General features: G+C 45.3%; 2 protein-coding genes and 1 long non-coding RNA gene across 5 annotated transcripts; 2 read left to right on the forward strand and 1 right to left on the reverse strand.

Annotated features, from left to right (window-relative positions):
• The first annotated feature begins 33,902 nt into the window (after positions 1–33,902).
• On the forward strand, positions 33,903–36,601 carry LOC109744613 (uncharacterized). The gene is made up of 2 exons (XR_006670857.2): positions 33,903–34,434; positions 34,993–36,601. It is a non-coding gene; the product is annotated as an uncharacterized lncRNA (long non-coding RNA).
• A 6,147-nt stretch (positions 36,602–42,748) lies between these two features.
• LOC109744608 (pre-mRNA cleavage factor Im 25 kDa subunit 2) lies at positions 42,749–46,975 on the forward strand. Its single transcript, XM_020303760.4, has 7 exons — positions 42,749–43,070; positions 44,633–44,678; positions 44,834–44,927; positions 45,020–45,093; positions 45,754–45,840; positions 45,925–46,035; positions 46,504–46,975. Exons 1-7 carry the CDS (start codon positions 42,943–42,945, stop codon positions 46,573–46,575), a joined length of 612 nt encoding a protein of 203 aa, XP_020159349.1. The 5' UTR covers positions 42,749–42,942; the 3' UTR covers positions 46,576–46,975.
• Positions 46,976–55,475: 8,500 nt separating this feature from the next.
• LOC109744611 (heat shock 70 kDa protein) lies at positions 55,476–58,757 on the reverse strand. Of its 3 annotated transcripts, none has more exons than XM_040400201.3 (3): positions 58,032–58,757; positions 56,622–56,651; positions 55,476–55,733 (listed from the first exon to the last, which is right to left on the reverse strand). In XM_040400201.3, exons 1-3 carry the CDS (start codon positions 58,204–58,206, stop codon positions 55,699–55,701), a joined length of 240 nt encoding a protein of 79 aa, XP_040256135.1. In that variant the 5' UTR covers positions 58,207–58,757; the 3' UTR covers positions 55,476–55,698. The 3 variants fall into 3 exon arrangements, 2 of the variants coding, with proteins under 2 accessions (XP_040256135.1, XP_020159352.1); XM_020303763.4 differs by having other exon boundaries at positions 55,476–55,764; XR_002228340.4 differs by lacking the exon at positions 56,622–56,651 and having other exon boundaries at positions 55,476–55,764; positions 58,032–58,751.
• Between the last annotated feature and the right edge of the window lie 13,332 nt (positions 58,758–72,089).

Genomic DNA, 72,089 nt, shown 5'->3' on the forward strand with positions numbered 1-72,089 from the left:
CTAAAGCAACTCTAAAGATGTGAACACAACAATGCTTTATGTAAAAGTGGTAACCCCACTTGAGCTTAAACGATGAGTATGACCTATGATCAAGTGTTCTCACTTGACTCCTAAGTCAATATACTCATATATAGATGACCTTGTCATCGCAAATTGCTTGATAGATGCTAGAATTGGTTGTGCATGCCTTGTCACATATTTCATTTGCCATCTTGTTGTGTGAGCATGCTGGTTGCATATTTTACTCATTCGAGGACATCCACTTGTTGTTTTGATTGTTTGGTTTTATTTCCTTTTGCCAAGTGGATGGACAAGAATGCCTAAGAACCTCCTCTAGCTATCTATGCTTTTCTCGTCTCAAACTCTATTCATGCTACATCACAAAATTGATCAAGTCAGATTCGAACCACTCTGTGTGAGGAGCGCTCGGAGTCCCCGATTCGTCATAGACTTAAACTTCCAAAACCTCTTTATGATTCTCGGTCTGACCGATACCCCACTTTCGGTCCTACCGAGATCATTAAGTTGATCTAGGTTTTCGATCTCGGTGCAACCGATTTGAACCTTTCGGTCACACCAAGTTTCAGTAACTGCTTGCAGTTATGAATCTCGGTGCCACCGAGTTTTTCCACTCGGTCACACCGACAGGGTCGGGCTATATATAGTCACGGGCAAAAATTTGGAAATTTCTCCGAACCCCTTCGCCCGCGCGATAGCCTGCTCTGCCAACTTGGTCTCCGGATCGTCTCCTCGCTGCCAGCCGCCTCCAGTCGCTGGTCTCCGTCGCCGTCAACGGAATTCTACCCCGCCGTTGCCGCCGTAGCGAGTCTCCGCCGAACTAGGGTATGGACTCGATCTTTGTGCTATTCTCCAATCTGATTCTTAGCACATTGTGATCATCATGATTCTTGCCACGATTGAAACACTCCTATCCAATCAATGCGTTCGTAGATTAGTTTTGATTCAAAAAATTTAGGGTTAGGTTTCCGCCGAAACCATCTCGGACCCACCGAGTTGAAAAACTCGGTCCCACCGATTTGGCTTATGCCATTGCACAAGTGAGACTCGGTCTGACCAAGAATTACTTATCGGTGTGACCGATTTTGGAACTTTGTGAAACCCTAGCAGTCTCGGTGCCACCGAACTGTGACTCGGTCTGACCGAGTTCACTAGTTTAGGTTCCAAAACTGCTTCGATATCACCGAGTTTAAAAATCGGTAGATCCGAGATGATTTCAGTGCGAAACTAAAACTAAGATTTTGAGTCATTCTTTTGCAAAAATCTCTGCATTTTGTGATGCTCATCCACTCTACCTCATCTATAAACTGTTCACAGGGTCAGCAGTCAGCTTGTTCATCATGTCAGACAAGAGTGACAGCCAGAATGTGTCAGAACAGCAAGTGCACATGAGTGAGGGCACTAGTCCCTCCAGTTCTTCTGATGAAGGCAGCAGGAGTACTCCTAGCAATATGCCAAAAGCTGCCACTAGACAAAGGAAGAAAAAACTTCAGATTCTGAGGATGAAGATTATGTGGCAGAGGAGGAAGCCACATCAAAGAGAGTAGTGCTTGAGAAGGAACATGGCTCAGCTCAAGGCACAAAGCCAGGATTGAAAATCACAAGGCCCAGTGCCTGAAGCTGCTGAAGAAGATGATGAAGAGCAAGTTCTCAGAAAACTCAAGCCCAAGATCCCAGACCACAATGATGCTCATCCTGTGGCCGAGGACATGAAGCTCAGGAGAGACTCAGGGCTGAGGAAGCGGAGAGAAGCAGATCCGTATGCTTCAAGGAGGAGGACTGCTGTGGATTACAGATTTCACACCAAGGAACAGCAAGATTTCTATGAGACAGTGCTGCTTGATAAGAAGCCCATAGTTTGTGACATGAGATGGGTTGATTGGGAGTACATGAAGGAAAATGAGGAACACTACCCTGGAGTGTATGACACCTTTAGTGCTTGTGGAGTTGCAGACTTTGTTGGGCAGAAGCTCACAAAGTGGAACGAGGAGCTTATCATGCAATTCTACTCCACAGCACACTTCTACCTAGATGGAAGGATTACATGGATGTCTGAAGGTACGAGGTACCAATCTACTGTTGCTGAGTGGGCACAGCTCATCAATGCCCAAGAGGAGCATGAGGATGACTTGGATATCTATTCCAAGAAGAAGATGGATCATAACTCTATGTCCAACATGTACAAGGAGATTCCAAATGAAGCACTTGACACTTTCAAATTTGGCTCAGTGCATTATCTTCTGTCAGGGCTGCCAACTATTAATTGGATTTTGAGGCACACTCTCTTGCCCAAGTCAGGTGATCACAAGATGATCAGAGGCCATGCGATCAATTTGCTACATATCTTTGATGTGCCACAGAAGTTCAAGGTGATGAGCCTCATGGTAGAGACCATCAAGAGGACTGCAGCAGATCAGAAGAGGAGCTGTGGGTATGCCCCACAAATTCAGGAGCTCATTAACTCCAAGATGGGCACGGGCATATACTTGTTGGACAAGGAACACTTGCCCATCCGTCCAGAATTTGAAGATAATCAAGTGGTCATGACTGAGAATGAGCCATCATCTGCCCAAGCACAAGCCAAGAAGGAGAAGGCAAGGAAGGAGAAAGCTGCCAAGATGCCAACTCAAGAGGAGGCATCTGAGTATTTCTTGAAAACCAAACAAGAGCAGCTTGGTTACCTGATTGCATCCACCCTGCGGATTGAGAAAGGACTAGCCACCCTAACTCAGAACCAGGCAAGCTTAGAGAGGATCATGGAACAAAAGTTCTATGACTTGGATGTCAAGGTGACAGAGATTCAGACTGCCGTGGAGCAGCTCCAGGATGACATGCAGGAGAGGAGAGGCAGGACTACAACTGATGCCTTTGCCAGAGTGCCACGAGGTCCGAGGTCATCTGCAGTGCCAGTTGCTGACACCAGAGCCACCACTTCTGCACCAGCTACAGCTTCAGTTCCACCAGCTCCAGCATCTACTTCAGCCTCGACTCCGACCACGTCTACAGAAGGCTTCGTCCTTGGAGTGCTCCGGACTCCACCACCACCAGAAGATCAAGCCTGAGTGTCGATCTAGCACTATGCATTTTCTAGGAACTTTTTGGTAACTTGTTACCAAAGGGGGAGAAAATGTATAGATCATAGGCTTCAAGAGAGAGAGTGTTGCTTGTTTCTCTCTTGCTTTCTTTGGTGGTTTTTCGAACTTTGTTTGCTTTTGAGTGCTTGAGATACTATGTCATTGCTCGTGAGACATTGATGATCATGTGTTTGATCATAAGCTACACTTAATGCTATTATCTTATCTATCTTATGTGATCATTCACTATTCTTGGTGATGAGTGCATGTATTTCATTCTTATCATTTTAAGCGCTCCACCAAGATGTATGTGACATGGAAGAGTAACCCATGACTCTAACTCCTTGTGCATTTGCAGTCCAAAGCAAATTTTAAATATGCACAAATTTAGGGGGAGCTCTTACTTATCACATACTTCTCAAAGCGAGGATATATTTCATGCTTATTATCATTTGTCGAAGCTTTGATCCATATGTTGTCATCAATTACCAAAAAGGGGGAGATTGAAAGTGCAACTATCCCTAGGTGGTTTTGGTAATTCATAACAACATATAGCTCATTGAGCTAATGCTATTCCAAGATGACTATTTCAGGAAAGCTCAATGATTGGCATGGCATGGATGTGAAAGTGAACCCTCAAAATGCTAAGGACAAAGGATTGGCTCAAGCTCAAAAGCTCAAGAATCTTCATTTTATATTTTAGTGATCCAAGATCACATTGAGTCTTTAGGAAAAGCCAATACTATCAAGGAGGGATGAGGTGTTGCTTAATGAGCCTCTTGCTTCATGTGCTTAGTGATATGCTCCAAAACCCTCAACTACTTTCCCATATCCACATATGACCTAAACCCTAAGCCAAACTCGGTCCTACCGATTCTTCCTATCCGGCGCCACCGAGTTTCACTTGTCATAAGCCACTGCCAAACCCTAGCAATTCGGTTCTACCGATAGGGATCTCGGTCTCACCGAGATGGGATTGCAAACTCTCTGTTTCTCTTTCGTAACTTTTCGGTCTCACCGAAAGAGCGGATCGGTCCCACCGAGATTGCAATGTAAATTCAGTGTTTCCTTTTTGTAACTTTTCGGTCTCACCGAAAGAGCAAATCGGTCCCACCGAGTTTGCCTGACCAACTCTCTGGTTAGCTAATTACCAAATTCGGTCTCACCGAGTTTGTGTAATCGGTCTCACCGAGATTACATTATGCCCAAACCCTAACCATATCGGTCCTACCGAGTTGCACGTCAGTCCCACCGAAAATCTCTAACGGTCACTAGGTTTACATTTTCGGTCCGACCGAGTTTGTTGATTCGGTCCCACCGAGATTGGAAAACTGTGTGTAACAGTTGGATTTTGTGTGGAGGCTATATATACCCCTCCACCTCCTCTTCATTCGTGGAGAGAGCCATCAGAACACATACACAATTCCAACTCATATGTTCTGAGAGAGAACCACCAACTCATGTCTTGAGACCAAGATATTCCATTCCTACCATATGAATCTTGATCTCTAGCCTTCCCCAAGTTGCTTTCCACTCAAATCTTCTTTCCATAAAATCCAAATCCTATGAGAGAGAGTTGAGTGTTGGGGAGACTATCATTTGAAGCACAAGAGCAAGGAGTTCATTACCTACACACCATTTGTTACTTCTTGGAGAGTGGTGTCTCCTAGATTGGCTAGGTGTCACTTGGGAGCCTCCGACAAGATTGTGGAGTTGAACCAAGGAGTTTGTAAGGGCAAGGAGATCGCCTACTTCATGAAGATCTACCGCTAGTGAGGCAAGTCCTTTGTTGGCGATGGCCATGGTGGGATAGACAAGGTTGCTTCTTCGTGGACCCTTTGTGGGAGGTTGCTTCTTCATGGACCCTTCGTGGGTGGAGCCCTCCGTGGACTCGCGCAACCGTTACCCTTTGTGGGTGGAGCCCTCCGTGGACTCGTGCAACCGTTACCCTTCGTGGGTTGAAGTCTCCATCAACGTGGATGTAGGATAGCACCACCTATCCGAACCACGGGAAAAACATCCGTGTCTCCAATTGCGTTTGAATTCTCCAAACCCTTCCCTTTACATTCTTGCAAGTTGCATGCTTTACTTTCCGCTGCCAATATACTCTTTGCATGCTTGCTTGAATTGTGTGATGATTGCTTGACTTGTCCTACAATAGCTAAAATCTGCCAAGAACTAAAATTGGAAAAAGGTTAAGTTTTTATTTGGTCAAGTAGTCTAATCCCCCCCTCTAGACATACTTTCGATCCTACAAGTGGTATCAGAGCTTTGGTCTCCATTTGCTTTGATCTCCATAGCCTTTGGTGGTCATAGCCTTGGTTTCACAACCTAGGAGAGTATGGCGTCTAGCGAGGGAAATTATCACCGTAGAGGTCCTTACTTTGATGGTACTAATTTTGCTAGTTGGAAGCATAAAATGAAAATGCATATTCTTGGACATAACCCCGCCGTTTGGGCTATTGTGTGTGTTGGTTTGCAAGGTGACTTCTTTGATGGGAAAAAACCAAACCGTGAAGCTACCGCGGATGAGTTGAAGATGTTGCAATACAGTGCTCAAGCTTGTGATATTATCTTCAACGGATTGTGCCCCGAAGAATTCAACAAAATCAGCCGTCTTGACAATGCAAAGGAAATTTGGGACACTTTGATTGATATGCACGAAGGTACCGACTCCGTCAAGGAATCCAAGTTGGATGTGCTTCAAAGTCAACTTGACAAGTTCAAAATGAAAGATGGTGAAGGTGTCGCTGAAATGTACTCTAGGCTTGCTCTCATCACAAATGAGATTGCCGGCTTAGGAAGTGAAGAGATGACCGATAGATTCATCATCAAGAAGATTCTAAGAGCCTTGGATGGAAAATATGATACCGTGTGCACATTGATCCAAATGATGCCCAATTACAAAGATCTCAAGCCAACGGAGGTGATTGGAAGAATTGTTGCTCATGAGATGTCACTTAAGGATAAAGAGGAAATTCACAACAAATCAAGTGGTGCCTACAAAGCCTCATGTGAAGCCCCTACATCATCAAGTGAGAAACAAAACTTCAATGAAGAATTGAGCTTAATGGTGAAGAACTTCAACAAGTTCTACAAGAGTAGAAGCAAAGATAGAAGCTTCAAGTCAAGGTCCTACAATGACAAAAGATCTTCTAGTCGAGAGCGAAACTGCTACAGCTGTGGAAGACCCGGACACTATTCCAATGAGTGTACGGCTCCCTACAAGAGAAGAGAAGATTCTCCAAAAAGAAGAAGCAAAGAATCACCACCAAGAGAGAGAAGGAGTAGAGATGATCGTTATGAACGAAGATACTCACGGAGAAGCAAGGATTCGAAAAGGAAGGAAAAATCATCAAGGAGCTACACAAAACGAAGACATCAAGCTCATGTTGGTGAATGGGTATCCGGCTCCGACTCCGACAGCCACTCCGAGAGAAGTTATCACTCCGACTCCGAAGATACTCAAGATGAAGGTGTTGCCGGTCTAGCACTTGTGTCAACCAACTCCTACGACATATTTGACTCACCAAATGACGGAATTGGAAGATGCTTCATGGCCAAAGGTCCTAAGGTAACACACCCCGAGTATGTTGATTTCAATAGTGATGAAGATGACTTGTTAGGTGATGATTTGCTTGTTGACAACTCTAGTGATGAATACTATGATGAAACGTCAATTAATCATGCTAATCAAGATAAAACGAATGACAATGATAAGGAGAAGATTGAGGCTCTAACTAAAGAACTAAACACTCTTAAGTTAGCTCATGAAACTATCTTCGAAGATCATCGAGAACTTTTAAGAGCTCATGAGAAATTACGCTTTGAAAAGCTCAATCTTGAGCAAGAGCATGAGTTCTTAAAAGCAATCAATGATGATCTCCGCAAGAAAAGTTCTTCTTACATTGCCAAGCGTTTACTCTTATCCACTTACATGCCTAAAGTCAAGTCTAGTAACAAGAACAAGAAAGATTCTTCCTCTAGCAGTAACAATGATCATGCTAAATCCAATATTGTTGCTTCTAGTAGTTCTCTTGATTCCACTAATGATTCTCTTAGCCAAGTTACACTTGAGCAAGAAAATAGCTTATTGAAGGGAATTATAGAGAAAGGAGTGTACAAAAGCCTTGCCGGGAGTAAGCAATTCGAGGAAATTGTGCGCAAGCAAGGAATGCACCGGAAGAATCAAGGTGTTGGTTTTGAACGAAAGTTCAATGCCAATGGAGTTGAGTGGGAAGAAGATCAATACCCCAAGACAAAGTTTGTTCCTCAACAAGAGAAGTATGATACTTCTTTCAAGGGGACACAAGCTCAAGATGATCTTCCACCACAAGACTACAAGCAAAAAGGCAAGGACAAGCTTCAAGAGGAAATTGATGCATTTGAAGAAGCTCCTAAGACCTTAGTCAAGTGGATTCCCAAGACTACTTCAAGTTCCACTTCATCAAGTACGACTACAACTCCAAGGATTCCCATCTAGATGATGTGGATCCAAAAGAATAAGAACTAGAGAGTTCTTGAGGGTGACTCCGCCAAAATACTTCACTCTTGTCATTTTGGCAAGAACAAGTGCAATCAACTTCCACATCTTGCACTAGTTCAAGGAGTCACAAACCCTCTTGTTGGTAAGACAAGGGACAAGGTAACCTAAAAGTTTTCATGGACATCATCTTGTGTGTGCATCACTCTATGTCTATGGATATCTTTGTTTGTTCCTTGTGGGACTAACCCATGTAGGTATTGAAAGTGCAATTCACTCAAATGGATAGCTCCAAGTGATCTACATCAACATTGAGCATCCACATCTTCAACATCTACGTGAAGTCATCATCGACAAAACCCGAGGTTAGTTCATCCCTCTAAGGGGGGATATCACATCTAGGGGGAGCTTTACTCTAAGACTTGAGCTAAAGCAACTCTAAAGATGTGAACACAACAATGCTTTATGTAAAAGTGGTAACCCCACTTGAGCTTAAACGATGAGTATGACCTATGATCAAGTGTTCTCACTTGACTCCTAAGTCAATATACTCATATATAGATGACCTTGTCATCGCAAATTGCTTGATAGATGCTAGAATTGGTTGTGCATGCCTTGTCACATATTTCATTTGCCATCTTGTTGTGTGAGCATGCTGGTTGCATATTTTACTCATTCGAGGACATCCACTTGTTGTTTTGATTGTTTGGTTTTATTTCCTTTTGCCAAGTGGATGGACAAGAATGCCTAAGAACCTCCTCTAGCTATCTATGCTTTTCTCGTCTCAAACTCTATTCATGCTACATCACAAAATTGATCAAGTCAGATTCGAACCACTCTGTGTGAGGAGCGCTCGGAGTCCCCGATTCGTCATAGACTTAAACTTCCAAAACCTCTTTATGATTCTCGGTCTGACCGATACCCCACTTTCGGTCCTACCGAGATCATTAAGTTGATCTAGGTTTTCGATCTCGGTGCAACCGATTTGAACCTTTCGGTCACACCGAGTTTCAGTAACTGCTTGCAGTTATGAATCTCGGTGCCACCGAGTTGTTCCACTCGGTCACACCGACAGGGTCGGGCTATATATAGTCACGGGCAAAAATTTGGAAATTTCTCCAAACCCCTTCGCCCGCGCGATAGCCTGCTCTGCCAACTTGGTCTCCGGATCGTCTCCTCGCTGCCAGCCGCCTCCAGTCGCTGGTCTCCGTCGCCGTCAACAGAATTCTACCCCGCCGTTGCCGCCGTAGCGAGTCTCCGCCAAACTAGGGTATGGACTCGATCTTTGTGCTATTCTCCAATCTGATTCTTAGCACATTGTGATCATCATGATTCTTGCCACGATTGAAACACTCCTATCCAATCAATGCGTTCGTAGATTAGTTTTGATTCGAAAATTTTAGGGTTAGGTTTCCGCTGAAACCATTTCGGACCCACCGAGTTGAAAAACTCGGTCCCACCGATTTGGCTTATGCCATTGCACAAGTGAGACTCGGTCTAACCGAGAATTACTTATCGGTGTGACCGATTTTGGAACTTTGTGAAACCCTAGAAGTCTCGGTGCCACCGAACTGTGACTCGGTCTGACCGAGTTCACTAGTTTAGGTTCCAAAACTGCTTCGATATCACCAAGTTTAAAAATCGGTAGATCCGAGATGATTTCAGTGGGAAACTAAAACTAAGATTTTGAGTCATTCTTTTGCAAAAAGCTCTGCATTTTGTGATGCTCATCCACTCTACCTCATCTATAAACTGTTCACAGGGTCAGCAGTCAACTTGTTCATCATGTCAGACCAGAGTGACAGCCAGAATGTGTCAGAACAGCAAGTGCACATGAGTGAGGGCACTAGTCCCTCCAGTTCTTCTGATGAAGGCAGCAGGAGTACTCCTAGCAATATGCCAAAAGCTGCCACTAGACAAAGGAAGAAAAAAACTTCAGATTCTGAGGATGAAGATTATGTGGCAGAGGAGGAAGCCACATCAAAGAGAGTAGTGCTTGAGAAGGAACATGGCTCAGCTCAAGGCACAAAGCCAGGATTGAAAATCACAAGGCCCCAGTGCCTGAAGCTGCTGAAGAAGATGATGAAGAGCAAGTTCTCAGAAAACTCAAGCCCAAGATCCCAGACCACAATGATGCTCATCCTGTGGCCGAGGACATGAAGCTCAGGAGAGACTCAGGGCTGAGGAAGCGGAGAGAAGCAGATCCGTATGCTTCAAGGAGGAGGACTGCTGTGGATTACAGATTTCACACCAAGGAACAGCAAGATTTCTATGAGACAGTGCTGCTTGATAAGAAGCCCATAGTTTGTGACATGAGATGGGTTGATTGGGAGTACATGAAGGAAAATGAGGAACACTACCCTGGAGTGTATGACACCTTTAGTGCTTGTGGAGTTGCAGACTTTGTTGGGCAGAAGCTCACAAAGTGGAACGAGGAGCTTATCATGCAATTCTACTCCACAGCACACTTCTACCCAGATGGAAGGATTACATGGATGTCTGAAGGTACGAGGTACCAATCTACTATTGCTGAGTGGGCACAGCTCATCAATGCCCAAGAGGAGCATGAGGATGACTTGGATATCTATTCCAAGAAGAAGATGGATCATAACTCTATGTCCAACATGTACAAGGAGATTCCAAATGAAGCACTTGACACTTTCAAATTTGGCTCAGTGCATTATCTTCTGTCAGGGCTGCCAACTATTAATTGGATTTTGAGGCACACTCTCTTGCCCAAGTCAGGTGATCACAAGATGATCAGAGGCCATGCGATCAATTTGCTACATATCTTTGATGTGCCACAGAAGTTCAAGGTGATGAGCCTCATGGTAGAGACCATCAAGAGGACTGCAGCAGATCAGAAGCGGAGCTGTGGGTATGCCCCACAAATTCAGGAGCTCATTAACTCCAAGATGGGCACGGGCATATACTTGTTGGACAAGGAACACTTGCCCATCCGTCCAGAATTTGAAGATAATCAAGTGGTCATGACTGAGAATGAGCCATCATCTGCCCAAGCACAAGCCAAGAAGGAGAAGGCAAGGAAGGAGAAAGCTGCCAAGATGCCAACTCAAGAGGAGGCATCTGAGTATTTCTTGAAAACCAAACAAGAGCAGCTTGGTTACCTTATTGCATCCACCCTGCGGATTGAGAAAGGACTAGCCACCCTAACTCAGAACCAGGCAAGCTTAGAGAGGATCATGGAACAAAAGTTCTATGACTTGGATGTCAAGGTGACAGAGATTCAGACTGCCGTGGAGCAGCTCTAGGATGACATGCAGGAGAGGAGAGGCAGGACTACAACTGATGCCTTTGCCAGAGTGCCACGAGGTCCGAGGTCATCTGCAGTGCCAGTTGCTGACACCAGAGCCACCACTTCTGCACCAGCTACAGCTTCAGTTCCACCAGCTCCAGCATCTACTTCAGCCTCGACTCCGACCACGTCTACAGAAGGCTTCGTCCTTGGAGTGCTCCGGACTCCACCACCACCAGAAGATCTAGCCTGAGTGTCGATCTAGCACTATGCATTTTCGAGGAACTTTTTGGTAACTTGTTACCAAAGGGGGAGAAAATGTATAGATCATAGGCTTCGAGAGAGAGAGTGTTGCTTGTTTCTCTCTTGCTTTATTTGGTGGTTTTCGAACTTTGTTTGCTTTTGAGTGCTTGAGATACTATGTCATTGCTCGTGAGACATTGATGATCATGTGTTTGATCATAAGCTACACTTAATGCTTTCTTAATGCTATTATCTTATCTATCTTATGTGATCATTCACTATTCTTGGTGATGAGTGCATGTATTTCATTCTTATCATTTTAAGCGCTCCACCAAGATGTATGTGACATGGAAGAGTAACCCATGACTCTAACTCCTTGTGCATTTGCAGTCCAAAGCAAATTTTAAATATGCACAAATTTAGGGGGAGCTCTTACTTATCACATACTTCTCAAAGCGAGGATATATTTCATGCTTATTATCATTTGTCGAAGCTTTGATCTATATGTTGTCATCAATTACCAAAAAGGGGGAGATTGAAAGTGCAACTATCCCTAGGTGGTTTTGGTAATTCATAACAACATATAGCCCATTGAGCTAATGCTATTCCAAGATGACTATTTCAAGAAAGCTCAATGATTGGCATGGCATGGATGTGAAAGTGGAACCCTCAAAATGCTAAGGACAAAGGATTGGCTCAAGCTCAAAAGCTCAAGACTCTTCATTTTATATTTTAGTGATCCAAGATCACATTGAGTCTTTAGGAAAAGCCAATACTATCAAGGAGGGATGAGGTGTTGCTTAATGAGCCTCTTGCTTCATGTGCTTAGTGATATACTCCAAAACCCTCAACTACTTTCCCATATCCACATATGACCTAAACCCTAAGCCAAACTCGGTCCTACCGATTCTTCCTATCCGGCGCCACCGAGTTTCACTTGTCATAAGCCACTGCCAAACCCTAGCAATTCGGTTCTACTGATAGGGATCTCGGTCTCACCGAGATGGGATTGCAAACTCTCTGTTTCTCTTTCGTAACTTTTCGGTCTCACCGAAAGAGCGGATCGGTCCCACCGAGATTGCAATGTAAATTCAGTGTTTCCTTTTTGTAACTTTTCGGTCTCACCGAAAGAGCAAATCGGTCCCACCGAGTTTGCCTGACCAACTCTCTAGTTAGCTAATTACCAAATTCGGTCTCACCGAGTTTGTGTAATCGGTCTCACCGATATTACGTTATGCCCAAACCCTAACCATATCGGTCCTACCGAGTTGCATGTCAGTCCCACCGAAAATCTCTAACGGTCACTAGGTTTACATTTTCGGTCCGACCGAGTTTGTTGATTCGGTCCCACCGAGATTGGGAAACTGTGTGTAACGGTTGGATTTTGTGTGGAGGCTATATATACCCCTCCACCTCCTCTTCATTCGTGGAGAGAGCCATCAGAACACATACACAATTCCAACTCATATGTTCTGAGAGAGAACCACCTACTCATGTGTTGAGACCAAGATATTCCATTCCTACCATATGAATCTTGATCTCTAGCCTTCCCCAAGTTGCTTTCCACTCAAATCTTCTTTCCACAAAATCCAAATCCTATGAGAGAGAGTTGAGTGTTGGGGAGACTATCATTTGAAGCACAAGAGCAAGGAGTTCATTACCTACACACCATTTGTTACTTCTTGGAGAGTGGTGTCTCCTAGATTGGCTAGGTGTCACTTGGGAGCCTCCGACAAGATTGTGGAGTTGAACCAAGGAGTTTGTAAGGGCAAGGAGATCGCCTACTTCGTGAAGATCTACCGCTAGTGAGGCAAGTCCTTTGTGGGCGATGGCCATGGTGGGATAGACAAGGTTGCTTCTTCGTGGACCCTTTGTGGGTGGTTGCTTCTTCGTGGACCCTTCGTGGGTGGAGCCCTCCGTGGACTCGCGCAACCGTTACCCTTTGTGGGTGGAGCCCTCCATGGACTCGCGCAACCTTTACCCTTCGTGGGTTGAAGTCTCCATCAACGTGGATGTAGGATAGCACCACCTATCCGAACCACGGGAAAAACATCCGTGTCTCCAATTGCGTTTGAATTCTCCAAACCCTTCCCTTTACATTCTTGCAAGTTGCATGCTTTACTTTCCGCTGCCAATATACTCTTTGCATGCTTGCTTGAATTGTGTGATGATTGCTTGACTTGTCCTACAATAGCTAAAATCTGCTAAGAACTAAAATTGGGAAAAGGTTAAGTTTTTATTTGGTCAAGTAGTCTAATCCCCCCCTCTAGACATACTTTCGATCCTACAACCCCTATGTTCAACTGCCGCATTTCTTTCCCCCACTTACTTGATTCGGAGGTTCCGGGGCTCTCGCACTTGATCTTGAACTCCTTGTAGTCATCTTCGCTCATCAAAGGATTTTTCGCCTTGATCTTCTCATAACTATCACATTTGTCAATCATTGCCTTCACCGTGCTTTTCCAAGTAGACAGGGCCGTGCTCATCATCGTGAGGGCGGCACCGTTCACTTTATTACCCGAGAGGCGTGTGTTTGCGAACTCAGCGGGGGACTTGTATCGTTCGTGCAGCTTCGTGAAGAGGAGGCTGCGCAAATTCCCTCGGTCCTTATGCCTTGGGTTCTCGGTGTTGATCGAGGCGGTGCTCTGGAGAATGCACCCGAGCTGAATCGATTACCCCTTGACTACGTGTTTGGGCGCCGTCGGATGCCCGTCGAAGTTCACTTCAGTAAATTCCTCCCTGACGGTGCCGAGCATGTTCGGGCGCCGGTCCTTCCGTTGCCTCTTCGGTTGGCTGCCATCTGTGCGTGCGCCGCCATCATCAGTGGTGGCATCCGCGGCGCCATCATCAGTGGTGTCATCCCTGACACCACTAGGGGTTGTGTAGTCAGGATCAGTGTCTTCCGCGGCGTCCTCATAGCGGTGAGGTTCTTCCTCCAACTCCTGGGACAGCTCCCAGAATTGCTTGCCGCCCGAACCGCCGGCCTCATCGTTGTGGGCCATGTTTCGCTCTAAATAGGAAAAAAGTTTGGTCAAAAAGTTGGTTATTGTCAAGGAACAAGATCATGGTCTCATCATTTAGGGTTTGTCGACACCGAGGCATCCTAAAAGCTAAGCTTTTATCATTTAGGGTTTGTCGACGCCGAGGCACCCTACACTGGTAGAAAAAGGGCTTTTAGTCCCGGTTCGTAAGGGCCTTTAGTCCCGGTTCTGGAACCGGGACTAAAGTGTCGGTACTAATACCTCCCCCCTTTAGTCCCGGTTCAATCCAGAACCGGGACTAAAGGCCCTCCACGTGGCCGGTCCACCTTTAGTCCCGGTTGGTAACACCAACCGGTAGTAAAGGAAATTTCCTGAATTTTTTTTGAAATTTTTTTTTGAAATTTTTTTTAAATTTTTTTTTTGAATTTTTTTTTTCAAATTTCTGAATTTTTTTAACCTCTAATCTCTAATCACCCCTCATCACTGCTCAATTTAATCTCTAATCACCCCTCATCATTCCAAATCATCTCACTTCCCAAACGGTCACCCATCCTCTCACTACTCCAGCCTGAGCACGCTTAACTTCCGGGTTCTATTCTCCCTCGTTTCCAAGTCTGCACTTGTTGTTTTCCTGACAATAGTAAGATGTCAATCCTATTAACCCTCAGGAATTTAGCTTGAGCATGAAGTCACATATTTCACTGTTTGAGTTTAAAACTATTGTTCTAAAAAACAATAATTTTTTAGTAACACTAATATTTTTGAATAAGCAGTTTGACCATTGTTTGACCACAGTTTGACCATAGTTTGACCAGATTTGACCAAAATTCAAGAAAGGTGAAATAATTATTTAATAACACTAATATTCTTGAATAATTATTTAGTAACACTAATACTTCTTGAATAAGTATTTAAAAAAACTAAAATTTGAGCATAACTTTTTTTCCTTTTGGAATTTGAGGATTCTAGAAATTTGCAAACAGGCCGTAGGCGGTCTCCATCGGATGTAACTTTTCGAGTAGATGATTTTTCATATAAATTTTTTTTTCATCCGAGTTAGTATGCAAAAGTTATGCCCATTTTACAAAACTTTTTAAAAATAAAGTCGAAATTCATATTTGTAAATTTTCCCAACAACTAGACCACATATCACATGTGAAACTTATTTTCTTTTATTTTTTGACATTTCCATCATTTTCTTTTATTTTATTTTTAAACTGAAAAGGCGGTCCAGGGGGGGTAGAGTTTGAAAATGGGACCTGTAGTACCGGTTCGTGGCACGAACCGGGACTAAAGGTCTCATCCCCATTAGTCCCGGTTCCTGCCTCAAACCGGGACTAAAGGTCTAATCTTTAGTCCCGGTTTGTGGCACGAACCGGGACCAATGGTTGTGGGCCAGGAGCGAGGCCCATTGGTCCCGGTTCATCCCACCAACCGGGACCAAAAGGTCCAGATGAACCGGGACTAATGCCTTAGCCGCACGAACCGGGACCAATGCTCACATTAGTCCCGGTTCTAGACTGAACCGGGACTAATGGGCTAAGCCGGCCTGGACCATAGCCCTGTTTTCTACTAGTGCTAAAAGCCTAAGCGTACATCATTTAGGTTCTCATCGACACCGAGGCACCCTAAAAGCCAAGGTTTCATCATTTAGGGTTTGTCGACGCCGAGGCACCCTAAATGCTAAGTTTTCATCATTTAGGGTTTATCGATGCCGAGGCACCCTGGGTTGGGCCTAATCACTTGGCACTAATCAGTTGGCTCTATTGCCACCTATGTTGGGTTTATCATCTAGGGTTTATCGATGCTGAGGAGAATTTCTAAGTTGGGCCTAATCACTTGGCTCTATTGCCACCTATGGTTTAATGCAGCAAGAATAAAGGGGCAGTTGATCCTACTTAATTAAGTACTAAGATACCCCGGCCCATGCATTAGTAGCAAGTACCTCATATGTCCGATTTTTAGCAAAGTCATGCTAAAATTCACGGAAAATTTCAGCATGACCTTTGCTGAAAATAGGACATATGGAGTACCCGAATTTGCCGGAACGGAAGTTAATCGACATTCCGGCAAACTCAAGGGCCTCTCGGGGTACCTGCAAAATCATCACGACACGAAGGGCCTCTCAAGGGCCTCAAGCAGCAGCGGCGTCTCCCAGGACCCCATTTTTTTGCTAAATTTCTTTGAGCAACAATCAGAGCAGAAAATTCAGCATATTTCTATACAATTTTTTTTGGTATATATCGGGTTTTGGCTGCATTTGCAAATGTATTCCATGTACTGCAACCCTCGAGAATTCCTAGCATGAGGTTTGTCCATCACTTTTGGCTCACTTATTAATCTACTCATCCTATGTCAATATCCACATGCTATGTCATCTGATGTTCCTGAATCATTGTAGTTTAGGCACCATACAAGATTGTTAGTTCAATGTGCTTTATATCCTAGTTATACTACTGCAGGAAAGGAGGATCATCATACACATATATATGTATATCAATTGACAGGAGCTTCATCATTTTTAGTAACAACAATACATATATAGCAATTGGAAGCAAACAGATGTACACATAAGATAGAAATGTAGTGCTGAAAGTTTAATGCTTACAAAAGACTTGCTGAAATAGTAAAAAATATGGAGTCACCAAGCTGGCTAAGAAACTCCCAAAGTCCACTAGCAAATCCAAGATCTAATCCTGTTACACACATCATAACAATTTAAGATAATTAGGATAAGGATAGTAGGAAATGAAAAAGAAAGAGCTCAAAAAACAATCACAACAGAAAAATAATAAAAACCTAGTCCTAGAAGAAAATAAATCGTAAAAGAAAAGAAATCCTAAAATCTGGAGCAAGTCCTAGCAGTAGTAGTCCAACTAGATGGCCACCATTACTACTCCTATCTCTGTTTAGCATCATCAATACAGGCTTTGTACACACACGCACACAAAGTCCATACGGCTTTGTACACACACGCACACAAAGCACACGGCCATGGCCATGGCCATGACCGCCAGTAGCTACAGCGCTAGCAACATTAGCAAGTAGCGGCCGCGGTGCAGCTAGCAACAGGCGGCGGCAATAGAGCAGCAGCGGTGACGGGCGCAGGTGACTGCAGGAGGACGCGGGCGAAGCGGCCAGAGGGCGCGGGGGCGGAGCGAGCTCGGGTCAGGCGGGCAGCAGCGTCTACGGCGATGGATCCACGCGAAGGAAGAAGGGGATCGACGGATGGGCTCACAGGGGGGGCGTAGGCGAACTCGGTGAGGTCGGGGGCTCGATCTCGACTTGTAGACGACGTGGAAGACGACGGGGAAGCCGGGGACACACTATCTTGGCGTGGGGATGACGGTGGCCGCGACAATGACGACGGCGAGCGAGGTCACCGCACGAGCTCTCGCGCTCGAGTACGAGCCGAGGAGGAGGCGGCTCAATGGGGAAAGAGGGGGAATCGGGCGAGGGGTGGTCTCTCTGGAGGCGGCGGGGGTGTGGAGTCCGGCGAGGGTCGGGGCGGCGGGGGTGGGGGCGCGGGGGCGATGGGGCGGCGGGGGTGGAGTCCGGTGAGGGTCGGGGCGGCGGCGGCGTGGGTCGGGGCAGCGCGCGGGTGGATCTGGTGGCGAGGGAGAGAGGGTCGAAGGGGATCTGGCGAGGGAGAGGAAGGATAGCTAGGGGGAAGCTTACTAATGGCGCGCCACACCTCGGTGCGCCTTTAGAAATCTTTTTTTAGATAGCAATGGCGCACGCCGCAACGGTGCGCCATTAGAAATCTTTTTTTTAGATAGCAATGGCGCACCTCGCAACGGTGTGCCATTAGAAATCTTTTTTTAGATAGCAATGGCGCACCCCGCAGCGGTGCGCCATTAGAATGTTTTTTTATTATAGTTCGAGCACGGGTTATATTGCACCTAACCCAATCCACATCAGAACTCGCCCACTAGCCCGACTGGTCAGCATGTAGCACACACACCAGGAGGTCCTGGGTTCGATTCGCAGGCTCCGCAATATTTTTTTGCATTTTAAATGTTGTTTGATATTTATTTGTGTTTAAATATGTTCAAACTTGTTTAAATCATAACAGTAATATTTTTTTTATAAAAACAGTAATAATTTTTTAAAAAATATATTCAAATTTGTTACTTGAAAATATCATCGGCGGCGGTGGTGGAGCGGGGGAGGGTGCGGGGGGTGCCCGTTGGCGGCGGTGGAGCGGGGGAGGGTGCGGGGGGGCGGGTGCTCGTCGGCGGCGGTGGAGGGGGATCGAGATCGAGTGTCCTCATGAATTCAAAAAGTGCCTGTGAAATTTAAAAATATTCATGATATCAAAAAGTGCCCATGAAATACAATCGAGAAATGAAGACTACGATTTAAATACAATCGATCTTAGCTAGCTATCTGTTCACAATCTTCTTGCCCTTCTTTTTCACAAATGGAGTTCTTCTGTGGAATGGACGTCCTTTAGGTAGGGTGGTCCTGCTTCTTCTTGTGGTGTGTGCTGCTACTTCATCGTCGTCGTCATGTTCGATCTTCGGGTCGCCGTACTTGTCGAAGTCTTGCTCATTGGTTACTCCATCCATTCCGATGATCTTCCTTTTGCCTCTCCTCACGACAACACGACTGGGCTTTGACGGGTCGGTAATGAAGAAGCATTGGTCCACTTGGGAAGCCAGTACCCACGGCTCATTTTTCGCGGTGACGTTTGCGCCCGCGGTCTTGGATTTGGCTTCGGGTATAACCATGGTGGTGAAATACCGGTCTTCTTTTAGGACGCTCTTGGCCCATCTGACACGGAACATCGGGACCTTCTCTCCAGCGTAGCTCAGCTCCCAGATCTCCTCGATCCTTCCGTAGTATCTGTCCTTGTCGTTACCGGTGTAGGATTCCATCGTTACCCCGGAGTTCTGATAACCATTGCTCTTCATGTCCTTGTTCTCGGTGTAGAATGTGTAGCCGTTGATATCGTACGCCTCATAGGTCATCAGGTTGTGCTCGGCGCCCTGTGACAAGGCGAATATGAGTTGTTCTTCCGCGAAAGAATCCTCATGTAAAGGGTACGACAGAAGCTTCTGCTTGAACCAACGCGTGAAACATGAGTTGTGCTCTTTGATTATATCTCTGTCCGTCCTCTGTTGGCCTCGGTCATTGTACGTCTTCTCAATAAAGGTTTTGTGCTCTACCACCCAAGGATCGACCACGTCTATGTGTTGTAGCGTGACTAGGTTTGCTCTTTCAAAGTCGGCGAGTCGACCCTCGAAGTCGACATGCATTTCGCGGCGACCCTCACGGTGACCCCATCCAGCAAGCCTGCCGAGGTGCCTGTTGACGGGCAGACCAACGGGGTTCTCGATGCCTGGATAATTTGTGCAGTAGGAGATGCACTCTTCGGTCAGAAAGCCCCTGGCTATACTTCCCTCTGGACGTGACATGTTGCGAACGTATCCTTTGATGACACCATTCATCCTTTCGAATGGCATCATGCTATGCAGGAACGTCGGCCCGAGTTGGATGATATCATCCACGATATGGACCAGCAGATGCACCATAACGTCGAAGAATGCGAGCGGGAAGTACATCTCAAGCTCGCATAGTATCACCACGATCTTTTCCTGTAGCCTTCTGAGTTGCCTCACGCCAATCGACTTCCGAGAGATGACGTCAAAAAAGTTGCATAGGCCAAATAGCGTTTCACGGACGTGCGCGTCCATGATCCCACGGATTGCAACTGGAAGTATCTGCGTTATCAGCACGTGACAGTCGTGAGACTTCATCCTGCTGAACTTCTGCTTCGCTGGGTCTAGGTATCTACTTATCTTCCCCGCGCAACCATAAGGAAGTTTTACTCCTACGAGGCAGGTGAAAAACTGCTCGATCTCCTCCTGACTTAGAGTGAAGCACGCGAGAGGGTAGTCACTTCCGTTCTTCTTGGCCTTTTTGCCTTTGCGACGAGTTTCTGTGTCCTGCTTCGCCTCATCATCATCATCATCATCATCATCATCATCATCATCATTAGCGTGAAGCTCCTGCCTGATGCCCATTGATTTCAAGTCTGCCCTTGCTTTCGGCCCATCTTTGGTCCTCTCTGGCATGTTGAGTAGGGTACCAAGCAGACTCTCGCACACGTTCTTCGTGATATGCATGGCATCAAGGCTGTGAGGCACACGGTGGATCTTCCAGTACGACAAGTCCTAGAAAACAGACCTCGTTTTCCATACCTTCAGCAGCGGCTCTGGCGCCTTTCGCTTCTTTCCCGGCTCTGGCGCCTTTTGCTTCTTTCCCGGCAGTGGGCAATCTTTCCAATTTTTCAACAGCTCGTCTATTTCCTCGCCGCTCCTCATACGCGGGCGTTTTCGGGGTTCGGTTTCACCATCGAACAGATCCTTGCGTTTCCTCCACGGGTCATCGTCGCGAAGCCACCTACGATGTCCCATGAACACGGTTTTCGAAGACCCGGGATCTCTATCTAGCTGGCGATACATTGTGTTATCCATGCACCTTACGCATCCAGAAAATCCGTGGACTACCTGCCCCGCGAGATATCCGTAACCAAGATAGTCGTGCACCGTCGTGAGCAGTGCGGCTCTCATAGGGAAATATTCTTTCTCAGCGGCGTCCCACGTATTGGCTGGCGTTTTCCACAGCGTGTCTAGCTCCTCTTTCAGCAGCCCCAGATACAGATTGATGTCGTTCCCTGGTTGTTTCGGCCCTTCAATTAGCATACTCATGTGAATGTACTTCCTCTTCATGCACAACCAGAGGGAAGGTTGTACATCCACACAAACACAGGCCAGGTGCTATGTGTGCTTCTCTGGTTGCCAAACGGATTGACTCCATCGGTGCTCGCACCCAGCACGATGTTCCTTGGATCCTTCCCAAATTCTGGGTATTCGAAGTTCAACGCTTGCCACTGGCTCGCATCCTTAGGGTGACTCAGCATCTTGTCTTTTTTATTTATCTCCGGATCATTTCCGTCATCTTCCCGCTTCTTCTCCTCCCTATCCGCGTGCCAACGCAGGAGCTTTGCTACCTTAGGGTCCGTGAAATACCGCTGCAGACGAGGAGTGATCAGAAAGTACCACACCGATTTTCGATGAGCTTTCTTCCTCTTCTTGTATCGAGTGACGCCGCACACCGGACATATGGTAGACTCCGCGTGCTCGTCCTGATAAATGATGCAATTGTTCATGCACACATGGTATTTCACGTGCGGTAAATCCAGAGGACACACGATTTTCTTCGCCTCCTCGAAACTGGTTGGGCACTTGTTCCCCTTGGGAAGACGTTCGTGCCAGAATGACATGTTCTCGTCAAAGCATGCGTCGGTCATTTTGTGTTTTACCTTCATCTCCAGAGCCATGAGCGTTACTTTCAGGCGGGTATCCTCGGTCCTGCATCCTTCATACAATGGAGTAACCGCGTCTATCTGCTTGAGAAGCAGCTCTTGAATATGAGGGTCCTGCACCCAGCCTCCATCGTCGTCTGCTCCGACATCTTCATCGTCATGATCATGCCCTTCGTCTTGATCTTCCTCATCATCATGTACGACATCTTCTACATGATGACTGTGTACAGCATCACTGTCGTGATCATGTCCTGGAGATTCTTCGTCTTCTCGCCCGCCCTCGCCGCGGTGGTACTTGTCTTGTTGCCCTTCCTCATTTCTTGCCCGGCCCCCATGGATGACTTCATAGTCATCTTCATCACCTTGCCACCGATAGCCATCCATGAAACCACGCAAGAGCAGGTGGTCCCGCACCTGCCCGGAATCCGGGTCCGCAATAAGGCTCTTTAGCTTGCATCTTCGACACAGACATCTTATCTCTGTCTCGTTCTTTTGAAGCATCTCGGCCTTCGCGGAGCTCAAAAACCTATTCACGATGCCTTCGGTCATCGTGCGGACCATGGTCGCCTGCGGGGTAGAGCAAAACGATATTTTAGAACCAAGAAAAAATTTGGCATAACCTTCCCTAAAAATAGGACCAAAAAGAATGCATAGTGCCAAAATTCTCGCCGAAACGGAAATGAATCAACATTCCGGCAAAATATTGGCAACTATTGCATTTCAAATACCGGTACCTGCAAACACAAACATATATGCAACACCACAAACACATGCAACACCACAAACATACATAGATCTAGCTAGGCCACAAAAAGTGCATGTGCACGTTGTTGGAGCGAGCTAGGGAGAAAAAAAAAAGATCTACATCATGAAGATAGCTTTCGCCTTACTTACCTATCAAAAAAGGTAATTTCACCACTTAATTTTGATGAATCTATGGTGGAAATGAGGTGAGGAGGAGGAGGCAGCCGAAAGCTTGGAGAAGGAGGTGGAGGAAATGAAGTGGGGAAAGTGAGTGGGTAGGTGTGGCTGTCCAAAATATCTTGTTGGGGTCCCAGGTTACTAATGGCGCACCACCTGCAAATGCGCCATTAGTAACCCTGGTTACTAATGGCGCACCTGCAGGTGGTGCGTCATTAGTAGTTTTGTAGAAAAGTAAAAAAAAAATATATATATATATATATATACTAATGGCGCAGTTTTACAGGACGCGCCATTAGTAGTTTAAACTAGTAATGGCGCACTGTGAGGCGGTGCGCCATTAGTAGTTTTGCAAAAAAAAAGAACAAAAAAATTCAGTACTGGCGCACTCCCTGTCTGGTGTGCCATTACTAGTTAGAACTAGTAATGGCGCATTTCGATCGGATGCGTCATTAGTATGTATGTAAAAATGAAAAAAAAATTATCACTAGTGACGCACCTATTTTTTGGTGCGCTACACTAATGGCGCATCACCAACTAGTGCGCCATTAATATATAGTAGTGACGCACTACTTCCCTGATGCGCCATTAGTATCAATTCTATCTATAGCCCTTTTTCTAATAATGTGCTCAGCTGGAGCGGAGCCCCGTACCTTGTTCATTGTAGTCGGAGGTGAATGGAAGTGACGTCGATGTTGGAACCAAGTGCTCCTTGCCGAGGAAGGCCTGACACTCCAACAGATCATTTGTGTAAAATAAATAGAAACTGTCAGATCTGGTCGCGAGCGTGCAGGAGCCCCGCTCCGGCACCACCAAGTTCAGTAGAACGACTTCCTGCAGCAGCTCTGTTATGTCGGTCCGCTTCAGCGCCACTCGGAGTCCCTGGACGGTCTTAGGCTTCTCGCCATTGCCATAGCTATGAACATATCTTGCTTCACGTTGAGGTCGTTGACGACGAAAACTAAAGCATGCAAAGTGGAAAGAAAGGTGTTTGTTAAGTGTCATACCTCAGTGCGCATGATTAACTGTCAGATCTGTGGACCTCTTGCCTTCACATTTATGTCATTTGGGGATAGAGCCTAATAACTCATCAACTGTCAATCTTGTAAGCAAGCTCCAGCAGATAAATTTCTTGTTAATCTGTTTCTGTATACATCTGAAGAAGCTACTCTATCTGAAGAAGCAGGCAGGTATATTGAGCACAGGTGAAATAGTGATGGACCTTGCTTCAGTTGAATAATTGATACCATCCAGAGAGTGGCCAGATAGAAGCCAAATGTGGTTGAGGAGCCACTACAAGCTGGACAGAGAGAAAAACTTAGGACATGTAGTGTATGAAGAAATGCCTTAGACATGCAAGGCCGTGTTATTCTTTTGGTAAAGCCATGAATCGATCCTTTGCTTGTAGCTGCAGGATTTGAAGATAAAAGCCTTCAAAGGGGAAAAAGAACAATTGCAACTATTCCTCTCCTGCTAGCGCCTTACACCTTTTCCTTTGGTAAAGCCACAAATCAATCCTTTGCTTGTAGCTAGCCAGTTGCAGGATTAACAGATAAAGATAAGAATAAAATAAATAGTACAATGCTCCCTTTCCTGCCAGTTATTGAACTTCTTTGTGAGAATAGGTGCCCATGATTTTTGATAGAGTTTTGAATTTGTCCAAGTGTGGCATATGCGTCCATGACTCCTTGTCTTCATTTATAATACAGATTTTTTGGGTTTCCTACTCCTAAAAGCGAATGAGGTGTCTATGGTCTGGTCAATTGCTTCTATTTATATAGATACAGGTAAGGAACAACATGGCAATATGCCAACTATTTTTATTTCTAGAATCGATCATGACGGCAATGAATTAATCTACTTTGTTCTTACTTCCAGAAGTATGAATTTTATTTCAGAGGACGAGGGGACTCTTTTTTAATGTCTGCATAGTTCATTGTGTACACACACACAAAAATCGCCATCACCAGTTCCTACACGTAATGAGTTGATGAAGGACTACAGGAAAGAATTTCATCTCCAAATCACAAAGTCCTAAGACTTTTTCATTAATATATGTCATTTACCATGAAACTAGGGCCTTCTAAAATAGGATTACTTTTCTGCAACATTTTCCTTGTTCTGGGAAGAAGACCACCCTAATTTCACTTTAGCATGTAGGTCAAAATAAATAAATATGAAATGAACGAATAACAAGCAAAGAGTACCTTTAACCACCATATTGTTTGACAATGACATCTAGTGTTCAAAAGCATGATCGACCAAAATTGAGGAAAGCAGGCTTGGGCTTAGTTTATTTTCGGCCGTAGAGTGCTCTCTATGCGTGCCCATTTTTCAAGCATTTGGCATTATTGTGCCCCTGTTATGACGTGGGGGCTCCCTGCTGGAGGGTGTTGCAATACGTTCATGATTCGTTTATAGTGGATGGCTAGAGTGACATAAATTTACACCCGAGTAAGGGGGTTGTTGCATATGGAAGTAAAGATGACTTGACACTTAATGCTATGGTTGGGTTTACCTTAATGATTTCTAGAAGTTGTGGATTCTTGCTAGAGGTCCATTCATAAGTTGATATGATCCAAGTACAGAAAATATGTTAGCTTATGCCTCTCCCTTATATAAAATTGCAACAATCATTACCGATCTTGTTATCAATTGCCTAGAACAATTCCGCACACCGATCCATCATTTTTCCACACTCGCTATTTGTAATATATTCTAACTTTATGTTGGCAACACCTATTTTTATATTTTAGTTCTCCGATATCATGTAAAGCTATCCTCTTTATACCCACAACGTAGTTTTATTTCTCTTTTCTAGATGAAAGCAAATGCTCGGTGTACGTAGAGTCATCAGTGGTAGATAGGACTTGAGAGAATATTGATCTTACATTTAGCTCCTTGTGGGTTCGACACTCCATACTTATCACTTCCACCTTTGTAAATTGCTACGATGATTTCTTGCAATTGGGGATTATCACTGGAGCAACCCGTCGGGGAGCTTGAAGAAGGGAAAGAGATCCCCGTGAGGATGCGCCACGGGGATCACAAGAAAGTGAGCGAGCGGGGGTGGGGAGGGGAGGGGGAGCGCGACTGGATAATCCGAGAAGGAGCGTTGAGACGTTCATGGGCGTGTCCGTTCCTACCGAACGACTAGAAAACGTGATCTGGCAACTTTTCTTGCTTCATGATTCGTGCAGTTGGTCTGATGACAGTAAACGTGTTCGGCGCGAACAGCTAAAACGTGGCACATTCGGGAGTTATCTTATCCATTCTTTTTTGCACATGCGTGATTGCATTGATACTTCATCACAAGATTGGTAGTCGTTTTCATCTTCTTGGTGTGTAAGGTGAATCCAATCTTTAAGAAAGAAGTTGAGATGGATATGGTTCAAAAGCTAGGATCATGACTAAAATGTTACTATCTCCTTCCAAATGTACCAAGGTCGAATGGAATCAAAGTCGATTGCCAGCCAAGTAATTCAACGAGTTTTCTCATGCGTACCACAATTGTAAGGGAGATGACGGACCAATTAACATGAATCACATGGCACACATTTCATGAAGTTAATAGGCAAGAGCTAGACCATGCCATATTGATGATGAAGTTCCCATGGGAATAGTACTTTTTTATGAAGTGTGGTTAGAGCATGCCAGATTTATGAAGTTATTCATCATCATATATATCCTCCACTTTACTACCACGATCGGTCATTTCTCGTAACAATGGCTTGAGCCACCTAACCTCTAATCCTCGCACTAGTTCCCAGCACTGCAAATCCTCCGATATACTCCTACCAACCAGATTTATAATGTCTGCATGTATTTTAAAATGTACTTCAACCATAAATCTGGTCAATGAACTATGAGTTATGTACCCCGAAAAACATATTGTGGGATTCATATTCAAAAGAAATCCTTAATGGTATTATTTTAGATGGGATATTGGAGGAAAACTGAAGACACGAGTCTCGGTCTAGAGCATGTAGGTACAATAGAGCTCTATGCCTATCTTCTGTCGGTTCTAGAATATGTAGCTCTAGATGAAGAAGCTGAAGCCGTTTAGTATTCTTGCAGAAAAACTCCATCGTGAACATGTTGATCCCCAGGCCCTGCCAAAAAAGGAAACGGGGCAAGACGCATGTCAGTATGCAAGAAATGAATGCCATCCAATACGATCGGGTCGATCAACTTACGAGAACACGGCCACCACGGCCGGTACCGGGGCGATGACGACAAAGAGAATGAAGAGGAAGTGGGGATCACACAGAGACATTGCTCTTGCTCCTGCCAGATTAATTGCACATCATAAACTGGGGCGGAAGCTTAAATAACGAAGTGGACATCTCTTTCACGTCCTCCGCGCCATCCATCTGCATTCACAACCTCCAGCTACGAACGTGGCGCCCGTCCTCTGAAGGTCAGTTTGGAGGCAACCGTGGTGTGACAAGACACACACGGGGGCAGTGCCTCCATCCCTTCCTCCGTTACTCATACTTTTGTGCAGTCTAATCTAAGAAGAAAGTGAAGAGTGGGGTCAAAACTTAACAGCGAGAACACTAAATATTCTTTTGAACAAAGAAACCATTATCTCTCAATCTTTTTTTCCAAATAAGCTCAAACTTACCTAGATTACTAACGGAAATATGTTGTACTTAATCGGCCTTTTTTGAAAAAAGAATAGAACATCACATTTTTGAATGAAATTTTGAATATTTGGAGCTAAATAGCCATTATCTCCCAATACTTTTGTTGAAAATAAGTTCAAACTTTTGCGGATTGCTAATGGGAACATGTATTATTTACCAGAATGTTTCTGGATTTCTTCAAATATAAGAACTTTTGAATGGAGTAACTAAACTGCTTGCATAATAACCATTGAAAAAAATAGCACGCTATAGCGTGTAGAGAATTGTCTCGCTAAATTAATCAGTGTACTATGTCTCGCTAATAGTATATTTACATGGGCGGCGCTATTTTGTATAGCGTGCTATATTTTTCCTTGATAATAACTAAGCATATTCATAGTATTTCTCTTCGCTTCTAAATCTTGCAAAAACTGTAATTGATACTAAATCAATTAACAATTCATGAACTAGCAAACAAACTGTAATTGACACCAGAGTAATTAAAGAAAGCAAGAGACCTATAGAAGCAAATAATTTGGGAGATAAATGTGGCAAATAAATTGTAATTGATACTAAATCAATTAACAATTCATGAACTAGCAAACAAACTGTAATTGACACCAGAGTAATTAACAAAAGCAATAGACCTATAAAAGCAAATAATTTGGAAAGATAAATCTTGGTCCTCCAACAACCGATGGGCTCGATGCGGCGATGGTTCACGACCTCTTCACTTCGAAGCGGCGCGTGGCAGCGTGTGGTTGTGCGAGCCGAATAATAAGTCCGGCCAGCCACGGTTAGCGGATGCAGTCTAGTAGTACCTGCGATGCTGTGGGACTCCTGCTGGATGCCATGCCATCCGCGCACCTAGTAGTACTGGAGTACGACTTGATTGAATTGGATTCAATATTGCTTTAGGGGAAATTGGTTTCAACATTGTGGTCATGTGAACTATCTCAGGGCGTGCACGCCATCTCCATCACCGTCTCGTCTCGGCTTGACAAGAGCAAAACAGCAAAGCAGAACACCGGTTATCTCCTGTTGAAAATATGAGCAAATTACTACGAGATTTAATCCAAATAAATAGAATATAAATCATGACCACAGCAGGAGAGATTAAACTAATCATGCGAACTAGCATAGCAGATGAACATATCACATCTAGGGCACATATTAGAAACATGAATTCTACCACGATCTCGAACAGAAAGGATAGAATCACATACGGTGCAGCGGGTGCAGCACCATCGGCGTTGATGTTGTCGCCCATGTCGTCGAGGATGAGGTTGCCGAGGTCGGGGAAGAAATCGTCGTTCACGAAGTCGTCGCTGCCAGCAGTCGTGCGAGTGCGCTCCCCAAAAACCTGATCGCCCCTCTCCCGTACAGGATCACGAGACTAGCTTGGCGGCGCAATGATCTGAAACGGTGATGAGAAACCATACGAAGCGACGGCTAGGGTAGACGTCTGCCTGACTATATATTGCGGGCCGGGTAGGTCGTGGGAGTAAACCCCACGTCCGAGTCGTCACGATCCAAAAGAATCGGAAACGGTTCAGTAATTAACGCGTCCATTAATTAATGACTCATTAATTTTCCCATGCAGCAAAAATATAGACAACATGCATAGCCCTGTCCTCGGCGAGGCGAGGCGAGGCGAGGCGAGGCGTGGCGAGCGAGGAGGAGGAGCGCGTGTAGGTCTCCTCTTCTCATGCTCATACAAGTGGTAGAAGAGCTCACCTTATAAAGAGGTGCAACTCTCTCTCAACTTCCAAGGTGGGACTAAACTTTAGCCTCACTCACTCCACTCACATGTGTGCATGAATGGGCCAAGAGAATTTCAGAATTTTAGTTAGGCTTTGGACTAAAGGCCTACTAGCAAAATTCCAACATCTCCGATCAAAGCATCTCGGGGATGAATTTCTTGCCGGTGCTGTTCTTCAGCCGGTTCTAGAATATGTAGCTCCTAGATGAGGTAGGGAGTGAGCACCTAATCCCCGGATCAACCACAATCATGTGCATCGACGATTACTACACTGTCATAGGTCCCGAGGAGCGTTGTAATTTCTTCAACCTCGTGCTAGGTAGAGCAGCCACGATGGAGTGGGCAATTTTTACGTGCTAGGTTATACGAATGACATCAAGTAATGGCAGGCGTTTGCGTACAACGACCACTCGATCCAACCTCTAGCTAGTTAGAGCCGTCAACACACTATTAGAAAAAAGCCTAGTAGTAGCGCGGATTAAAAGCTAGTAGTAGCACGGGTGCCTGCGCTACTACGGCGCTACAGCTAACTAGTAGTAGTAGCGCGGTGCATCCCGCGCTACTAGTACGTGTGTTAGTAGTAGCGCGGATTCAACACGCGCTACTACTAATTATCTGTAGCGCGTATATGTGACCGGCGCTACTACTATTATTTTGAAAAACCAAAAAAAAAATCTCGACCCCGTGCATGCTGTCAATCATGCAGGGAGATATTGGCCATGACGCACGCCTCGTGGAAGCCGTTGATGGCGGCCGCGGAGGCCAGCCCGGCGTGGGCCGGGAGCTGGAGGACCTGGATCTTGGCATCGTGCGTGGGGAGCAGCACCTCGCGGCGCCCATCGTCATTGAGGTCGGCGACGAGGGACGGCGGGAGGCGGTCCACGTTGTGCTTGATCGGGAACCCGTTGTCCGACAGGTGGTACAACGCCTCCGGAACGAGAAGTCGCCCTCGTGCTGCCGGAGGAGGAGGGGGATGGGTCAGCTCGGGTTCCGGATCGAATCGGGGAGGGGGGAGGAGGAGGAGGGCTGACCTGGAGGAAGAAGAAGACGGTGAAGGCGGCGAGGAGGAGGATGACGAGGTCGCACTTCCGCATCTTGGTGACGGCGAGGAGCTCAGGCGACCACCCACCGGAGGGATCTCGGTGAGGGAGGGGGGAAGAAAGCAGAGTGTACCAGCGGCTGCCATCACTGGAGTACGAGGGAGAGAGGAGGAAAGTGAGAGAGGGGAAAAGTGAGGGAGAGAGGAGGGATTCGGCCGAGGATATGGGGATTTCACCTACCTCGTACTTAATAGTAGCGAGGGTATAAAACTGCGCTACTACTATCAACTTAGTAGTAGCGCGGGTTTGTAACCCCTCGCTACTACTATGACATGTCCCGGAAGGGCACGATAGAGACCGCTTAATAGTAGTGTGGGTTAATATCAACTTAGTAGTAGCGAGGGGTAAAAACCCACGCTACTAGTAAGTAGCAGTAGCGAGGGTTATAAACCCTCGCTACTTAGTAAGCGTCTGCCTATAAGCTTTTTTCTAGTAATGACACCCTCCTATTGTACCATAGCTCATGAGCGACCAATGTGGCTTTTATTTAAGACCGCTTTTAGCATGCGGTTGAATTTTGTTAATGGCAAATACCCAAAAGGCTTTGATCTCGTTTTATATATAAAGCAACGATCATCAACACCCGGTGCAAACGCACGCCATCACAACATACGCACACATCCCAGGCAGGATAAATAGGCGCTGAGCGCAACAACACCACCCATGATGCAAAGGGATGAAGCCGCGTACGACGAACCGTGGGCTTCAAGACGGCGTCTTCAGGAAGGTTACGGCACCGGAGCGCCACCACCGCCCGATCCAAGGATCAGAGTTTCCCCTGGACTAACACGACGGGCAATAAGAGCCGCGACGACGCCTTCAAGAAAGGAAACGAGCTTCGCCGTTGCCGGTCCGTTCAAAGATAGAAGAGGTTTTCACCCAGGTGAACACTCACCGCCACCGAATGCCTCACCCCGGGTACCACGCCGCCACACGATCATGGCCACCGGGTAGCACCAAGCCACGGCCTTTTCCCATGAGCACCGCGCTACCACCAGTAGGCCCATCGCCTCGACATCCAAGACCTTGACACCACCTCACCCGAGACCCGCCGCTACCCCAACTAAAAAGACGAGCGGAAAGGCCCTGCCTTTCGCACCCCTGGGCGGCCCTAGCGTCGAGACCCAATAGGCCGGCCCTGGCCTCCCTCGATCCAACCTACAGCCTCGGGCGCGAGACGAGCATGGTCCTACTGTCGGGCGTGAGACTTTCTCGGTCCTGCAGCACCAGACGCGAGATGAGCCATGGACCATAGCTAGGAGCAGGCCAACCTTCGACGAAACTAGCGCCCGACCGAAGTGGATCCGCCAAGCGGACGAGCCAGCCACTGCTGTAGCTGATCTGCCAAGCGATCCACCCGCAGACGAGCCAGTGCCGGAGCCGAGACTGCCGAACCACCGTGTAGCCGACACGTCACAGGAAGGTCGCCGCGAAGCCAAACCTCACCGTGCCGCCGCCGCACACGACTAGAGCAGCCACCACACCGAGCAACTGCCCCACACGCACCATCCGCCAGGATCCACGCGTCCGATCCGGCGCCATCCACCACCATGTTCCGCAAAACCAACCCCGAGGTGCAGCGGCAACCAAATCCACCGCCAGCCGGGCTCCCACGCGAGCCAAACCAGCCCGGTTGCCGTCGTGCCCGAGCCTCCCGAGGCACACCAGGAGCCAGATATGGGCACGCCCAGCCATGGCCGCTAGCGCCCTCCGGCCACCCTCGTGGACACGTAGCCGCCCACGTAGCCACCACGACCAAGCAACATCGCCCGGTTGCCACGCCGCCACACACGCGCCTCGCCTCTGCCTAGCTGCACCCTCCCGTGCCACCCGCGGCCAAGCGAAGAGGAGAAGCTGCCCTGCCGGCGCCGACACCGACTAGGCTTCTCCCAGTCGCGCCCTCGGGCGGCGGCCATGGAGCGAGGAGCGGAGGAGGTGGGTTCTCCGGCGGCGGCGGCGACAAGGTCTCGTCCCACGACGCGTGTCGTGGGAGCGTCCCCTCGCAAATACCCTTTTCAATGGGGTTCACCATGTTTTTTTCATGCATTTGGACCATATGCTATCTTTATCTGAATTCTGTAACTGGAAATTATGAATTGAAATATTTTTGTATTGCATGAGGCTGGAACATAAAAGAATTAGGGAAACGTTTCCAGCCGGGCACCGGCCGAACCGTTACGCAGGTCTCATGCAAGCCGCGAGATGGATCGTAATCATGCGACCAGAAACAGCGCACCCCTTCCCTTATCTGTTGCAGCACATATCCATCTTCCTTCTCCATCGCTCAGCTCCCCCACGCCCATCCCCACAACTCCGTTCCCCTCCTGCACCACCGGCGTCGCCGCAACTCCGGTCCCCTGTCTTGCGACCCTCCTCCTCCTCCTCCCCCCCCCCCCTCCGCCCTCAATCTCCCTCCTCCTTTTCCTTTCTCTATGATGGCCAACGCTCGCCCTGAATCCCGTGATCCCCGACGACCATCTCTCATCGGAGATGGACACGACGACAGGGGGGCGCCCTGCGCTGCTGCGATGCCGGAACCAACATCTATTTTTGCTACAACCTGCAGGCCAAAACGCTGGAACCGGCCATCTCAGAAGCTGAAAAACCGGCGAGACTATATGCTACGAGCGGCGAAGTGGAGCTCAACGACGAGCTTCAAATGAGAGGCGACCGGTGCTGCAACCAGCGTGGATTTGAGCTGGAACCGGCCGACAAAATAGCTGCATCCAGCGTGGATTTTTGCTACCAGAAACAAGGCGTGTTTCGATCGGCAATAGGCATAATGTTGAAAGCTTCAAGCGGCAAGGAAAAAGGCTTCAACCGACATAAAAAAAGCTTCAACCATGAAAAATAATAAACAAAAAAGCTTCAACCCGTGCAAAAAATCTTTGACTTGCGCGGCAAAAGCTTCAAGAGGCGAAAGACAAAGCTTCAACCATGGGAAAAAGCTTCAATGGGGTGGGAAAACAGTTTCAACCATGGAAAATATCTTACGAGTGACGCCGGAAAAAGCTTCAACCGCTATGTGAAAAAGCTTCAACCGTTGCCATTTTTTGCTACTACTGGCGCCGGATTTGCTACATCCATTGCGGCGGAGCTACGACCTACTACGGTAGTGGCTTTTTTTGTTACAACCGTTGTTGGATTTTGGTACTACCGGCGATGGATTTTGCTACATCCATCATGGCGGAGCTGCGACCGACGGCGAGATGAATTTTTGCTGCAACCGTCGACGGATTTTTGCTACTATCGGCGTACACTTTTGGTACAACCGGTGACACAGAATGCTACAACCATACGGTCATGTTATGACGAGCAGAGGCGTTTTGCTGGAGTCGGTGAGGTCGATTTTGCTACAACTAGCGTCGAGAAAGGCTGCAACGTGCTTCTAAAAAAGCTTCAAACGGAGAACGGCTAGCTAACAATGGCGAGCGGCGGTGACGGAGCTGCATGGTGGTGCTGTGATGGGCGCGTGGCGAGTACGGCGGCGGGCTGCGACGATGCTAGAACTCTCCCCCGACGATCTTGCAACCAGGAGGAGGGAGACATGCCCGGCCCGACGGAACTAGGGACGTCTTTTTCTTTTTGACCGGCCCGGCGGAGCTGCATATGGTGAGCGTCCCCGGCGAGCTGTGGTGGCGAGCGTCCCTGGCGAGTTGCAACAGCGAGTGGCCCTGGCGAGCTACGACGCGGCAGCCAAGGGCGAGCACGAAGAGGCTGTACGACGTAGATCCATTTTTTCTGTTTGCGCGTGCGTGGAAGGAAGAAGATGACTTGGCATCGACAATCTCGTCCGTTCACCTTTGCAGATCCAATGCTCGGTAGCAGACCGGCCCAAATTTGGGCCGGTGCGCCGGCGCAGAGTACTGGCCAAAGAATTAATTGTACGTGGAAAAATTTCCATATGCACACAATGTAAGGGAAACAGAAATATTAAAGAAATAGAAGAGAAAAATGCATTTATCTACCTACTAATAAACCAGCGATTGCTTCTAGTTGTACGTCGCGATGTTTTTGCATAAAAGTCCCTCTATTTTTCAGAATTCAACCCGCAGTCCTTTTTAAGTCATTAAACTGAGATACCGTTTCTTTTTTGCAAAAGAAACCCTGTACTTTGGTATATTCAACCCGCCGTCCATACGTCTGATTTTATTATTTGGGAGCGGATCAAATCGGCGGCTCGAGCGGTGACGGCGGCGACGGCTCGAGCTTGCAGGGGCTGGGGGCAGATCCGGAGGCGGGGGTCGCCGGTGACGACGAGGAAGGCGGAGCACGGGCGGATCCATGGCATCCGCAGCTCCTGGGCACAAAGGAGATAGGGAGGCCAGGGAGAGAAGAAGGAAGAAAGGAGGGGTTGTGCGGCGACCTAGCGAGGAGCTCGCCGGAGCTGGGCGAAGGCGGACTGGCGTGGGAGACGGAGGGGTCCGGCGCAGTCCTTGCAGGTGGAGGCAGGCGTCGAAGCAGAGGACGAGAGGATCCCCAGCCTAATTGTGGCATGCACTCAGCTTCCCCGATCCATCCCCTCCTACCCATCCGGCCCTTCCTCGATGGCCCGCATGCGACGAGCCCCTACGCGGGGTAAGAAGGGGGATCGCGCGAGGTGGAGCACTCCAGCCCCCTCCTAGCCCTACCACGGTGAGGCCTCCTTTCCCTCTCTCCCTGCCTGAGCCACAGGCTGGCGGTGCTGAGGTCGATCTGCTCATGCACACACTGTTGCTGTGACATGATGACAGCCACGACCCACTTTTTCTTCCAGTTCCTTGTTTTTGTGGTGGATGCATCCATGATTATTTGTTTCAACTATTGATTTTCAGTTTAGTCAATCAAACCCATTCCGATGCTGCTCTTTTACTTGTACAAATAAACTATTGTTCACTAAACTGAGCAGCTAGCTACTGGTGTCTCAAAGATTAAGCGCAAGTTGGTACTTATGGTTAGGCCTGCCTCAAGTAGAGGAAGAAGAGGAGGCCTGAAAGAGAGAGGCCGCAAGGTAGAAGCCTTTTGATTAGGAGGCAGTCCAGCAAGTTGGACGAACTGCTGATAAAGAGATAATTCTATTCTGAATTTTTATCTGAAAAGCAAGATTGGATCACGGGTGTATGTTGGCTATGTCTCTCACGGTGTGTGGAACCAGTTATTGGTTAATTTCATCTTGTTTGTTGACATTGATGGTGTTGTCCATTGGTTTAACAGAAATTTGTTGAAGCTAAAGATGAAGAGGAACTCGTGGAAGAGGAAAAAATGACATGGTAGAAACTCATTCACACATATCAGGGTCATAATGAGAGGATTGATCTGCTTGATTCGCTCCTGATGGTCGGTGGATTGTTTCTGGTAGGGCTAAGAGTTCTGTGAAGGTAAGATTTTGATCCAACCTATTAAGCAGTACCACACAAATTACAGGAGAATCTGTTGTTTGGTCCAACCTATAAAGGTGCCATATATGCTCAGTTGCTCACAACAGTGCTAATATTAACAAGGTGAATAAACTCCTGCTCTAGCGGAAGATATCCTTTATATTTTTGGGGTCACTGATACCTGTACAAAAACATAAGATGTTTTCCTAGATAACATCTTTCCTCCAAAATAATTTATATATCATCTAGACTTGGTTAGTTGTAACTTTTGCTTTCTGTTCTTTCCACACGCTTCTGTAGGTTCAAATGACAATTGTTAAATTTTGGGACCTTAAGACTTTTTAGTTGATTGCATCCTCTAGACCGGGAGGTATAATAGCATATCCCAATTGTCTAATTGATGATTCAGAAAGCTCTGGCTCTACTCATGTATATCAGTTTATATTCGGATTGTGAAGTACTCCTTCTATAAAGAAATATAAGAGCGTTTAGTTCTATAAAACATATTTATATGTAGTTATCCAACAAATTTATGTCCTAAAATCTTACAACTTCTCTTAAGCTGTTTTTTTGCAGGAAAGCTGTATTTGATCATAACCTTGGCTTAAATGCAATTTAATTTCAACCTCAAATTTGGTGATTTTTTGAATGGGCACAACTGTGTCGGTAGAGGACTAGAGGTTGACAGTTATGAATTTTGTGATAATCTTTGGTTATACTGTTATATATAGCACTTTCCAGGTTATATGGTTCAAATTCTTTGAGCCAATTCACAATGACCATTCCAGATTTGGGCCTTGCATTTTTAAATTATTTTGTAACATTTTGGTTGATCTTTGATGCTGCTCCTTAATTTTTTACATTGACTGGTGTAGAACTAAATGAGTGTTGCCATTCAAGGGAAGCCCCAAGCTTTTAAACAGTATATGAATGTTGTTAGCTTGGTCCTTCACAAATAAGTCCCTTGATGTGTGTCATCTGTCATTGCGTATAAGATCTGGTCTTTCTATTTTGCATTGATTTTTCTTCTCCCGGTGCACTGAATCTGCAAGGGCGTGTAGACGGTAGGATGAGCAGCAGCATGCCGGTGGTAAGACAGGGCGTGTTGGCGTACGCGAAAGAAGCCATGCATGAATCTTCGTGGCGGATGCTTGCTGGCCGTAGTGGCAGCACCAATTCAAGCTGGGAGGCGGGAAGCTGGAGTAGCAGGAACGATTGGTCGTCCATTAGGCATGAACCCAACTCCACTGTACTCCCTTTTCTTTCCATAACCAATTCTTTGGAGCAGACATGTGGGTACAGTTACATAGCCTGAAGATTGTTTGCTTTTTTTGGTTAGTTCAGATTTAGATTTCTCAGATATTCACTATTTGATCAATCGATCCATGTAGATCTCATTGACATCACTACAAGAAACCTGTTAATTCATGACAGATTTCGGATGACGTTCTCAGAATCCGTCACAGATAGGGTGCCCATCGATCATGGTTTCTCTAGTTCGTCATGGAAAACGTCATGGATTAGCAAGATGAAAATAGGCCCCCAAAGCGGTAGCCCCATTATGACGGACACAGAGAAACCATCACGGAAACAGTCATGGAACGAGCAGTTGGGCCTTTTCTTTATTTATACACCATCCAGTCCGTCACGGATGGCTCATGCTGATGTGCCATATTTTTTTCTTCTTTTGGCCAATATGTTAGTCCTTGCTACGTCCCGTGCTACACATGGTGCCATGCGAGCTTGCCGTAGTATGGGCCCACATGTAAGTGTAGCAGAGCAAGAAATGAGCCGAGACGATGCCACATCAGCTTCGCCGAAAAGTGCGGGTCCCACATGTCAGTATGACACAGAGAAACGATGCCACATCAGCTTCACCGAAAAGTGCGGGTCCCACATGTCAGTATGACACAGAGAAATAACAAAAAAATATTAATAGCGCTCAAGGTGTTCGAAATATGACTATCTGATGTACTGGCGTATAGAGGAAGTTCCATGGATTTACTGGCGTATAGAAATATGACTATCTGATGTACTCGTATGACTTAGCTGAGTTCCCTCTTTCTGTAACAAGGCTCTCTTTTAAAGTTGTTTCGCTGTCCTCAGTCCTCGTGATCTCGGAATCAGTATTTAGTTGATAACTATGGCAACAAAGGATAGTTTGCGAACAAGGTTCTCATCCCTTATATTTATTTTGGCACGGAAAAGCACTGTGATTAAATCTGTTGAGTACGCCCTTATAGCAGACTAGAAGTAAGCTTCATATAAATGGACCTTGAATGTTGTTATTGATAAAGAACGGAATATAAGATACGTTTACAATTATGTGAGGAAGCGAGCATCAATTATAAGGAGGTAAAGATGTCCATGGTGGAGCTGGTGGACAGTATGGTACGTATAAGAGAACCGTGAGTGGTCGAGTACCAACTGCAGCGGCTTGGCTGCCTCTGAAAGTGGTAGCAATTCCGGGCCAGCAAGGCTCACGCGCGCCAAGATGGAAAGCATCAACCACGACTCCACGATGCCGACATGTACAGCGCCGCCGGCTCCGATGGGAGCGGGCTTCCGGATCATCACAAGGAGCTAATTAAGGAGCCACATTACGTTAGTATTGCAGCGCACCAGACATGCTTAATTTTTCTATGAGCCAGGTTAAATTAATTAGTATTTTTTTAGGTATTCTTAGTGCAAAAATGTCAAAAAAGTGGATGAGCTTCCAGGTAAAACCGTAACAACAGTATATTTTCAACTATCAAGCCTTTTGATTTGAAAAAATATAGTCACAATTATCTTCCGTGTGCATGTAAATTTCCATGAAAATTGACGAGATTTGTGCGACATTTTAAAAAAATCACGATATTTTTTTCTAGAGCATTAAAACATCAATCATAAAAAACAATTTTTGTGCAAATTTACAAGTTCTTGAAGCATCATGAATATGTACACTTTCAAACAATCCATTTGGTACGATCAATCTTTTTTGTGAATTTAAATAAGATCCTTTTCCTTCACTAAATAGCTTCAACATGGAGACTCTAATAGAGTAGAACTATATTTTGCGACTGGCTGGACAATTTGGACGTGATAGTAGGAGAGAAACAACGCAAGAAATAGGACAAAAACTTGACCGATAAGAAGGAAGGATGTCCAACAAAAATATGGTGATAACGCATGAATACCGGTGCTGGTCGACCGATTCAAAGGTTCCCGAGTAAAATGAATAGATACCAGACATAAATACTCTAACATTTGTGCTACTGTTATTACATACCATACAATTACAAGCTGGAAAATGCTGATAAAACCTAAAATACCGGGAACACAAAATCATATGGCAAAAAACCTAGAAAGCCTACGCGTGCTCACTACTGCGGATAAACATCATAGCTACACTACTATGCTTAGATCGCATATAATAGTTAGAAGTGGTTTGCATATAATCAAACAATAAATTTGTGCATGAAATTATTTGTTTTGTAAAATTAATGATATAGTAGTTGAATGCAATCATTGAAGGTTTTTTAAAGAGAAATACAGTACCAGCGAGCTCCACATCGGTATCGGTCTACCTAATCATCATGTATCAATGGCAAATATTAGCATGCTCCCTCTTACCCTCTCTTTTTACATGTGAGGTAAGTAGGTAAGAGTTAATCAGAGGGAGCATGTTAAGACTACTCTATATCAATGACACAGGGGAGTTGGGGTTTGAATTTGATGAATAAAGCAAAATAAGATCATGCAATCGGATTCGATGCATTATTTGAAGGTGAAAATTGTGGACAAACAATTAAAAGAAATAACTCGGGACTACAACTACATTTGTTTCATAGTGGGAATGGCAGATGAAACAATGCCACTTAAGAAAAAATATCATAACTTCATGGCTAAAGAGACTTGGACAAGATAAACAAAGTGAAAAAAAACAATCTACATGTATTTAAGTAATATATCTACATCAAGGTAGCCCTCAATTCATACATTAATAACTACAAATATGCATTTCCTTTTCAAACTATCATATTTAATTAACGAATGTTTCCATGTGAGAATTCTCAAAAGTTCTTTTATCTTTATACCACAACTGCACATCCAAATTATCTCACCTTAAGCACTCTGTTCTTTTAATTTTTTTAGGGTACTCTGTTCTTTTAATTAAAGTGTGATTTTTTTATATCCCGGTGCAACGCACGGGCATCTCTACTCCTAATGTCTCAGTTGGTAGGTCGCGTTCCGGGTTTTATTTTCGTCTCACCTCACCCGGTCTTTTTTGGTACTTCTTTGGTACTTCCTCCCACCTCCCTCTCAGCCGCGAAAAACCAAGGAAAACCCCGCGATCGAGTCCCGCACACGCCCAACCTCCCGTCTCACGCTAAGCCGCATAGAACCAAAAAAAAACCTCAAGCCGAGTCCCCCGCCCGCCCCCACGCACTCCAGGCCCTAACATCCCGTCGCACCAAGACAGACGAACCAAAAAAATCTACGAATAGTCCGCCGGTTATTTTTCGCTGGTTTTTATTTCGCCTCACCACTTTCGTTGGTTTTATTTCGCTGGTTTTATTTCGTCTCCCTCCCACCTGTCTTTTCGCTTCACCACCCACATAAACCCATCAGATTAGTTACCATAAAAAAATCGCAATCAATCAAGTATTGATGATCAGATTAGTTACCATATAAAAAATAAATCGCAATCAATCAAGTATTGATGGGATATTTCCTTATATTGATGTGATTTCCCCTTTTTTATCATCAATCGTCTCTACTGCCTAAAAAATGCGTAGCTTTCGTTTTCGCTTCACCACCCACATAAACCCATCAGATTAGTTACCATATAAAAAATAAATCGCAATCAATCAAGTATTGATGATCGGATTAGTTACCGTATAAAAAATAAATCGCAATCAATCAAGTATTGATGGGATATTTCCTTATATTGATGTGATTTTCCCTTTCTTATCATCAATCATCTCTACTGACTAAAAAAATGACTAAAAAAATGCGTAGCTTTCCTTTTCGCTTCACCACCCACATAAACCTATCAGATTAGTTACCATATAAAAAATAAATCACAATCAATCAAGTGTTGATGATCAGATTAGTTACCATATAAAAAATAAATCGCAATCAATCAAGTATTGATGGGATATTTTCTTATATTGATGTGATTTTGCGTAGCTTTCCTTTTCCTGCCAACCGACCGCGTCCCGTCTCCCTACATCCACCCTCGTTGCTCTGCCTCCCGCACGAAAAAAACCCTCTCGTTTGACCTCCCCCAAACCCCGCATGATGGAAAAACCCAGCCGCCTGCTTCCCCTCCTCTCGACCGCTCCATACGTCCAGATCGCGGCCCCATCCCCATCCTCCTCTCACGTCACGGCGGCCGATGGACTGCCGCCACCACCCTCCTACTCTCTCGCCGCCGCCGTCCTCCCGCTCGCTCGCCGCCGCCGTCGCCACCAATCCCGGCGAAGGCGCCGTTGCTGCTATGTCGCCTCCTTTCCCCATCCAAGCCTGACCATGGCAACGGCGCCCTCTCATGTGTCCCGCGGTGAGGTTTGGGGAGGCGCGACCACAATCCAGTAGGGATCTCACCGCGGACCCGTCCGCTGGGATGGGTGTTGCCTCCGTTGCGAATGGGATCGAAGGGAGGGACTACTTCGTCGTCAAAGTCGGCGAGGCAGCGGCCGATTGGGAGCCCGGTTGTGAACATGGGAGTTCGTCCCCATGGAGGCAGCGGCCGTGGAGATTGGATGTGAAGCAACCCCACCTGCCGGTGGTGGAGGCTTGCCGTCCATGTGATCCTTTCTTCTCCCGGTATCCCCATTCCTTGCCTCCCATTACAAAAGCGAGCATAAATGAGAGCAGGGGCTGATTTTCATCACTTCATTTCTCATATTTTATTTGCTTTTTTGAGATTATACAAGATGCTCCCGATCTGTTTTGTCAAATTACTTAGATCGTCTTATGGAATTGACAGCCATCGCATTTTTCACCTCATGTTATTTCTTAATCCTTGTCCCACTAGGCATCCACTACATGTTTGGTAATGACGTGATGTTGAGGCGGCTAGGAGAAGCTCAGCAGCCAGATCAAGGGCTATCGAGATGGATCTGGGAGCCAAGCAATAGTTCTTCTGTTAAATTTTGGTTATTATCTTTTCTATTGTTACGATTGTGGGATGGTTGATTTTGACTCGGTGTAACATTTGCATTTGTTTCCCCAGCTTGTTGGCGTAGATGCGTGGCACTGCGGCAACTAATCAAGAGCGAGGGCAGTGCACATCAGAGCTACGCTGAATGTAGCGAGCCAACCACGAATTGGGTATGTTCACACGAGGGATGGGAGAGGAGAGGAACATTAACATTTTTCATGATTTGGATGAAAATTTCAGTTCATAGTTTCTCCGTACGTGGCAACACACTAACGGTACTCATGGGCTTAGGATGAAAGTAGCGCCAGCAGAATCAGTAGGTTGGATGGGAAGGCGGTTGTTGCCCTTGTCCCTTGGTGCTAGCCTACCGTGGTGGCCTCACTAACTTGCTCATTGCGAATACGAGTTCGTGGGGTCGCGAGTTGCTGCAGATTTGTTTTTATCACTTTTTACAATATTTATTGATGTATCCCTAACTCATCGAGTCATTTTTAGCTTTGATTTCCCATATACGCCAGCCTAAATATCCCATGGTCAGAATATTTGCATGGTTAGTGGACATTGTCCCTTTCTTTCTAATGTTTAATATTTTATATTGCCGATAGAAATAATTTTATCCGCTTGATTTAGGAAGTGCACATAGGTAGGTCAACATATTTTGTAGCTCTTTCGGATGTAAAAGCATATGTTGCATAAGAAATTATTATCTTCCAAGCATACTCACATTTCACTAACAAATAGGGGAAAGTTCAGACTTCAGAGCGATGATAAAAAGGTTTATTCCTCACTCTTTTGTTGGAATTTTAGTTCCAAGTTAACATGATTTCTTATCCGCTTAATAAGTCATGCATCTGCTTAATTAGGTGATAAGTAGGGCTATTGTGGGGTTTGTTTAAACTCCAGCATAAGGAATTCTTGTTTAAGAAAAAAGACTTTTGGCTTCTTTAATTACAAATTGATTGCAACATCGTGTTAGTATGTGATTTCTCACATCTGGTTGTAATATTTGTGAAGACGTGCATTGCACGTGCACTTGGAAGCGGGCCCGTGGCCCGCGCCGGACGGCGCCGACGCTGACCCGGGCCACCTCCTCCACGTATTCTTGGAGCTGTGGCTAGCCGATTTACATGAAATTAATTCCCTCGGTTCTGGTGGCAAATATAATACACATAATCCATATTGTTATGCACTAGCGTGTGTGTGTGAAATAGATGAATTATGGTCCCGTACCCAATAAGATGGATATGTGTGTGTGTTAGAGAGAGGGAGAGGGGGAGAGAGAGTGAGGAAGAGGGAGGGAGTGTGTGTGTGAGGATTTGATGGTAAAAAAGTCGCCAATATCGTAATATTGAACTTTTAAGTTAACATGGCCCCGTTGCAACGCACGGGCGTTCTTCTAGTATTTAGTAGTATCTATACAAATCCAGACCAAACCGTGGCTGTAGACGGAAGGAAGTGGGCCTGTCTGTATATCACGAAACCGACCGAGCCCAAACAGCGACCGAGACGCCGACCTGACCCGACCCCGACCCCACCCCCCACCATCAGCCTCTCCTCCCCCGCCGCCGCCACCACCGGCGACCACCGGAGCCCGAGAAGAAAACCGCGAGCGCCCCGCGAATCGAAGCGGAGGAGATGGTGGGCGCCTCGACGTCGTCGGTGGTGAACGTGTACCCGCTCGCCAACTACACGTTCGGCACCAAGGAGCCCAAGATGGAGAAGGACACCTCCGTCGCCGACCGCCTTGCCCGCATGAAGGTCAAGTAAGTGCGCCTCCCCGCCCTCGGCCTCCCTGATCCACTCCATGAACCGCTCTCGCCGGAAGCCGTGAACACTAGAGCTCGGATTATTCCCCGGGTCGAAGATCCCCGTCGTTAGTTTCGATTTCATCAGCAGAGTCCCCTGCGCTGGCGAGTTCCGCGGGGGAATGTCTGGAGGTGGCCAGATCGTTGCCTACTTTGGTCAAAATTTGAAATTTACTCCGCCTGGACGCTTTGTATTAGCTCAGATCAGTATAAGAACTCTGGAAATCGCTTCATGGAAACCTAGATCTGTGTGTTGATATATGAATTTTGATTGGATTTTTGGCTATCTATTCAGGGTTGAAAGCTGCCGGTGGCTTGAAATAACTGCACAAATGCAGAGCAATCTATTTTACTCGATGTGCTTAGCAGGGGAACTTTAATAAGTATGGAGCTTGGCAAATTTTGTTTTTTGTAACGGCATAACTTGTAATTATGCCACTTTATGTTACAAATTGTTCCTTGTACCATGCATTATTGTTGGGACAAGATCAAATTGTTGCATATCTGTAGTCAAATTTTGAACATCATGTTGCTAACGCTGCTTGGTTTTAGCTCGGATTTAGGTACTGCAGAAATTGCTTCGTGGAAACCCAGTGTTCTGTGTATCTGCCTGTATGCTAATATAGGTGCTTTTGTTAGTTTGATGGTTTTCTGTTGAGGGTTGTAAGCTGGTGCTGGCTTGGAATAGCAGAAGAAATGCCGACCAATCTAGTTTATGAGGTCGACCATTTCCTCTCTGTTCGTGGTTACATTACTTTGTGTAGTTCCTTTACTAGATGTGCTTATCAGGGGAACTGCAATAATTATGGGGCTTGGCAGATTTCTTTTGTAATCATGGAGCATTATGTAATTAATGGTTCCTTATGTCGGAGTATACCATGGAGCATTATTGGAAGAAGACCAAATTTCCATGTTTTTAGTCAAATTTCGAACATCTTGTTGCGAATGCTGCTCTTATTTAGCATGGATTTAGGTACTGTGGAACTTACTTGATGAAAACAGAGTGTTATGTGAATCTGTCTGTATGTTAAAAAATAGGTGTTTTTGTTAGTTTGATGGCTTTCTGTTGCGCGTTGTAAGCTGGTGCTGGCTTGAAATAACAGCAGAAATGCCGAGCAATCTAGTTCCTGAGGTTGACTACTCCCTCTTGTTTCAGGATTGCATTACTGTGTGTAGTTTCTTTAATAGATGTGTGTAGTAGGGGAACTACAATGGTTATGTTGCCTGGTGGATCCTTTTTTTTTTTTGCCAAGGATGTAACTTGTAATTATGGTGCACTTTGTAACAAATAGTTATAAAAGATAATTTGTTGGTAGAATGGCCTGGAATGTCAAGTCAATATGTATCATAAAGGAAATCCATATAGAAGCTTCGGTGGTTCTTCAATTGGTTGTAGGTTTATGTACATTCTGTTTTGTGTCTTAAGTACCCTGCGAACAGCTTGGCTTCTTTGCTAAATATGTTTCTTAACCTTGTCCTGTCAAGTGGATCAACCAACTAATTACTTTGACAAATGGCAGCTACATGAAAGAAGGAATGCGGACAAGTGTTGAAGCAATCCTGCTGGTATGTTTCTATTCTTCCATCTCATCATTATGTTCATATACATTTTTGTGACTGAACACATCCAATTGTTGACAAATTTCCTGCAGTAACAATTGTTCAGTGGACGTATTAATTTGGCAAATAAACTGAAATATTCATTGCATTATCCTGTTCAGGTGCAAGAGCACAATCACCCCCACATACTGTTATTGCAAATTGGGAACACATTTTGCAAACTTCCTGGTGGACGTTTGAAGCCTGGGGAAAATGGTGAGTTTTCTGTTGCTTCACTCTTCTATTTTGTTCCTCATACATGGGGTCATCTGCTTTGGCTGTTTGCTTACGTGACTTGAATTCTACAGAAATTGAGGGCCTGAAAAGAAAGTTGTGCAGCAAACTTGCAGTGAACTCACCTTCCTTTCCACCTAACTGGCAGGTATTTGAGTCCAAGAGAAGTTCAGTTCCTTTTTTGTTAATGGTCAATGGCCATACCATTTCGCATAATTATGTTGGAACTGGTCACTTTGTACCTTACTGAATCATAGTTAATCCAACTGCACTGAAGACTATCTACATCTGGAAGAAATAAAAGATTGAACTGCGATTTCAGCTTCTTTGACCCATCTATAACAGTCATATTTATGGCATGTCCTGTGTCCGAGAGGAAAAATTTATAGCATGTCATTAACATTATATAGCTCCGTATGTACTATGTTGTGGCTGTGCCTAAATGGAACAGTGACACGGGTGCTAAGTGCTAACTACAGAAATCGCTATCACAATTTCCACTATTTAAAACATGAACCACCTACCATCACCCCAGCATAATTTCCTGTGTCCACATGCTTATGAAACAATATTCGAAGTGGACATCTGTAGAAGACATGCAACACTGACGTGTAGTCTTTACTTACCGAAGTATGAAATACGTTGAATCAGCATGAACTTGCGTGTCTAGCTTCTTACAGTAATCTTGGGTTCCTGTCCTATTGACAGCATGCTCACTTTGTTGCTATGAGATGTTTTTTAACGTAGACCTTGTGTAATGTAAACTGTATCCATTCCTATAAAGCTGTAATGTGTTTTTCACTTACAGGTTGGTGAGTGTGTTGCTGTTTGGTGGAGGCCAAACTTTGAAACCGTGATGTATCCTTATTGCCCTCCACATATAACCAAGCCCAAGGTACATTCTTGCTTAAGAGGTTTTTTTACCATCTATTGTTGGGATTTGGGATTAGATAATGAAAATGACCAATGTGATGAACAGGAATGCAAGAAGCTTTTCATTGTTCATCTAACTGAAAGAGAGTATTTCGCTGTTCCAAGGAACTTGAAGCTACTTGCTGTTCCACTGTTTGAACTCTATGACAATGTTCAGGTAAGTGGCACTCCCCCATGCTGAATGTTAGCTTTCCTTGATGTTTAGAAACATTGTATTCATCCCTCGAGTGTGTCTAGATATATATGCCTTAATAAATTTCCAGTGACATGTTGTAATTTTCATCACAAGAATCTGACCCCATACAACTGTTTTTGTCTTGCTTCACATAAATGAATGATGGTACTATTGAATTGATCTCTGTGAGAAAGAATCCATCTCTTGTAGTTATGAAACCACTTCAATCTGGATTCCTTTTGGCACCATCAGTTTTTACCATTTTTATTTCTGTTTAACCAGGCAATAGGGATAGGATGGCTGTAACATGCATTTTTTTAATGAAATTCAGACCCCACACAAAGTTTGCTCAAGCATGCTATATTTTGCTCTGTGACTTGTATTATTACATCGTGCCGTTATCAAGCTTTTTGTGGTGAAAGTCTGAAATCTGTTTCTATTTGTATGCAGCGGTATGGACCTGTAATTTCCACCATCCCGCAGCAGCTGTCTAGGTTCCAATTCAACATGGTGAGCTCATAAGGGTGATGAGATAGTGTTCCCAAGGCCTCTTTCGGCAGCCCACTCCGAGCGTCTCTTCGACATCAAACTGGCTAATCAACTTAGCATGACTTGTTTTCTCAGTAACCATGTTTCCATGAATTATGCGGCATTCGCACTATTAGTCTAAAACTAGACATGTACCTATGTTTGTTCTTTCATTTTGCGATTCCGTTAGTACATCTCAACTGTGTTGTATGTGTGGTGTATTTTGTGGTTGTTGTTCCGTGTTCTAATTTATTTGTGTATATGTACCAATGTATGTATTTATAATTTGCATGATCTGCTGTAGTAACTTGTCAGACTCGCTTTCTATTGTCCGCCGATGAATTGGGAATGTTTTGTAAGGAGCTACCCCTTCAAATTACAAGCTTCCTTATTATTTTCGGCAGTGTACCATAATCTTTTAAGCTTTTCGGTATTGTAAGCCTTTTTGAATGCCTGCACCCTTGGTCATGTATAAGTTCACGCATGTTCAGTAGGCTATGGATCATTACATGGCCCTTCAACTGGTAGGTGTGGGTGTTTGCCTTGCTGAGCTAAAAGGTGACCAAAATCCTTTAAAAAAAAAGAGGTGACCAAAATGCCAAAAGCATCTGTAATTTGGTCTGAGATCATAACGTTGCTGTTGTCTGCTTCACATATTCAAATAATAAAAACCATTTTAGTTATGCAATTTCTCTCTTAGACAAACCCAGTAAATTCCAGAAGAACATTTTCATTATGCAATTTCTCCCTTACACGCCCCATTATATAATATACAGGCATATTGAGGAGCCTCCATCGCAGCCACTGTGTGGGAACACATGATGAGATGTTTGGGAACACATGATGAGCTCCTGAATCAATTATCCATAGGGAGCTCTGCGGTCAAGCATGGCGTGTATGGAAATGAACTTCGTAAGAATTCATAGCCTTCACTAAACCCATGGTAGCGTGTCGGGCGCATGTTTCCCAGGTATTGGAACTTCGAGCTACTCAAATGATAGGCCATTCCTCTCTGCAAGGACTCGCTCAGAAAGAGAACTTCTTCATGAGGGTGAAATCCAAGGATGTAAAAATCTTTGGTGCCAAGGACATCCTTATTTTCCTGCTTAGCTTGTTCTTTGTAATCTGGAGATCTATCACGAGGGGGATTATCGTTGACGTCTTCTATGATCCAAGACCCCTGAGCATCCGGATTGTATCTCAGATCTGCTTGCATACGGCCAAGGACAAGATCTGTCTCATACTTTAAGACCCACTCGGTAGGAGCATGAGCCTCGTCGAGGATCCATACTTGAAGCCAGCGATGAGAAGCGATTGATGCAAGATACACACCTTTCTCCGATTTTCCGAGTCGTTGTTGTGGAACTTCTTGGGCCTTGGTAATAATACCTTGGGGTGGCTTGATTACTTGGTACTTGCCACTTAACAAAGATATTCTGCAGATAAACAAATATATGTAGTAGTTACAAAATTACAAATTCAAAAACATACATATCTTATAGATCGAATGATATTTCAGTGGCAGTTTTTCTACTAAAAAAAGAGAGGATAATCCCTTAGCCTCAGCAAGCATCCATTGATGTTGAAGCTCCGAATTCATCCTATCTAGGTCAAATTTCAACCTTAAAGTTATCTGGGAAACGTCATATTTTTAAGGCCTCCCAGCGAACTCACTTAGATCCATCGGATCATGATCTAAAGGAAGAGAATTCTCTGCACAGCTTGCCATTTTTTTGTGCGACATGACAAATTTCTGTAAATTTCACATGGCAATTACTTGAAAACGCATGGCAAGTTTGCGCGTTCACTGGGAAGACGCTCCCATCGAATGTTCGTCAGATAACGCCGTCCAATTTCGAAGAGAGAGAGAGAGAGAGAGAGAGAGAGAGAGAGAGAGAGAGAGAGAGAGAGAAGGGTAGTACCTCATGACAAAATGGTGGTGCACGTAGAGGTGTCCATGCCAGTAGACGGCGCGTCTTTGGTTCATGCGAGACCAAGGCACGTCGGCGATGGTCCCGAAGGCCTCCCCCTGCCGCCGGAAGGACCTCTCCTCCCACCTGTTAGTCCTGGAGGAGTACACGTGCAGCAGCATCGGCGACGGCGGCCACTCCCACCCCGCCGCCCGTGGTCCCCGGCTCCAAGGAACCTCCGGGACGCCGAACACCTCGTAGTGCGGCGACACGGCGGGATCGAACGCGATGTAGTCGTAGTGGCGGAAGAAGAGCTCCTTGGTGTCGCGGCGGCGCGGCCGCGGCGGCAGCACGGCCCACCGCCGCGCGGCCGGGCTCACCACGTAGCCGCCCAGCAGGAGGAGGAGGCCATTGCAGTGGTCCTTGACGAGCACGTCACAGCCCCAGTCGGGAAGGCGCCGGAGGAACTTCGCGGTGGCCACGGACGAGGCCGGCGAGGGGGGGGGGGGGGGGGGGGGGGGGGGGCATGCGAAGAGGTGCGTGAACTCGCGGCCTTGGAAGTTGATGAGGATGCCGGCGAGCGGGAGGCGTGGGGGGTCCATGAGGCGGCGGGCGTCGACGGCGGCGCGCCAGGAGCTGTGCACGCACCGCGCCGCGGCGAGGACGTGCGGAGGGAGGCGGCGGAGGACGTCGGCGAGCAGGTCCTCGGGCAGCTGGTCCATGGCCATGATCGATCTGTGCCGTCCCGTGCTGTATCTGTGCGCTTTTGTGGACGCAGTCCGGATCCCTAACGAGACCGAGAGTCCGAGACCGACGCAATCCGGATGACTCACGATTACTCGTGAGCAGGAAAATTAACTGGCCGGCACACGTTCGCTTCGAGCTGGTGATTTCCTGCGTCGACGGCGGGCGGAAGACCATGCATGCGGCTGCCGGAGCTCAGCCACCTCCTGTCCCTGCAGTAGGGTTGCTGCCGCCGGCGATCAAGAGTTCAAGACTGTGTTCCAGGCCAGTGGATCAACTGATCCCCAGCCAGAGTGGTGTTCATGGCCAAATCTTCTGGAGATACGCTTTTGAAGTGCTGCCGTTTTGATCCTATTATTAGTTATTACCCTCCTCATCTTAGTTTCTCAGTGCTGTTTGTTCTGTACCATAATCTACGTCTGTCAATGCTATATATGTTGGATTGTATTGAATGCGTTTTGCACTCCCCTACAGCCACACCACAAAATGCAAACGTGATCAAACCAACTTAATCACATCCAAGTGTCCACGTTACAACAATGGTCTACCAATCAGATCAACGGTTCAAATCAAGTGTTTTGCCATTAGACTACCCCAAAACGTCCCCATGCTAGACAACCCAATGATCGTTAGCTCTAGGAAAAAAGACCACGTCCGTGATCTAATCTCACTAAACCGACCAACGCCGCCGGCCGCCGCCACTCCATGCACTCTCCCGATGTCTACGCCCCGGTGGCCATACAGTCTTGAGGACACCTCGGCCCACTCCGTCCATTTCATCATTGCCTCCTCCAGATGAGTTGCACTGTCTGCTTCTCCTTTTGCACTCTCTTGCTCTACCACCTTCACATTCGGTACATACTTGATCTATTGTGGGTTGCATCACAGCTGGCTCCTCCATACTTGCATCTTGGCTCCCAAAAGATACTTCCCTTCTTGTAAACACAAATTTGCTTGCATCATCATCATCTTCTGCATTATCTGGAGGATACACTACTTGCTAGGAATTGGGTGTGCCACATCTGCATCTTCAGGCTGAACATATCTGCAATTTCTGGCTCATTTGATTTAATCTTGCAACGACTAATCACTAGAGGTAGCTGCCTTATTGGGAAATTGACCACATCATCCTCAGTGAAGTTTGCATTCAAACTGTCATCATGGTCAAGATATAGACTAAATGAGTAATGGCCAAGTGACACAAATGTAAGCATCCAATCTGTGTCACTATCTCCTTTGATTTCTCTCAACACATTCCTCTTGATTGACATAATGGGAATGCAGTAATAGACCTTGAGCCTGCCTGCCATCTCCCATCCTATCTCCTCAACTAGGTGTTCAATCATGATTGGAGACCAAGTATCTGTATCAACTTCATCATACCATAGTTCATGACCATTGAGATAAGAACAATTGCTACCTTGCCCAAGAAATATCCACATAGTTAAAATGAACTAAAAACTTCTTGCTGCGCTTACCTGCATACATCAAAATAGAGCACAACAAAACAGAGCCTCAGAAACACAGGCAAGCAACCACCTTTGAGCACCAAAAACCCTATTAACACCAAAAACCCTATACCACCACTGTATGATCCAGAATCTACTCAGCCGTTTCTACATCCAACAAAACATAGCGCATATACGTCTTAATCCCAACGAAAAAAATAGCGCGCTATAACCGCGTTATAGCGCCGTTATAGCGTATTCGGAAAGGAAACGCTATATTTTAGCAAATTCGGCCGCTACGGCGCTATTCACGTAATTAGCGCGCTACAGGCCGCTATAACGTTGTAGCGTGTAGCGTTATAGCGTTCAAAGTAGATGTAGGCCAACGCAGGTTTATTTGGTGGTTACTGCATGGTAGATATAGGCTCGGTGCTCAATGTTCAGAGTTTATATGTTGAATAGATTGACTAAAGTTTGAGATTCAGTTTAAAATTTATGCTTCCTATCTATGGCTAGATTATGTCTCTCTATGATGTTGTCTGAAGTTACTGAAATACTTTATTTCTGGATATATTTGGCATTTTTTTGCAAACGCTATTCTGAAATATAGCACGCTATTAGCGCGTTATAACTTGTGTAGCATTTAAAGAAGGGCCACGCTATATTTTGTAGCACGCTATTTTTTTCGTTGCTTAATCCCCTACAGACAACAAACTTTTCCAACCCAAAACCCTATACACCGAAACCCCCCAAATCCTGGTCCAAAACCATATCCAAATCTTCAAATTATAGATGGCCATAACTGACTAAAAAACTCAACATCCACAATGCCAAAACCTAAATTTCTATCCTAGATATTATAGCGCAAGAACCATGAGGGCTTACTGTAGTTGGGCTCCGGAGCACCATCGGATCGACAAACAAGCGACATCCCGCCGAAAGAGCTTCAGTGACGAGATGCGGCACGCCTCCGCGGTGACTCTCACCCTTCCCCAAGAACTGGCACCGGAGATGGTGCGCTGCTGCCGACAATTGCCTCCACCCGCCTCTTCCTGTGCCACCTATCCCCTCCTCCCCTTTCATTATGATCAAAGCCGAAGAGATAGGGAGATGGGAGGAATTACAGAGCAAACTAGGGATTTTCTTGTAAAAACATTGGGCAACATCCCGCAACCACCAGCTAGCGCCTCCCACTGGTCAACATGTGGTCAAATCGAGCAACAATGAGTGGCATACGATGAACAGTGACTGTATAATCACGTCTTGTCGTATTTAGTGACCGTATTGGATGTACTTTTAAGTATAGTGACCAAAGCGTGCTTTCTTCGCAAGTTCAAGCACCGCCAATGCATTTAACTCCTTTTGGAATGATTCAATAAAGGCGGAAGTTGTTGGTTTTCAAAGTATCATATAGATGTGGAGGTAGATTATCTTGGCACGAATGATTACCAATAGAGTAACACGGGACAGAAATGGTGATTACACCCAGGAGGTGGTTAAAACAGCGTTATTCCAGATATTCCCAACAAAGGTGCTGGGGCCAGATGGCTTCCCAGCCCATTTCTTTCAGTGACATTGGGAGTTATGTGGGGCTGATGTCACAACGGCAGTTCTAAGGATTATTAATGGCACTGAATCGGTAGAAAGTATTAACGAGACTATGTTGGTTTTGGTACCAAATGTAAAAAATCCCACCCTTCTGTCACAGTTCATGCCTATTTCATTGTACAATATTTTGTATAAAATTGCTTCGAAAATCATATACAATAGGCTGGAACTAGTGTTGCCAGAGATAATACCAGAAGAATAGTACGCGTTCGCCCCAGGTAGACTTATTACTGATAACATAATCACTGCTTGTGAATGCTTGCACTACATGAAAAGGAATACTGCAAAGAAAAACAGAAGTTTGCGCCCTAGCTATATATGATGATGTCATATGATAGGGTGAAGTGGGATTACTTGCAAGCAATAATGTTGAATCCGTGTTTCACAGAGCATTGGGTGCATATTGTCATGAGTATCTTGAGGTCAGTTACATTTTCTATTTTGTTCAATGGCAAGAAATTACAAGAGTTCAAACCTTCACATGGAATTCGATAGGGAGATCCAGTATCACCATATCTATTCCTGATAGTAGAGGAGGGTCTTTTGTGCCTCCTAAAATCTATCAATGAGTCATCCAACTTGACTGGTATTAAGGGTGCGTTTGGATCCCTTGCCGGTTTACCTTGCTAGGCAAAGCTAGGCTTGCCGACGGAGGCTAGCCGATTTGGCTTGCTTGCTCGATAGAACAAAAAGCAGGAAACCGCTGGCAACAAGGCAAGCTAGCTCAGGAACCAAATCCATCGCTCCCTTGCTTGGCCAAGCTAAGAAAGCGCTTGTCGGATAACCAAACACACCCTAGGTGTCCCCTTCGGCGGCGCCGGTTAACCATTTATTATTTGCTGATGACAGCCTGCTGTTTTTTAGGCCTAGTGCTGGTGGGCTAATGAGATAAACTAATTGTTGACCACTTATTGCAAAGCTTCATGGCACGGGATAAATTATGACAAATCATCTATTTTCTTCAGCAAAGGGTGTCCAAATAGCATAAGAGAGGAAGTTAAGGGGTTGTTACATGTTCCAAATGATACATTGAGTGTAATGTATTTGTGAATGCCATCGGATGTGGGGTGCTCAAAAGACGATGACTTCAAGTATCTCAAGGACTACCCATGGAGTAGAGTACAAGGATGGATTGAACAAACAATGTCAAGTGGAGGTAAAGAGGTATTAGTGAAGTCAGTTTGTTTATTCTATGTTCTGTTTTAAGTCACCTCGCGGCCTTACTGAACATTTAAATATGTTGATACGGAAGTTTTAGTGGGGCAGCAAGGAAGGAAACGCAAGCCTAGCTGGGCTTCATGGGAGGCAATGAGACAACCAAATAGCATGGGAGGCCTTGGCTTCAAATATTTTGAGTTGTTTAATTTGGTTTCGTTAGCAAAAGGCATGGCATATTCTTCAGACTCCAGAATCTTTGAGTGCATTTTTTTAAGAGTGCATACTTCCCCAATGGAACTATCTTCTCTGCGGAGCTAGGAAGTCACCCAAGCCAAATATGGCATTCAATCCTTGAGGGGAGGGATATTTTGAAACAATGTTTGATTCGTCGAATCAGTAATGGTGAAAGAACCAATATATGGACTGAACAACTGGATCCTAGGGATGTCATGGTGCAACCATATGGACGTCGCTCTAACAATCCTCCAAAGCTAGTTTATTTCTTAATTGACCACACTTCGGCCTCGTGGAGTCTGACTAAACTTGAGGAAGTTTGCCTTCGAATCGATATCACAGCTATTCGATAGATACCATTATGCACTTCAAATATTCCCGACTATTGGGCATGGAACTTTGAAAAGAATTGTGAATTTTCTATTCGGTCAGCCTACAGGATGATGGTGGCTACAAAAATGAGAAGAGGTGCCTGGCTAGATGGCGCGGCTAGTTCTTCCAGTGCTGACCGCGGTGCCACTTCAGGGAAGCTTCTATGGAGATCCCCGGTCAAGGAAGATTCGTATGTTCCTGTGGAGATTAGCAAAGCACACCATTCCCAGAGAAGATGTCTGGGCCAACAGGAATTTGTTAAGTTCGAGCACATGCGGGCTATGTGGCACCGAGGATTGATGGCGACACTCGATGCTGGAGTGTCGATGTCCAGGTGCATGTGGGCACTCGTTGATGATGAGCTAGCAGAGCATTTGTGCGAAACAACGGAACCCAGCGCCAAGCAGTTGATCTTCGCAATGATAGAAACATCATCACATGAGGCTTTTGTGAAACTCGCTGTAACTCTTTGGGAAAATTGGTGGGTGCGGACGAATGATATCCATGATGCGATTTTCTAAAGCGCTAGTGCCATACATCAATTTATTTGCAGCTATGTGAGAGAGCTAGATTTCATGATGTCAAAGAGCATCAGCAGGCCAAGGGCCATAGGACGAGCTACCATTCGACCCAAAGCTCTGCCGACCGGACATGCAAAGATCCACGTTGATGCAAGTATTGCTAGGAACCAGATGATGGGCTCGACATCTGCAGTTTGTAGACATTCTAAAGATTATTACATGGGAAGCTCGTCACTGGTGATACATGGAATATCGGGCGTGGTCTCGATGAATTCCATAGCATGCCAAGAGGCCTTGGCATTGGCACACGATTTGATGATACATGACTTCCTCGTAGCATCTGATTCAATGCAAGTGGTAAGCGATATTCAGAGAGTTAGCAATGGGGCTTTTAGTACCATCATCACTAGGATTAAAAGTAAAGCATCTATGTTCACTACAAGAAACTTGTTAATACATGACAAATTCAGACCGTCACGGGTGTGCTCAAAACCATCATGGAAGGGCGCCCATGACGGATTTGAAATCCGTCATGTATATCGCGTCATAATTTATTCACCATGCAGTCCATGGCGGATATTGGCCGTCATGGATCCATGACGGATTTTGACCGTCACAGGTGAGTATTTAACGGACGCGCTCATAACGACGTTAAGATGCATTCCACGTCATCATCTAACGTGGTGGCCTCCATGAATCTGAGGTGGCAGCCCATTTGATCACCGGCCCAGTTAAAATTTTGGCCCACTACATTTGGCTATAATTAAGATTTCAACCCAATAATTCCAATACAGCCCAAATAACACAGCCCATTCAATTCACCCAGCTAGCACAGCCCAATACATATAATACAAGTAAGTTTTCACACCCAAAAATTTCTCCATCAGCAAAACACATAATTTTGCCGAGCCCACAAATTTCCATTAAATTGTTTCATTCAATTACAATAACCATCAGAGGTACATCGCTGAAGCCACATTGCCATCATTTACAAAAAAATGTCCAAAACATCAGACATTACACACAATAATCACTAACAAATTACAAATGTGCGTGTCAAATGCAGCACCATGGGTTGTATGAGGTTTGTCCTTGAGATGAAGCAGGTAGAAGTCGATGATGTCATTCTTGCTCTGGTACAGGCAGCTCCTGAGCAGCTGTTAAAATACTACACCAATGGGTTTCTAGCTGATATGGAATAAGGAAATAGGAAATGATCATTATATGCACAGTACAATACATATTATGGAGGAAAGGAAACAATTGTGCCTCAAAGAGAATGTGCATCACACGTCTCACTTGTATTACTATTCTGTAGACAAACCCAGTTTACAATTGTGAGAAGACCTATTTTCTATTCAAAAATATATAATTCTAATGCAATATGTATTTTCCTATTTGATGTTAAGTACATAAATGAAAGATCACACTGCAGAATAGAAGTAGTTTTTTTTGCAAATTTGCAAACCTCATAGAAGGCACATTCACAAATATGACTACAATTGACTCAACAAAATCAATTCATTAGTATTTACCACTCCTACCGAACATTCACTATTCCAGCATTTAGAGGCAATGTAAGTGAAGTAGATCACTACGAACAGAGGCAATACAGATACACTCAATATACATGTCTATTTAAAACTACAATAAAGAACTAGCAGTATAAACACTTTACTGTGGCAAATCACAACTCAAGTCTAGTATGGTAATTTCGGTTCTTATCCATTTATACTATTCTAGTTAAGTTGTAGCAAGAAGCCATGGAGAAGTAAAACAACCAACCTGCAAATCACCACAGTACCATGCCAAAATTCTAAGTAACATCCTAGGAAAATTGTTCAGTAGCATGCGTATTGAATATAACCCCACTAAACCTAAATAGAAACCAACATTATCAGTGGAACAAGAATTCAGATTGAAATTCCACAAGCCAAAAATTCAGGAGGCTGATGAAATTCAGAACAGAAAACAATTGTTCAGAGTAGGCGAGTCCAATCCTGGACCAAATGTGTAAACCAGGGATGATGGATGGAAAGGGATACCTCGTTGGCAGCTTAACTTTGTACTGTGATCTGTGCATCAAATCAAGTTATCAATCACTTTTAGTTTTGAAGTACAGTTCCCGAAAAAATATTTCAGACAAAAAGTTGGAGGGCACTAGATTTGTCTTCAAACCACAATCTTGTCCATGTGCTTACCTGATATCTAAGTTGGAAATAATTTGGGAATATTAAACCTAGAAAGGACCTAATAATGCATTGGAACTAATGTTCAATTTGAAATATGGATCATTCAATAGCGTAATTTTAATCCTAAGGTAATTTCACATACTATGATTGGATGCAAAGCATTTTTGCAATTTTTTGAAAATAACGTTGTTTCTGAATAACTTTGGTATTAAATACTTTGAGGTGTTTGGATAAAACAAATACTGTACTTTCACATAACAAGGTATCTATCATACTGTGGTTTTTTTGCGATATTTAAAAAAGAGGTCGGGACCTCTTTTTTCTAAACTGAACTGAGAGAACTCGTCGGCTCGTCTACATCCAAAGTTGATAAAATGCGATTGCCGCCTTTGATCCCTCTATATATTGTCTTTTCAATGAAGTGCTCCTGATTATTAGGCGCTTCAGGTTTGGTAGTTAGTTTCTCTACAGAGACGGCGCGCCTGTTACATTCTTCTGACGATCTTGCACGCTTCTATTGGAATGATGGCTGCAAATTACACGAGTAGCGCATGATTTAAACAAAGTTGCTCCTGGAGTATATCCATTGGTCGTTGGAGCACTTGTATGCAGCAGGCAAAAAGCTACCTACCCAATCAATTCTACGCGCATATAGGCTATGCGCCCGTACACGCACAAAACAATTTTGCCCCGGCTAGCTAGGAGGGGATTTGACGTGCATGACATGCTGCATGCATTGGGCGTCATTTCTACATGCAGATCAGCTCCATTAGTATAGTTGAGCAAGACGCAGCAAGTCAAAACAACACTTGCCAAACACATAGGTGGTTTTATCAAAACTGAGGGAAAATATGCTTTTTAGAAACTTAAGTATTCATTTCCCACACATTTAAAAACTGAGGTTTCAGATTACTATGGTTTTTCATAAACGGTGCTGCCAAACTAAGCTATGTTCAACTTCAATCTGAAACGGCAGAATCAAATACTACATCATTATTTCAATCCTAAGGAAGCATCCCAACTTAATTCTGAAGTATCTAATTTGACAACATAACATAGCAAAACAAATCTCAGAACAGAGAGTAGAGATGCAGATATGAACTACTAATAAATCTGTAGTAAATCTTAGAAACAGGGGATTCGACAACAGCTACATTGGTTTATCAAATAACCATAGTTCCAACCCCAACTAATCATGTCCAGTGCATGGGAATAGAACAACGACTACACCCACTAGAAGAAATTACAGATGGATGCACGTACCGGAAACAGTGTTGGTGGGGTTCATTGCGAGCTGGTTCAGGCGATGTAGGAGGGCGTGGTGTGGTATGCGGTTGCTCTGGTCGTTGGCCATGATCTCGACCTGCTGCCACACACTGACGTAGGAGTAGGTCGTCCCAAGGTCGATGCCGATCAACGGAACCTCGCCCTTGGTCATCCCCTCCTCCGGTCTCTTTGGGGTTCACTGGAAGACGCTAGCAGCGCTCTTTCTCGCGCACGCTCTCCTGTTGAACGCAGAACCGCACGCCCACCGGAGCCCGCGCTTGGGTTCGGTGGATGCGATTTGGGCGCCGATGTTGGCTGCCGTGGTCGCGCCCCGGTGAGGTGGTGCCCGCCCGTGTCGTGCCCGGCTCGAACACGCGTCGTCGCGTCGCACCTCGCGCCTTCCTCTGGTCGGAGCAGTCGCGCGCGCCTTTCTGCTGCCTGCCGCCGACGGAGGAGTAGGCGGGGAGGACTAGAAGATCGAGATCCGGCCACTGCCTCGGCGGATACGGCCACTGGCTCGGTGGATCCGGCCGCTGGCTCAGCAGATCCGGCAGGTGCGGTGGGGCGACGTCCCTTTCCTCGACCTGCAAATGAATCGTGGGAGGTGGGACGGCGGAGATCACGGAAGGTGGGAGAGAAAACCGGGGGGACCGGGGGACTTCGTTCCTCTAGGTGGAAGAGCAGCCGACGGCTCGGGGTGGAGAAGCAAGGAGAAAGAGAGAGGCGGTTGTCCCTACCGTTGGATCCCGGGGAATGGATGGTGCTTATGCGTGATCCGTGGGAGAGTCGTATCAACCAATCAGAAAGCAGCTTCGGCAACACACAGGATCGAGGGAAGCAGGACACATCAGCACGAGCAGTCCGTGACGGTCTGGATGGTTTAGAAAAAAAAGTTTAGGCTCAGCTGGTCGATCTGTGACAGATTCCGAGAATGTCATCAGAAATCCGTCATGGATTAACAGGATTCTTGTAGTGGTTCAATTGTACTTTTACTTTTGAAGGCCGAGCAACTAATAGTGACGCCGATAGGTTAGCCAAGTTTTCAAATTCTCTAGATCGGGATCAACACGTTTGGATGGTCCACCCTAATGTCCTGTTCTAATTCCATCCATTTGGACTTTGATTAATAGAACTTTGTGATACCCTAAAAAAAAGAAGGTTCGTTGATTCTTTTTGGGCGGGTTTCTTTAGTTTTTCTCAGAACAGGTTTTGTTTGTCGCTATTTGTTATTTATTATTTTTAATATTTTATTTTCTTTCCCCCCTTTTTCTTTTACTCTATTTCATCAACAATTTTCAAATTCATGGTTTTCTAAAATTCATGATTTTTCATAAAATTCATTATTTTTTTTCAAATTCATGAAAGTTTTCCCATTTCATGAACTTTGTGAACTTCTTTAAAATTTGTGAACCATTTTTAAAATTTGAGAACTTTTTCCACATCAGTGAACTTTTTTCAAATTCATGATTTTTATAAATCATAGTACTTTTTTCAAACTTGCAATTTTCTTAAGTATTAGCAATTGTTTGTAAAATCCACGAACATTTATTAATTCAGGAACATTTTTTGAATTTGGGTAAGTCTGTATAAAGGTGTAGGATTATATATTGATATAAAGCGGATATTGTCTTTGGAGGCCGAGCTCCATGGAGCCCGGTTTTGAAAATTTGGAATTTTGTCAAATTTCATATTTTCTACATTTCAAAAAATTCTGAAAAAAAACACACATATACATGAAGGCGTAACACACATGTCTGTAAATTTTCAAGGAAAAATAAGTTGAAATGTGGGGTATGCACAAAAGACAAATCTGGGGCTTTTTAATACATGATACTATTTATCCTCCCAGACCATGAATTTGTCTTTTTTATACAGGTCACATTTCAACGTTTTTCATTCTGAAATTTTACACGCATAGATATAACATACTTGTTTACTTGCATAATTTTTTTAAGCCGAAAATTTTGAATTTTGATTTGTTTTCAAAAAAAGGCCTCCATGGCTCCCGGGAGCCAAACGTCTGCTCTCGATATAAAGTATATACATTTCCATTCACACATATTTCATGCATGGATTCGTTAATCACCCGTTTCGTGTGCGTGCGTGGGCGGGAAAGCAACAGCAATACACACCAAAAACGCAAGTCGAGCGAGACACGCCACGCACGCTTATCATTGAGCAGCTCGATCACCACAAAAAACCATCTCATCAGACCCTTACACCACAGGAGCACCATGGCTGCCACCAGCTCCGCGCTCCTCCTCCTCGCCCTCGTGGCCCTGGCTGGCCTCGTCGATCTGCAGGCCTTCGCGGCCGCCCCGATGCCCGCTGACGAGGCAGAGGTCTCCTTGGCGGCGGCGACGACGACGGGCATGGCGGATCCGGAGCTGGACGGGACGATGCAGTGCCTGATCGGGTGCTTCACGACGATTCTGGGCTGCGCCTTCAAGTGCCTGCGCACGCGCAAGGGCATTGACCTGCCGCTCTGCGTCATCGGCTGCAACGACAGGGGCATTGTCTGCATGTTCAGCTGCGGCAAGCCACCTTCGCCGCCGGGTCCCAAGCCCACGCCACCACCTGCTCCCACACCCACGCCGCCACCTGCTCCCACACCCACGCCGCCAGAGCCGCCGGCTCCCACACCAACGCCACCAGCGCCGCCTGCTCCAAAACCCAAGCCGCCGCCTGCTCCAAAACCCAAGCCGCCGCCCCCCAAGCCGACGCCACCCTATCCACCACCTGCGCCCACCCCCACCCCCACCCCCACGCCGCCGGTGCCCCCCACCCACCCAGCCCGCCGCCTTACGCCGATGGAGACCTCCAACGACGGCGACAATTACCTTGCATGATTCCCGTGATACTAGTGCAATATGGTATAAGGATATACATGCGTCATGGAGATATCTTATTACTGAGTTTGATCACTTATGCATATTTATATGGAGTAGCTGTTTGTGACAATAGAAACAATGTCATATGATGACCCCTCGTGTGCTTATACTATATATTTATTTAAGCAACATAGTATATATGTACATTGGTCTGAGATTACAAATATGTAATGATACTTATTTTATGTTTATTTTTACCCCTCTGTATCTAAAAGGAAGTATAAAGAAAGGTCTTATATTTTAATAAGGAGGGAGTTTAAAAGACGAGTTGTCCGTTGGCATCAACTGGCTCCCCCACCTTCACTCTTCCACCGGTTTTCTTACAAACAAAGGTCTCAGTCTCTTTCCGGTTTATAGCATTGAATTTGTTACGCCAGCTACACCACCTCTCTTTCGGTCCTTCCATTATTATGATGCATCCTAACGTGTGCCCTAGCGCATCGCCTTTCATACAAAATAAATCAAACAACCATTAATCAAAAATCAGGCCACTATACTTCCTTTGTTATGATGGACTAGGCTCAGGCAAACCACTGCTTTACACAGCAACCACGGGCGAGCCATTGCCATACACACTAGCCCAACAAAATTCTCACTATCGAACAATTGTCACACATAGACTATTTGTACTTCCAGCAACTAGGCTTACTAGTAGAATGCCCGTGTGTTGCTACGGGCTCTGTTTAGTTCAAGCCTTTGGCAAGGATCTTCAACAAACTCTCATTTCTACTATTAAAGAGGAATTGGTAAGATGTCGTTTCGCATGCAGTCATTAATGCAAAAAAATTGAAACATAGTGTGAATCAATTTGCAAATCAAGCTATTAGTACTAAAATTAATTAGCCAGACAATTAATAACATGTGCAATTAATTAGGTTTGTTTAAATAGGGACTTTTTTCACACCAAATCAATTTAGAACAGAGCCATTAATGTAATTAATTAATTATTCAGGCAGTTAATTATGCTTGCAGATAATTAATATTAGGGAATCTTTCCAAAACAGCCCATAATCTACCACTCCACACGTACTCAAAATAATTACCCACCAACGTCGTCACAAGACAGTCAACGCCACCGTGGCTGAGAACAATGGATCACATGCCACCACTTCTCAAATATTGCTTCATCCCGTAGCAATGCGTGGGTATTTAGCTAGTCATCTAAAACATACGAGTTTTGGTTGATTGTGACCTGGCACATGGGTATGATGAGTAGGTGGGCAGTGTCAGCACAATGGGTTCTGAGCCTGATGGATGTGTGTGCATTTATTCGCGTTTTTAAATTTTAAAAAGCTGAACTTTACACATGAATTAGAGACCCTTCGACCAAATTGAGGGCGATGCATTAATCGCAAACAGTGTTATAATAAAACCCTTTGTGCTTACGTAGTGAACACGGACAATCACACTGTCTTCAGCGCCGCAGGGTGGAACAACTTCCTTGATGGCAACAAGAATCTCTGGATTGGACATGCCATTGAAGGAAATATGCCCTAGGGGCAATAATAAAGTTGTTATTGTATATTTCCTTATTCATGATAAATGTTTATTATTCATACTAGAATTGTATTAACCGGAAATTTCATACATGTGTGGGTACATAGACATAACACTGTGTCCCTAGTAAGCCTCTACTAGACTAGCTCGTTAATCAAAGATGGTTAAGTTTCCTAACCATAGACATGTGTTGTCATTTGATGAACGGGATCACATCATTAGTAGAATGATGTGATGGACAAGACCCATCCGTTAGCTTAGCATTATGACCGTTCAGTTTTATTGCTATTGCTTTCTTAATGTCATATACATATTCCTTTGAATATGAGATTATGCAACTCCCGGATACCGGAGGAATACCTTGTGTGCTATCAAATGTCACAATGTAACTGGGTGATTATAAAGATGCTCTACAGGTATCTCCGAAGGTGTTTGTTGGGTTGGCATAGATCGGGATTAGGATTTGTCACTCCGAGTATCGGAGAGGTATCTCTGGGCCCTCTCAGTAATGCACATGATAATAAGCCTTGCAAGCAATGTGATTAATGAGTTATTTGCGGGATGATGTATTACAGAACGAGTAAAGAGACTTGCCAGTAACGTGATTGAACTAGGTATGAAGATACCGACGATCGAATCTCGGGCAAGTAACATACCGATGACAAAGGGAATAAAGTATATTGTCATTACGGTTCGACCGATAAAGATCTTCGTAGAATATGTAGGAGCCAATATGAGCATCCAGGTTCCGCTATTAGTTATTGACCGGAGAGGTGTCTCGGGCATGTCTACATTGTTCTCGAACCCATAGGGTCCGCATGCTTAACTTTCGATGACGATTTTGTATTATATGAGTTATGTGATTTGGTGACCGAATTTTGTTCGGAGTCCTGGATGAGATCACGGACATGACGAGGAGTCTCGAAATGGTCGAGAGGTAAATATTGATATATACATATATATAGGACGATAGTATTCGGACACCGGAAGTGTTCCGGAGAGTATCGGGTACATATCGGGTCACCGGAAGGGGTTCCGGGCACCCTCGACAAAGATATGGGCCTAATGGGTCAAGAGGGGAAATGCACCAGCTAGCGGGGGCTGCCACGCCCCCCATATGGGCCGCACCAGCGGAGAAAGGAAAGAGGGGAAGAGAGAAGGAAGGGGAGGGATTTGGCCTCCCCCTTCCTTCCCTCCTCCCTCCTCCTTCCTTTCCCCTCTGGAAAACATGGGGGGGGGGACGAATTGGACAAGACCCCCAAGTAGGATTCCTCCTACTTTGGGCGCCCCCTTGGCTGCCCCCTCTCCCTCCCACCTATATATATGAAAGGGGCCGCCCAGAATACACAACAACATCTGTTAGCCATGTGCGGCGCCTCTCTCCACAGATTACACCCTCAATCATATTCTCGTAGTGCTTAGGCGAAGCCCTGCGCAGATCACTTCATCATCATCGTTATCACACCATCGTGCTGACGGAACTCATCTACTTCCTCGACACTTTGCTGGATCAAGAGTTCGAGGGACGTCATCGAGCTGAATGTGTGCAGAACTCGGAGGTGTCGTACGTTCGGTGCTTGATCGGTTGGGACGAGAAGAAGTTCGACTACATCAACCGCGTTGTGAAACGCTTCCGCTTTCGGTCTACGAGGGTACGTAGACACACTCTCCCCGCTTGTTGCTATACATCTCCTAGATAGATCTTGCGTGAGTGTAGGAATTTTTTTGAAATTGCATGCTACGTTTCTCAACAGCCATCTTAGTCACTATCAGGAACACCCAACGCCATGACTTGAGGATGATGATCGTCATCGACCTCATTTGAAAGTATGTGTTTGGCGGGGCCATTAATGCGAAATGAACTGCTTATTAGCACTATCTACTACTGTTTTAGCTCGTGTTTGTCAAGAGATGTTTGTCGTTTTATTAGCAATCTAACTACTATTTGTGAGATTGTCACTTAGTAACTCGTAATGTTCTATTAGCTGGTACTATTCTACTGTGTAATGTTCTATATGTGCTTAGTTTTAATGTGAAATGCTAAATGTTACATGATGGGGAAAATATATTTTTGGCTGCTCGAAATGTTCGTGGCGTGCAATACATTGCGTGTCGCTAGGTGAGCGATTATACTAGTGGCGTTGTCCACGTGGCACACTAGCAACATGTACAATACTGCTAACGTGGGCACCAACGCCACCACTATTTTTTAACAATGGCGACATATTGGTGCCGTCGTGTGTCCACGCCAGCAAGGCCATTTTTGGCACGCCATAGTTAGGCTTTTCTGCACTAGTGCACTCTCACATGGTATAAGACTAAGCTAGACTCAGAGTCGTTCGACATCTGATGAGCGAAGCAGGATGAGTAGGATTTCATATGCCTTGGCAATCGGATCCATCATGTATGCCATGCTATGTACTTGGCCTGATGTTGCACTTGCAATAATCTTAACAAGCAGATGCCAGACCAACCCCGGTGAGAGTCATTGGGCGGCGTGAAGAATATCCTAAATTACCTGAAAAGGACTATAGAAATGTTTCTAGTTTATGAAGGTGAGGAGGACCTCTGCGTAAAGGGTTACGCTGATGCTAGTTTCCAAACCGCCAGAGATGATTGTCGGTCACATTCTGGATTCGTGTACGTCATGAATGGAGGAGAAGTGAGCTGGACGAGTTCCAAGCAAGATATGGTGGCCGATTCTACCATAGAAGTCGAATACATTGCTTCTTGTGAAGCTGCAAAGGAAGGTGTTTCGATCTGAAACTTTCTGCATGATCTTGGCATTTTTCCAGCCTCGGTAAAACCATTGGACCTTTATCATGATAATTCTGGTGCCATTGCACAAGACAAGGAGCCGAGGAATCACCACACGACCAGACACAAAGATCGAAAATATCATCTGATACGAAAGATCGTAAAGAGTGGTGATATAGAGTTATATGCAAGATTCACATGGATGTAAATGTTGCAGATCCGTTGACTAAGCCGCTTCCACAACCCAAGCATAAGGGGCACATTAGAGCCATGACATACGATATCTATTTGATTGACTCTAGTGCAAGTGTGATATTGTTGGAGATATGCCCTAGAGGCAATCATTTATGATGATATTTCCTATGTGTTTATGAATAAAGATAGTCCTTGGACGTTATCAATGATGTGTATCAACAAGTACGTTACTTGTTTGTGGGACTATGCTTTGTATGATGACTGTCCTAAAAGGTTCCTGTTCAAAAGGGCTTTGTGGACGCACAATCAACTAGACTAGCATATGACATGGTGGATGGTTCGGTCTCACTAGCCATGGAGCATTGGATACTAGCCGAACAATATGGATTCAAAAAGATCTGGTCGGATTCGACATAGTCGGATCATAGTCGAGATAAGGTCTGAGTCAAACAGACCAAACTATGAGACACAGTGATCGGTCATCTGGGAGTCTCTAGTACAACATACGTTCTATGTCCTAAGACCTGAGCTGAAGCATGTACTCGGGATGGTGATAGACCTGCTTTGGACCGACCAAACGCTACTCCGTGACTGGGTAGTTACAAAGGGAGGTTTCGGGCTTGTCCAACCCATGTTGCGAGACATGGTCGAGTAAGATGGGATTTGCCCCTCCGATCAGGATAGATATACTCTAGGATCCTCGTGTGATTTGACCAAGATAAGCATGACCATGCGACAAAGATTATTAGGTAATACTGTTTGTGGTCGGCATCACTGGAATGAGAAAGGGTCCAGACTAGAATAAGGATGACAGACTCGCCTTGAGGCCGACAACATATATCGTGAGGCAAAGGAAACAGAACTGTGACATGTTGTACATGTGCTACTTGTGAACTGCATTGCGATTTCTCCAAAGAGGAGAGGATGATGTAGTACAATAGAGATAAGTATTTCCCTCAGTTAAGAACCAAGGTTATCAATCCAGTAGGATAACCACGCAACACCTCGTTAGCAGCACCTGCACACAAATAACAAATCTTTGTAACCCAACGCGAACAAGGAGTTGTCAATCCCTCGGTGGTTACATGCAAGATTAAATTGTGTAGTAATTGACAGATAGATTGAATAAACATAGAAAATAAAATAAATACAGTAAAATTGCAGCAAAGTATTTTTAGGATTTTATATATCATAAAAGTAGACCCGGGGGCTTTCACTAGAGGCTTCTCTCTTGAAAATAGCATAAGGTGGGTAAACAAATTACTGTTGGGCAATTAATAGAAAATAAAATAATCATGACGATATCAAAGGCAATGATCATGCATATAGGCATCATGTCCGAGACAAGTAGACCGACTCCTGCCTGCATCTGCTACTATTACTCCACACATTGACCACTATCCAGCATGCATCTAGAATATTAAGTTCATAAAAAACAGAGTAACGCCTTAAGCAAGATGACATGATGTAGACAAAGTAAACTCACGCATGAATAAACCTCATCTTTTTATCCTCAATGACAACGATACAAATATGTTTCATGTCCCTTTCTGCCACTGGGATTGAGCACCACAAGATCGAACCCATTACAAAGCACCTCTCCCATTGCAAGAAAAATCAATCTAGTTGGCTAAACCAAATCAATAGATAGGAGAGAAATATGAAGCTATAACAATCATGTATAAAAGAGTTCAGAGAAAACTTAAATAATATTCATGGATAATCTTATCATAAACTCACAATTCATCGGATCCCAACAAACACACCGCAAAAGTGATTACATGGAATAGAACTCCAAAAACATCAAAGAGAATATTGTATTGAAGACCAGAGAGAGAGAGAAAGAGAGAGAGAGAGAGAGAGAGAGAGAGAGAGATCCATCTAGCTACTAACTACAGGCCCATAGGTCTGTTGTAAACTACTCACACATCATCGGAGCGGCAACAAGGTTGATGTAGAGCTCCTCCTCTGGTAGAGTGCCAGAGAAGGCCTCCGGATGGGATCTCGTGGTTTTGAAACTTGCGGCGGCGAAAAAAGTATTTTGGTTGGCTCTCTATTGGTTTCCTGATTTTAGAGTATTTATAGAGGCAGAGTTAGGTCAAACGGAGCCACGTGGGCTCCACCAGCCACCAGGGCGCGCATAATCCCCCTAGGCTCGCCTACCCTCTCGTGGGCATAATAGGTTAGTCCCAAAAAATGATATATATATATATATAATTGCTTGTAAATGCATATAAAACATCCAAAATTGATACTATAATACCATGGAACAATAAAAAAATATAGATACGTTGGAGACGTATCAACAGGTTCGCCAACCGACTTCATTGTCTACTTGGTGGTTGGGACGCCTTGCTAGAGGCCACTATCAGCCGAGCAGGTTGGAGGTGATCCGACCCGCGACCAACCCAACTTGAACCTAAGGGGTCGCGCATTTAAGGAAAGGAAACTATGCGGCCGGATCCGACTCCACGAGTCAGATGTGATCCTACTCGGACTCGGATCCATACCGAACAGAGCTTGGGCTTTAGGTTCCATGTGAGGCCCAAGTGTTGAGCCCACGTTGGATGCCTATATATAGTGGAGGTATGGCACACTCATTCAGTTGATCGCTTCGGCGTCGTCACTAGGGTTTTGCATGTGTTGCAACTAGCCACCTCCACTTGTCGCCGGCTGTGTGATCGAACTTAGCAGTCCGCAGCACCATGTTCCTCCTGCACGTGCGGATGCCGTTAGAGGCGATGCACTTGTGCCGCTCCGGGGAACCAGTACGGGTGATCCGACGACTGGTTATTCAAGGGAGATCGACGAGGAGGAGACAACTCTAGAGACGCGCTGCCTCAACTGTACTTCCGATTGCATGGTACCACACGTTTAGTGGTAACGATCCATGATCCATCTCTATTAGTATGTTTCTGGATGTTCTGCTGGTAGGAAAATTTTAATATGCAGTCGAAGCACCCTATTATAGAACCCAACAGTCGAATAGGATATCATTGCATGTATGATACGCCTCTTATTTCCTTGTATAGTTGATGAGGACGTGAGCTACCCCTCTTTACACACATATGTGCACCCGACCAATTATCGTGAGTTGCATGCCAAACTACGTGGTATTAGTTAGGTCCTTCGATCCAAAAACCTAGCTTCCACTCCGTGCCGCCGCCGGAGCTCCAACAACCAGTATGGTGGCAAAAAAATCCTATACGACCGGGTCGTATGTTTCAGTGGGGAGACCCACTCAATTGAGCGCCATGTGGCTGTGTGAATCTTGACGCAATAAGGTAACTTCCTTCCCGGATTCCCTTTGCCAAATCTCGATTCTCACCTTGCTACGCTCGTTTCCGACGACAAAGTCATCCCGGCAAGACGGTGATGACATGTCAGACGGCGGCAGCCAACCAGTAAACTCCATTGGCGTACATCTTGCCTGACTAGATTGCTTTTTTTAGACTGCACCGGTGCTGAGAGCCCAAGACAAGTGAGAGGGCTCATGCCTGTGGCGAGCAATGGAGTTATGCCGGCCGCGAGCAGCGGACTTGCCCGGTGTCAGGAGCCTGCCCTCGGCCGATGGGGCCAAGCTGTGTGATTGAGCCGGCATCGAAGAGTTTGGCCGTGACCGATGGGGCAAGCAGCCTGGACGCACCATGTAAGCAGAGGAAAACCACGCCGGCGGCAAGAAGTTTGGCTCCGTTGGCTGTGGCGGAGCTAGCAACAGCGGCAGGTTTGGGATGGTCTGGGAGCGGTGGCGGAGCTAGGAAGGCATTAGGGAAGAAGATAGCCCGTTGCTTTGAGATTCACAATGCCAGATGGCGTTCAAGTGAGTGGGTCTCCCGATTGGATTGGAACGATACGGCCCGGTTGTATAGGATTTTTTTTCCGGTATGGTGCAGCCTCCGTGAGCTGCAGTCCGGGTCAGACTAGACACGTACGTGACGCTGCACCCAGGGGTTGGATCTTTATCTATCTAGAGACACAAAAGAGATACTGCAACTTTGAATCTTTTCCTTACTATGCTACTAGAACGCACCCTGCCTGACCACCTCGGGTTTCCTTGGGCGCCACGGCACAGGACGACGACGGACCGCCAATAAGAGCTCCGCCGCTCGCTAGGACAGCTACCGGTGGTGTTGTGTTGTTCGCGCAGCAGAATCGCCGCCGCCTGATCCGATCACACTACCCCCTCCCTGGTAAGCAGGTCAGCAGCTAGAGATTACTCGTGGGGAATCGATCTCGCTAGCTGCCTGGTAGATACTCCCTCGACCAGAAAAGAAAAATATTTTAAGGCAGAGGGAGTCGTAGGATCTGATTGATGATGATTTGGTCGCTCATAGCTTGATTGATTGATTTATTTTTTTATTAATCTGCCGTAGTACGTCCATAGCTAGCCACGCATGATGTGTTTGTTTGTGTGTTTGTTGCAGACGGGCTAGGCAGGCATGATGGGGGGCAAAAATAAACGCAGAGGGAAGGTGGCTCCTCCTCGTACCAATAATGCTACATGTAGCATTACTCCTCCTCGCATTCCTCCAAGTCTTCCGGAGGTATGTACCTTCTCTTCTCAAGTGCGTGCGTGCATGCATGCCCATGAGCTATAAATTAACATATACTGTTTGCGGCACATTACATACCTCTTCCATCCCAAATCTAGGTATATTCATATCTAGACAAATCTAAAACAAGTACTTTCTATATAAATAATATAAAAGTGTTTAGATCGCTCTTATATTAGTTTGCGGAGGAAGTATATTATTGGAACGGAGGCTGTACCTTCTATGCATCTTGCCGTCTTCTTGGTTAATCAGATACATCTCATACATGTATATTTGTTGGCCGCTCCATGCCTAGATGAAGTTGGAACAGATTTAGACGCTTCTAAGGCCTTGTACAATGCAAGGTGCTTAAGAGAGATGTTTGGAGAAATAAACAGGGCTTTTCTTAAGCACTGGTGCTTATTTGTACAGGGCAGACACTTAATTAGGCGCCTCTCATGTAGAAATAAGCACCGGTGCTTCAGAAAAATCCGGTTTATTGTTATAAGTACAAGGCCTTACGAGATACCAACGCTTGGAAAAAATGCTCAACATATATCATATCTATTGTCACATTTTTTTTATATCTTACCTTCTGCTAATCATAGCCATGGTTCCCTTTTTGCGGGAGAATAATAGCCATGGTTACATTACAATGCAATCAATATAGTGCAATCATGTGCACAGACCTACTACTTGCTATTCTTTCTTTAATTCAAGTAATCATCTCGGCGATGCTGCAGAGTCCGCATCTGAGTATGCTGAGATTTTCGGCTGTCAGCTCGGCCAGTTCCCGATTAGGTATCTAGGTATTCCTATTCACTATCGGCGTTTAACTATCGCTGAGTGGAAGAAAGACTTGAGAAACGCCTAGCCAGCTGGAAGGCCAAACTCTTGTCGTATGGGGGACGGTTGATTCTGATTAATTCCATCCTCAGCAACATGGTTCTATACATGTTGTCATTCTTCCACTTACCTAAAGGGGTTCTACAATGTCTCGATTATTTTAGATCTAGATTTTTTTGGCAGTGTGATAATGAATCCAAGAAATATCGGCTGGCTAGGTGGAGTATATTATGCCGACCTAAAAGTCAAGGGGGCCTTGGAATTCAGGATCTTGAGATTAAAAACATCGCTCTCTTGAGTAAATGGGTATACAAACTACTCACTGAGAATGGAGTATGGCAGGAAATCATTCGTAACAAGTACGTGGGTCTAAAGCCATTTCTCAAGTTCATTGGAAACCCGATGACTCACATTTTTGGAGTGGCGTGATGAAGGCCAATGAATTCTTTTTTCAATTTGGTACTTTCTCGGTTAGGGATGGTTCTCAGGTTCGATTCTGGGAAGACACCTGGCGGGGGGGCCACTCCACTTATGGTGCAATACCCTAGCTTGTATAGGATCGTCAGGCATAAATTAGTCACGATCAAACAAGTATTGGCACAAAAAAAACCTGATATTTCTTTCCGTAGGGACCTAATTGGGCCTCGTCTGGTAGCATCGAATGAATTACTCAATGCGAACCAGACAAGTTCCGATGGAATTTGCATCAGAATGGTACCTTTTCAGTCAAATCCTTGTATGATGCAATGACCCACACCGATGTACCGGTTGATAACAAGAAATTGTGGAAGCTCAAAATTCCCCTAAGAGTGAAGATATTCCTCTGGTTTCTAAACAGAGGGGTCATCTTAACTAGAGATAACTTGGCACGACGCAACTGGCAAGGTAGCAAGACATGTGTCTTTTGCCAACATGACGAGTCCATCAAACACTTATTTTTTGAGTGTTATCCATGCGTGTACGCGATGGCTTCGTACGTGGTCTATCCTGCAGAGGCCGGAGGACAGAGACCTTTTTATGATGGCGTCTACACGGCTGGAGCATACAACTAGGGAGGTTTTCTTCCAACATGGATGGCGGTGTAATCTCCGGATAGGCGTTGCCCCACCCTAGGCTGGACTGATTTACTTTTGCTGTAAAACGGTATTTATTTTTAGGCTTGTTGGACATGTTGGCTGTGTGCATCGCGCTATGTAGAGGCCGGGCATTCTTCAATGCGATTGTATCACCTCGATATATCAATTGAATGAAATGTTCTTTATCGAAAAAAATCTCTATAATGGTACGTGTTGATGTTGAGCTTATCTCTCATGTTTGCCCATGTAGGATATCTGGTG

Source organism: Aegilops tauschii, chromosome 2 (genome assembly GCF_002575655.3).
Source record: "Aegilops tauschii subsp. strangulata cultivar AL8/78 chromosome 2, Aet v6.0, whole genome shotgun sequence".
Classification (NCBI taxonomy): Eukaryota; Viridiplantae; Streptophyta; class Magnoliopsida; order Poales; family Poaceae; genus Aegilops; species Aegilops tauschii.

Coding starts and splice junctions, on each gene's coding strand:
- LOC109744608 (XM_020303760.4), top strand. CDS start 42,943: ATGGTGGGCGCCTCGACGTCGTCGGTGGTGAACGTGTACCCGCTCGCC. Junction 43,071..44,632: donor CTTGCCCGCATGAAGGTCAA/GTAAGTGCGCCT, acceptor GACAAATGGCAG/CTACATGAAAGAAGGAATGC. Junction 46,036..46,503: donor AACTCTATGACAATGTTCAG/GTAAGTGGCACT, acceptor ATTTGTATGCAG/CGGTATGGACCTGTAATTTC.
- LOC109744611 (XM_040400201.3), bottom strand. CDS start 58,206: ATGACCAAGGGCGAGGTTCCGTTGATCGGCATCGACCTTGGGACGACC. Junction 56,652..58,031: donor CCCCACCAACACTGTTTCCG/GTACGTGCATCC, acceptor TTTGATGCACAG/ATCACAGTACAAAGTTAAGC. Junction 55,734..56,621: donor AAAGTTAAGCTGCCAACGAG/GTATCCCTTTCC, acceptor GTATTTTAACAG/CTGCTCAGGAGCTGCCTGTA.